This window comes from Pristiophorus japonicus, chromosome 25 (genome assembly GCF_044704955.1).
Source record: "Pristiophorus japonicus isolate sPriJap1 chromosome 25, sPriJap1.hap1, whole genome shotgun sequence".
Classification (NCBI taxonomy): Eukaryota; Metazoa; Chordata; class Chondrichthyes; family Pristiophoridae; genus Pristiophorus; species Pristiophorus japonicus.
In genome coordinates this window covers 21,376,027-21,448,115 of record NC_092001.1, presented here as the reverse complement: position 1 = coordinate 21,448,115, position 72,089 = coordinate 21,376,027, and positions in this window count along the sequence as shown.

Here is a 72,089-nt window from a genome sequence, read left to right as displayed (position 1 = left end):
TCCAGGGACCCCTTACACTGAGACACCAAATCCAATGACCCCTTACACTGAGTCATCAAATCCAGGGACCCCTTACACTGAGGCACAAAATCCAGGGACCCCTTACACCGAGACACCAAATCCAGAGACCCCTTACACTGAGATATCAAATCCCGGGACCATTACACTGTGAGATCAAATCCAGGGAACCCTGACACTGAGGCACCAAATCCAGGGACCCGTTACACTGAGGCATCAAATCCAGGTACCCCTTACACTGAGACATCAAATCCAGGGACTCCTTACACTGAGGCACAAAATACAGGGAACCCTTACACTGAGACACCAAATCCAGAGATCCCCTTACACTGAGACATCAAATCCAGGGACCATTACACTGAGATCAAATCCAGGGAACCCTGACACTGAGGCACCAAATCCAGGGACCCCTTGCACTGAGGCATCAAATCCAGGGACCCCTTACACTGAGACACCAAATCCAATGACCAATTACACTGAGTCATCAAATCCAGGGACCACTTACACTGAGACAACAAATCCAGGGACCCTTTACACTGAGACATCAAATCCAGGGACCCCTTACACTGAGACATCAAATCCAGGGAGCCCTTACACTGAGGCATCAAATCCAGGGACCACTTACACTGAGGCATCAAATCCAGGGACCACTTACACTGAGGCATCAAATCCAGGGACCCCTTACACTGAGACATCAAATCCAGAGAGCCCTTACACTGAGACACCAAATCCAGGGAACCCTTACACTGAGACATCAAATCCAGTGACCCCTTACATTGAGGCACAAAATCCAGAGACCCCTTACACTGAGACATCAAATCCAGGGACCCCTGACACTGAGACACCAAATCCAGGGAGCCCTTACGCTGAGACACCAAATCCAGGGAGCCCTTACACTGACGCATCCACTCCAGGGACCACTTACACTGAGGCACCAAATCCAGGGAACCCTTGCACTGAGACATCAAATCCAGGGACAAATAACAATGAGGCATCCACTCCAGTGACCAATTACACAGAGGGACCCTTCACACAGACATCAAATCCAGGAACCCCTTACACTGAGGCATCAAATGCAGGGACCACTTACACTGAAGCATCAAATCGAGGGACCACTTCCACTGAGGCATCAAATCCAGGGACCCCTTACACTGAGACATCAAATCCAGGTACCCCTTACACTGAGACATCAAATCCAGGGACAAATAACAATGAGGCATCCACTCCAGTGACCAATTACACAGAGGGACCCTTCACACTGAGACATCAAATCCAGGAACCCCTTACACTGAGGCATCAAATGCAGGGACCACTTACACTGAAGCATCAAATCGAGGGACCACTTCCGCTGAGGCATCAAATCCAGGGACCCCTTACACGGATGCAACAAATCCAGGGACACCTAACACTGAGACATCAAATCCAGGGATCACTTATACTGAGGATTCAAATCCATGGACCCCTTTCACTGAGGCATCAAATCCAGGAACCCTGACACTGAGGCACCAAATCCAGGGACCCCGTACACTGAGACATCAAATCCAGGGAACCCTTACATTGCGGCACAAAATCCAGGGACCCCTTACACTGAGACATCAAATCCAGGGACCCCTTACACTGAAGCATCAAATCCAGTGACCTCTAACCCTGAAGAATCAAATCCAGGGTCACCTAACACTGAGACATCAAATCGACGGACCACTTACACAGAGGCATCAAGTCCAGGGACCACTTACACTGCGGCATCAAATCCATGGACCCCTTTCACTGAGGCATCAAATCCAGGGACACCTTACACTGTGGCTTCAAAACCAGGGATCCCATACACTGAGGTATAACATCCAGTGAGCCCATACACGAAGGCAGCAAATCCAGGGACCCCTTCCAATGAGGCATCAAATCCACCGTCCCCTTACACTGAGGCATCAAATCCAGGGACCACTTTCAGAGGCATCAAATCCAGGGACCCCTGACACTGAGACATCAAATCCCGGGACCCCTTACACTGATACATCAAATCCAGGGACCCCTTAAACTAAGGCACAAAATCCAGGGACCACTTACACCGAGACACCAAATCCAGAGACCTCTTACACTGATGCATCAAATCCAGTGACCATTGCACTGAGATCAAATCCAGGGAACCCTGACACTGAGGCACCAAATCCAGGGACCCCTTGCACTGAGGCATCAAATCCAGGGACCCCTTACACTGAGACATCAAATCCAGGGAGCCCTTACACTGAGGCATCAAATCCAGGGAGCACTTACACTGAGGCATCAAATCCAGGGACCACTTACACTGAGACATCAAATCCAGGGACTCCTTACACTGAGACATCAAATCCAGGGAGCCCTTACACTGAGACATCAAATCCAGTGACCCCTTAACATTGAGGCACAAAATCCAGAGACCCCTTACACTGAGACATCAAATCCAGGGACCACTTACACTGAGGCATCCACTCCAGAGACCACTTACACTGAGGCACCAAATCCAGGGAACCCTTATACTGAGACATCAAATCCAGGTACCCCTTGCACTGAGACATCAAATCCAGGGACAAATCACAATGAGGCATCCACTCCAGTGACCAATTACACAGAAGGACCTTTCACACTGAGACATCAAATCTAGGAACCCCTTACACTGAGGCATCAAATGCAGGGACCACTTACACTGAAGCATCAAATCGAGGGACCACATACACTGAGGCATCAAATCCAGGGACCCCTTATACGGAGGCATCAAATCCAGGGACACCTAACACTGAGACATCAAATCGATGGACCACTTACACTGAGGCATTAAATCCAGGGACCCCTTACACAGAGGCATCAAATCCAGGGACCCCTTACACTGAGACACGAAATCCAGGGACAACTTACACTGAGGCATCAAATCCAGGAACCCCTTACACTGAGACATCAAATCCAGGGACCACTTACAGTGAGACATCAAATCCAGGGACCACTTACAGTGAGACATTAAATCCAGGGACCCCTGACACTGAGACATCAAATCCAGGGACCCCTTACACTGAGACATCAAATACAGGGAACACTTACACTGAGACATCAAATACAGGGAACAGTTACACTGAGGCACCAAATCCAGGGTCCCCTTACAGAGATATCAAATCAAGGGAGCCCTTACACTGAGACACCAAATCCAGGGACCCCTTACACTGAGGCATCAAATCCAGTGTCCCCTTACATTGAGCCATCAAATCCAGGGACCACTTAAACTGAGGCTTCAAATGCAGAGACCCCTTACACTGAGACATCAAATCCAGAGACCCCTTACACTGAGACACCAAATCCAGAGATCCCTGACACTGAGACATCAAATCCAGGGACCCCTTACACTGTGACATCAAATCCAGGGACCCCTTACACTGAGGCACCAAATCCAGGGACCCCTTACACAGAGACACCAAATCCAGGGACCCCTTACACTGAGGCATCAAAACCAGGGACATCTTACACTGAGACACAAAATCCAGGGACCCCTTACACTGAGACAAGAAATCCAGGGACCCCTTACACTGAAGCATCAAATCCAGGGACTCTTTACACAGACATCAAATCCAGGGACCCCTTACACTGAGACATCAAATCCAGGCACCCCTTACAATGAGGCATCAAATCCAGGGATCTCTTACACTGAGGCACCAAATCCAGGTAACCCTTTCACTGAGACATCAAATCCAGGGATCTCCTACACTGAGGCACCAAATCCAGGGAACCCTTTCACTGAGACATCAAATCCAGGAACCCCTTACACTGAGACACCAAATCCAGGGACCCCTGACACGGAGGCATCAAATCCAGGGAACCCTGACACTGAGCCATCAAATACAGGGACCCCTTACACTGAGACATCAAATCCAGGGACATCTTACACTGAGACATCAAATCCAGGGATTCGTGACACTGAGGCATCAAATCCAGGGACCCATTACACTGAGACATCAAATACAGGGAACCCTTACATTGAGACATCAAATCCAGGGACATCTTACACTGAGACATGAAATCCAGGGAGTCGTGACACTGAGGCATCAAATCCAGGGAGCCCTGACACTGAGACACCAAATCCAGGGACCCCTTACACTGAGACACCAAATCCAGGGACTCCTTACAATGAGGCACCAAAACCAGGGTCCCTTACACTGAGGCACCAAATCCAGGGATTCCTTACAGTGAGGCAACAAATCCAGGGACCCCTTGCAATAAGACATCAAATCCAGGGAACTGTTACACTGAGACAGCAAATCCAGTGACCCCTTACACTGAGACATTTAATCCAGGGACCCCTTACACTGAGACATCAAATCAAGGGATCTCTTACACTGAGGCACCAAATCCAGGGACCCCTCACAGAGACACCGAATCCAGGGAGCCCATACACTGAGACACCAAATCCAGGAACCCCTTGCATTGAGACACCAAATCCAGGGACCCCTTACATTGAGACATCAAATCCAGGGACCCCTTACACTGAGACATCAAATCAAGGGATCTCTTACACTGAGGCACCAAATCCAGGGAACCCTTTCACTGAGACATCAAATCCAGGGACCCCTTACAGAGACATCAAATCCAGGGAGCCCATACACTGACACCTCAAATCAATGGACCCCTTACACTGAGACATCAAATCCAGTGACTCCTTACAATGAGACACCAAATCTAGGGACCACTTACACTGAGGCATCAAATCCAGGGACCCATTAAACTGATACATCAAATCCAGGGACCCCTTAAACTGAGACATCAAATCCAGAGACCCCTTACACTGAGGCACCAAATCCAGGGAGCCCTTGCACTGAGACATTCAAATCCAGGGACACCTTGCAGTGAGACACCAAATCCAGGGACCCTTTATACTGGACATCAAATCCAGAGACCCCTTACACTGAGACATCAAATCCAGGGACCCTTCACACTGAGACATCAAATGCAGAGACCCCTTACACTGAGGCACGAAATCCAGGGACCCCTTACACTGAGGCACCAAATCCAGGGACCCCTTACACTGAGACATCAAATCCAGGGACCACGTACACTGAGGCATCAAATCCAGGGACCACTTACTCTGCGACATCAAATCCAAGGACCCCATACACTGAGACATCAAATCCAGGGACCCCTTACATTGAGGCAGCAAATCCCGGGACCCCTTACATTGAGACATCAAATCCAGGGAGCCCTTAAACTGAGACACCAAATCCAATGACCCCATACACTGAGACATCAAATCCAGGGACAACTTACACTGAGGCATCAAATCCAGGGAACCGTTTCACTGAGACATCAAATCCAGGGATCTCTTACACTGAGGCACCAAATCCAGGGAACCCTTTCACTGAGACATCAAATCCAGGGAGCCCATACACTGATACACCAAATAAAGTAACCCCTTGCACTGAGACATCAAATCCAGGGAGCCCATACACTGATACACCAAATCCAGAAACCCCTGACACTGAGACACCAAATTCAGGGACCCCTTACACTGAGGGAACAAATCCATGGACCCCTTACACTGAGACATCAAATCCAGGGACCTCTTACACTGAGACATCAAATCCAGGGACCACTTACATTGAGGCAGCAAATCCCGCGACCCCTTACACTGAGACATCAAATCCAGGGAGCCCTTAAACTGAGACACCAATTCCAGGGACCCTTTACACTGAGACATCAAATCCAGGGACAACTTACACTGAGGCATCAAATCTAGGGACCTCTTACACTGAGGCTTCAAATCCAGGGAGCCTTTACACAGAGGCATCAAATCCAGGGACACCTTACACTGAAACATCAAATCCAGGGACCCCTTACACTGAGACATCAAATCCAGGGACATGTGACACTGAGGCATCAATTCTAGGGAGCCCTTACACTGAGACACCAAATCCAGGGACCCCTTACACTGAGACACCAAATCCAGGGACCCCTTACACTGTCGCATCAAATCCAGGGACTCTTTACACAGACATCAAATCCAGGGACCCCTTACACTGAGACATCAAATCCAGGGACCCCTTACAATGAGACATCAAATTCAGGGAGCCTTACACTGAGGAACCAAATCCAGGAGCCCCTTACACTGAGACACCAAATCCAGGGACCCTTTACACTGAGGCACCAAATCCAGGGACTCCTTACACTGAGGCAACAAATCCAGGGACCCCTTGCACTGAGACATCAAATCCAGGGAACCGTTACACTGAGACATCAAATCCAGGGACCACTTACACTGAGACATCAAATCAAGGGATCTCTTACACTGAGGCACCAAATCCAGGGAACCCTTTCACTGAGACATCAAATCCAGGGACCTTTACACTGAGGCACCAAATCCAGGGAGCCCATATACTGAGACACCAAATCCAGGAACCCCTTACACCGAGACACCACATCCAGGGACCCCTGACACGGAGGCATCAAATCCAGGGAACCCTGACACTGAGGCATCAATTCCAGGGTACACATCCACTGAGCCAACAAATCCAGGGACCGACCACTTACACTGACACATCAAATCAAGGGACCCCTTACACTGAGACATCAAATCCTGTGACTCCTTACAATGAGACAGCAAATCCAGGGACCACTTACACTGAAACATCAAATCCTGTGACACTTACACTGAGACATCACATCCAGTGACCCCTTGCACTGAGACATCAAATCCAGGGACCCGTTACACTGATGGAACAAATCCAGGGACCCCTTACACTGAGACATCAAATCCAGGGAGCCCATACACTGATACACCAAATCCAGAAACCCCTGACACTGAGACACCAAATTCAGGGACCCCTTACACTGAGGGAACAAATCCATGGACCCCTTACACTGAGACATCAAATCCAGGGACCTCTTACACTGAGACATCAAATCCAGGGACCACTTACATTGAGGCAGCAAATCCCGCGACCCCTTACACTGAGACATCAAATCCAGGGAGCCCTTAAACTGAGACACCAATTCCAGGGACCCCTTACACTGAGACATCAAATCCAGGGACAACTTACACTGAGGCATCAAATCTAGGGACCTCTTACACTGAGGCTTCAAATCCAGGGAGCCTTTACACAGAGGCATCAAATCCAGGGACACCTTACACTGAGACATCAAATCCAGGGACCCCTTACACTGAGACATCAAATCCAGGGACATGTGACACTGAGGCATCAATTCTAGGGAGCCCTTACACTGAGACACCAAATCCAGGGACCCCTTACACTGAGACACCAAATCCAGGGACCCCTTACACTGTCGCATCAAATCCAGGGACTCTTTACACAGACATCAAATCCAGGGACCCCTTACACTGAGACATCAAATCCAGGGACCCCTTACAATGAGACATCAAATTCAGGGAGCCTTACACTGAGGAACCAAATCCAGGAGCCCCTTACACTGAGACACCAAATCCAGGGACCCTTTACACTGAGGCACCAAATCCAGGGACTCCTTACACTGAGGCAACAAATCCAGGGACCCCTTGCACTGAGACATCAAATCCAGGGAACCGTTACACTGAGACATCAAATCCAGGGACCACTTACACTGAGACATCAAATCAAGGGATCTCTTACACTGAGGCACCAAATCCAGGGAACCCTTTCACTGAGACATCAAATCCAGGGACCTTTACACTGAGGCACCAAATCCAGGAACCCCTTACACCGAGACACCACATCCAGGGACCCCTGACACGGAGGCATCAAATCCAGGGAACCCTGACACTGAGGCATCAATTCCAGGGTACACATCCACTGAGCCAACAAATCCAGGGACCGACCACTTACACTGACACATCAAATCAAGGGACCCCTTACACTGAGACATCAAATCCTGTGACTCCTTACAATGAGACAGCAAATCCAGGGACCACTTACACTGAAACATCAAATCCTGTGACACTTACACTGAGACATCACATCCAGTGACCCCTTGCACTGAGACATCAAATCCAGGGACCCGTTACACTGATGGAACAAATCCAGGGACCCCTTAAACTGAGACATCAAATCCAGGGACCCCTTACACTGAGACATCAAATCCAGAGACCCCTTACACTGAGGCACCAAATCCAGGGAGCCCTTGCACTGAGACATTCAAATCCAGGGACCCCTCACACTGAGACACCAAATCCAGGGAACCCTTACACTGAGACACCAAATCCAGGGACACTTTACACTGAGACATCAAATCCAGAGACACCTTACACTGAGTCATCAAATCCAGGGACCACTTACAATGAGGCACCAAATGCAGGGACCCCTTGCACTGAAGCTCCAAATCGAGGGAGCCCTTACACTGAGACACCAAATCCAGGGACCCCTTTAACTGAGACACCAAATCGAGGGACCCCTTACACTGAGACACCAAATCCAGGGACCCCTTACACTGAGACACCAAATCCAGAGACCTCTGAAACGAAGACATCAAATCCAGGAATTCCTTACACTGTGACATCAAATCCAGGGACCCCTTACACTGAGACATCAAATCCAGGGACCCCTTACACTGAGACATCAAATCCAGGGACGCCTTACACTGAGACATCAAATACAGGCACCACTTACACTGAGACATCAAATCCAGGCAACCCTTACACTGAGACATCAAATCCAGGGACACCTTACACTGAGACATCAAATCCAGGGACCCCTTACACTGAGACATCAAACACAGGGACCACTTGCACAGACACACCAAATCCAGGGACCCCTTACACTGAGGCATCAAATCCAGTGTCCCCTTACATTGAGCCATCAAATCCAGGGCCCACTTAAACTGAGACTTCAAATCCAGGGATCCCTTGCAAGAGGCACCTAATCCAGGGACCCCTTACACTGAGACACCAAATCCAGGGACCCCTTACACTGAGACACCAAATCCAGGGACCACTTACACTAATGCATCAAATCCAGGGACTCCTTACACTGAGACATCAAATACAGGGATCCCTTACACTGAGACATCAAATCCAGGGACATCTTATACTGAGACATCAAATCCAGGGACTCGTGACACTGAGACATCAATTCCAGGGAGCCCCTACACTGAGAGACCAAATCCAGGGACCCCTTACACTGTCGCATCAAATCCAGGGACTCTTTACACAGACATCAAATCCAGGGACCCCTTGCACTGAGACATCAAATCCAGGGACCCCTTACAATGAGACATCAAATTCAGGGAGCCTTACACTGAGGAACCAAATCCAGGGACCCCTTACACTGAGGCACCAAATCCAGGGACCCCTGAGACAGAGACACCAAATCCAGGGACCCCTTACACTGAGGCATCAAATTCAGGGACATCTTACACTGAGACATCAAATCCAGGGACTCGTGACACTGAGGCATCAAATCCAGGGAGCCCTTACACTGAGACACAAAATCCAGGGACCCCTTACACCGAGACAAGAAATCCAGGGACCCCTTACACTGAAGCATCAAATCCAGGGACTCTTTACACAGACATCAAATCCAGGGACCCCTTACACTGAGACATCAAATCCAGGCACCCCTTACAATGAGACATCAAATCCAGGGACTCCTTGCAATGAGGCACCAAATCCAGGGACCCTTACACTGAGGAACCAAATCCAGGGACCCTTTACACTGAGGCACCAAATCCAGGGACTCCTTTCAGTGAGGCAACAAATCCAGGGACCCCTTGCACTGAGACATCAAATCCAGGGAAGCGTTACACTGAGACAGCAAATCCAGGGCCCCCTGACACTGAGACATCAAATCCAGGGACCTTTACACTGAGGCACCAAATCCAGGGAGCTCATACACTGAGATATCAAATCCAGGAACCCCTTACACCGAGACACCACATCCAGGGACCCCTGACACGGAGGCATCAAATCCAGGGAACCCTGACACTGAGCCATCAAATCCAGGGAACACTTCCACTGAGCCATCAAATCCAGGGACGACTTACAGTGACACATCAAATCAAGGGACCCCTTACACTGAGACATCAAATCCAGTGACTCCTTACAATGAGACACCAAATCCAGGGACCCCTTACACTGAGACACCAGATCCAGGGACCACTTACACAGAGGCATCAAATCCTGTGACCCTTGCACTGAGACATCAAATCCAGTGATCTCTTACACTGAGACATCAAATCCAGGGACCCGTTACACTGCGGGAACAAATCCTGGGACCCCTTACACTGAGACATCAAATCCAGGGACCCCTTACACTGAGACATCAAATCCAGGGAACCCTGACACAGAGACATCAAATCCAGGGACCCCTTACACTGAGACATCAAATCCAGTGACTCCTTACAATGAGACACCAAATCCAGGGACCCCTTACATTGAGACACCAAATCCAGGGACCACTTACACTGAGACATCAAATACAGGGAACACTTACACTGAGACATCAAATCCAGGGACCCCTTACACTGAGGCACCAAATCCAGGGACCCCTTACAGAGATATGAAATCAAGGGGCCCCTGACACTGCGACACCAAATCCAGGGACCCCTTACACTGAGGCATCAAATCCAGTGTCCTCTGACATTGAGCCATCTAATCCAAGGACCACTTAAACTGAGACTTCAAATCCAGAGACCCAATTCACTGAGACATCAAATCCAGGGACCCCTTACACTGAGACATCAAATCCAGGGACCCCTTTCACTGAGGCATCAAATCCAGGGATCCCTTACACTGAGACACCAAATCCAGGGACCCCTTACACTGAGACACCAAATCCAGAGACACCTTACACTGAGTCATCAAATCCAGGGACCACTTACAATGAGGCACCAAATGCAGGGACACCTTGCACTGAAGCTCCAAATCGAGGGAGGCCTTAAACTGAGACACCAAATCCAGGGACCCCTTTAACTGAGACACCAAATCCAGGGACCCCTTACACTGAGACACCAAATCCAGGGACCCCTTTCACTGAGACATCAAATCCAGGGACCCCTTACACTGAGACACCAAATCCAGAGACCTCTGAAACTAAGATATCAAATCCAGGAATTCCTTACACTGTGACATCAAATCCAGGGACCCCTTACACTGAGACATCAAATCCAGGGACCCCTTACACTGAGACATCAAATCCAGGGACGCCTTACACTGAGACATCAAATACAGGCACCACTTACACTGAGACATCAAATCCAGGCAACCCTTACACTGAGACATCAAATCCAGGGACACCTTACACTGAGACATCAAATACAGGGACCCCTTACACTGAGACATCAAATACAGGGACCACTTGCACAGACACACCAAATCCAGGGACCCCTTACACTGAGGCATCAAATCCAGTGTCCCCTTACATTGAGCCATCAAATCCAGGGCCCACTTAAACTGAGACTTCAAATCCAGGGATCCCTTGCAAGAGGCACCTAATCCAGGGACCCCTTACACTGAGCACCAAATCCAGGGACCCCTTACACTGAGACATCAAATCCAGGGATACCTTAGACTGAGGCATCAAATCCAGGGACCCCTTACACTGAGACACCAAATCCAGGGACCACTTACACGAATGCATCAAATCCAGGGACTCCTTACACTGAGACATCAAATACAGGGACCCCTTACACTGAGACATCAAATCCAGGGACATCTTATACTGAGACATCAAATCCAGGGACTCGTGACACTGAGGCATCAATTCCAGGGAGCCCTTACACTGAGACACCAAATCCAGGGACTCCTTACACTGAGACATCAAATCCAGGGACCCCTTACACTGAGACATCAAATCCAGGGACCCCTTACAATGAGACATCAAATTCAGGGAGCCTGACACTGAGTAACCAAATCCAGGGACCCCTTACACAGAGACACCAAATCCAGGGACCCCTTACACTGAGACACCAAATCCAGAGATCCCTGACACTGAGACATCAAATCCAGGGACCCCTTACACAGAGACACCAAATCCAGGGACCCCTTACACTGAGGCATCAAATCCAGGGACATCTTACACTGAGACATCAAATCCAGGGACTCGTGACACTGAGGCATCAAATCCAGGGAGCCCTTACACTGAGACACAAAATCCAGGGACCCCTTACACTGAGACAAGAAATCCAGGGACCCCTTACACTGAAGCATCAAATCCAGGGACTCTTCACATAGACATCAAATCCAGGGACCCCTTACACTGAGACATCAAATCCAGGCACCCCTTACAATGAGACATCAAATCCAGGGACCTTTTCCACTGAGGCACCAAATCCAGGGACCCCTTGCACTGAGACATCAAATCCAGGGAAGCGTTACACTGAGACAGCAAATCCAGGGCCCCCTGACACTGGGACATCAAATCCAGGGACCTTTACACTGAGGCATCAAATCCAGGGAACCCTGACACTGAGCCATCAAATCCAGGGAACACTTCCACTGAGCCATCAAATCCAGGGACGACTTACAGTGACACATCAAATCAAGGGACCCCTTACACTGAGACATCAAATCCAGTGACTCCTTACAATGAGACACCAAATCCAGGGACCCCTTACACTGAGACACCAGATCCAGGGACCACTTACACAGAGGCATCAAATCCTGTGACCCTTGCACTGAGACATCAAATCCAGTGATCTCTTACACTGAGACATCAAATCCAGGGACCCGTTACACTGCGGGAACAAATCCAGGGACCCCTTACACTGAGACATCAAATCCAGGGACCCCTTACACTGAGACATCAAATCCAGGGAACCCTGACACAGAGACATCAAATCCAGGGACCCCTTACACTGAGACATCAAATCCAGTGACTCCTTACAATGAGACACCAAATCCAGGGACCCCTTACACTGAGACACCAAATCCAGGGACCACTTACACGGAGGCATCAAATCCTGTGACCCTTGCACTGAGACATCAAATCCAGTGATCTCTTACACTGAGACATCAAATCCAGGGACCCGTTACACTGCGGGAACAAATCCAGGGACCCCTTACACTGAGACATCAAATCCAGGGACCCCTTACACTGAGACATCAAATCCAGGGAACCCTGACACAGAGACATCAAATCCAGGGATTCCTTATACTGTGACATCAAATCCAGGGACCCCTTACACTGAGGCACCAAATGCAGGAACCCCTTACACTGAGGCACAAAATCCAGGGACCCCTTACACTGAGACATCAAATCCAAGGACCACATACACTGAGACATCAAATCCAGGGACCACTTACACTGAGGCAGCAAATCCAGGGACCCCTTACACTGAGACATCAAATCCAGGGACCCCTTACACTGAGACATCAAATCTAGGGACCTCTTACACTGTGACATTAAAATCCAGGGACCCCTGACACTGAGGCACCAAATCCAGGGACCCCTTACACTGAGACACCAAATCCAGGGACCCCTTACACTGAGACATCAAATCCAGGGATCCCTTAGACTGAGGCAGCAAATCCAGGGACCCCTTACACTGAGACACCAAATCCAGGGACCACTTACACTGATGCATCAAATCCAGGGACCCCTTACACTGAGACATCAAATCCAGGGACATCTTACACTGAGACATCAAATCCAGGGAGTCGTGACACTGAGGAATCAAATCCAGAGACTCATTACACTGAGACATCAAATCCAGGGACCCCTTACACTGAGACCTCAAATCCAGAGACCCCTTACACTGAGGCACCAAATCCATGGAGCCCTTAGACTGAGACATTCAAATCCAGGGGCGCTTACACTGAGACACCAAATCCAGGGACCCCTTACACTGAGACATCAAATACAGGGAACCCTTACACTGAGACATCAAATCCAGGGACATCTGACACTGAGACATCAAATCCAGGGACCCGTTAGACTGAGGGAACAAATCCATGGACCCCTTGCACTGAGACATCAAATCCAGGGACCCCTTACACTGAGGCACCAAATCCAGGGTGCACTTGCACTGAGACATTCAAATCCAGGGACCCCTTACACTGAGACACCAAATCCAGGGACCCCTTACACTGAGACACCAAATCCAGGGACCCTTTACACTGAGACATCAAATCCAGAGACCCCTTACACTGAGACATCAAATCCAGGGACCCCTTGCACTGAAGCACCAAATCTAGGGAGCCCTGACACTGAGACACCAAATCCAGGGACCCCTTACACTGAGACATCAAATCCAGGGACCCCTTACAGTGAGACATCAAATCCAGGGACACCTTACACTGAGACATCAAATCCAGGGACCCCTTACACTGAGACATCAAATACAGGGAACACTTACACTGAGACATCAAATCCAGGCACCCCTTACACTGAGACATCAAATCCAGGGACCCCTTACACTGAGGCACCAAATCCAGGGACCCCTTACAGAGATATGAAATCAAGGGGCCCCTGACACTGCGACACCAAATCCAGGGACCCCTTACACTGAGGCATCAAATCCAGTGTCCTCTGACATTGAGCCATCTAATCCAAGGACCACTTAAACTGAGACTTCAAATCCAGAGACCCAATTCACTGAGACATCAAATCCAGGGACCCCTTACACTGAGACATCAAATCCAGGGACCCCTTTCACTGAGGCATCAAATCCAGGGATCCCTTACACTGAGACACCAAATCCAGGGACCCCTTACACTGAGACACCAAATCCAGAGACACCTTACACTGAGTCATCAAATCCAGGGACCACTTACAATGAGGCACCAAATGCAGGGACACCTTGCACTGAAGCTCCAAATCGAGGGAGCCCTTAAACTGAGACACCAAATCCAGGGACCCCTTTAACTGAGACACCAAATCCAGGGACCCCTTACACTGAGACACCAAATCCAGGGACCCCTTTCACTGAGACATCAAATCCAGGGACCCCTTACACTGAGACACCAAATCCAGAGACCTCTGAAACTAAGATATCAAATCCAGGAATTCCTTACACTGTGACATCAAATCCAGGGACCCCTTACACTGAGACATCAAATCCAGGGACCCCTTACACTGAGACATCAAATCCAGGGACGCCTTACACTGAGACATCAAATACAGGCACCACTTACACTGAGACATCAAATCCAGGCAACCCTTACACTGAGACATCAAATCCAGGGACACCTTACACTGAGACATCAAATCCAGGGACCCCTTACACTGAGACATCAAATACAGGGACCACTTGCACAGACACACCAAATCCAGGGACCCCTTACACTGAGGCATCAAATCCAGTGTCCCCTTACATTGAGCCATCAAATCCAGGGCCCACTTAAACTGAGACTTCAAATCCAGGGATCCCTTGCAAGAGGCACCTAATCCAGGGACCCCTTACACTGAGCACCAAATCCAGGGACCCCTTACACTGAGACATCAAATCCAGGGATACCTTAGACTGAGGCATCAAATCCAGGGACCCCTTACACTGAGACACCAAATCCAGGGACCACTTACACGAATGCATCAAATCCAGGGACTCCTTACACTGAGACATCAAATACAGGGACCCCTTACACTGAGACATCAAATCCAGGGACATCTTATACTGAGACATCAAATCCAGGGACTCGTGACACTGAGGCATCAATTCCAGGGAGCCCTTGCACTGAGAGACCAAATCCAGGGACCCCTTACACTGAGACACCAAATCCAGGGACCCCTTACACTGTCGCATCAAATCCAGGGACTCTTTACACAGACATCAAATCCAGGGACCCCTTACACTGAGACATCAAATTCAGGGAGCCTGACACTGAGTAACCAAATCCAGGGACCCCTTACACAGAGACACCAAATCCAGGGACCCCTTACACTGAGACACCAAATCCAGAGATCCCTGACACTGAGACATCAAATCCAGGGACCCCTTACACTGTGACATCAAATCCAGGGACCCCTTACACAGAGACACCAAATCCAGGGACCCCTTACACTGAGGCACCAAATCCAGGGACTCCTTTCAGTGAGGCAACAAATCCAGGGACCCCTTGCACTGAGACATCAAATCCAGGGAAGCGTTACACTGAGACAGCAAATCCAGGGCCCCCTGACACTGGGACATCAAATCCAGGGACCTTTACACTGAGGCACCAAATCCAGGGACCCCTTACAGAGACATCAAATACAGGGACCCCTTACACTGAGGCATCAAATCCAGGGACCCCTTACACTGAGACATCAAATCCAGAGACCCCTTACACTGAGGCACCAAATCCAGGGAGCCCTTGCACTGAGACATTCAAATCCAGGGTCCTCTTACACTCAGACACCAAATCCAGGGACCCCTTACACTGAGACACCAAATCCAGGGACCCTTTACACTGAGACATCAAATCCAGGGACCCCATACACTGAAGCACCAAATCTAGGGAGCCCTTTCACTGAGACACCAAATCCAGGGACCCCTTACAATGAGACACCAAATCCAGGGACCCCTTTCACTGAGACATCAAATCCAGAGACATCAAATCCAGGGATTCCTTACAGTGTGACATCAAATCCAGGGACCCCTTACACTGAGGAACCAAATCCAGGAACCCCTTACACTGAGACATCAAATCCAAGGACCCCATACACTGAGACATCAAATCCAGGGATCACTTACACTGAGGCAGCAAATCCAGGGACCCCTTACACTGAGACATCAAATCCAGGGACCCCTTACACTGAGACACCAAATCCAGAGATCCCTTACACTGAGACATCAAATCCAGGGACCCCTTACACTGAGACACCAAATCCAGGGACCACTTACACTGATGCATCAAATCCAGGGACCCCTTACACTGAGACATCAAATCCAGGGACATCTTACACTGAGACATCAAATCCAGAGACCCATTACACTGAGACATCAAATACAGGGAACCCTTACACTGAGACATCAAATCCAGGGACATCTTACACTGAGACATCAAATCCAGGGACCCGTTAAAATGAGGGAACAAATCCAGGGATCCCTTACACTGTGACATCAAATCCAGGGACCCCTTACACTGAGACATCAGATCCAGAGACCTCTTACACTGAGGCACTAAATCCAGGGAGCCATTGAACTGAGACATTCAAATCCAGGGACCCCTTACACTGAGACATCAAATCCAGGGACTCGTGACACTGAGGAATCAAATCCAGGGACTCATTACACTGAGACATCAAATCCAGGGACCCCTTACACTGAGACATCAAATCCAGAGACCCCTTACACTGAGGCACCAAATCCAGGGAGCCCTTGCACTGAGACATTCAAATCCAGGGACCCCTTACACTGAGACACCAAATCCAGGGACCCCTTACACTGAGACATCAAATCCAGGGACATCTGACACTGAGACATCAAATCCAGGGACCCGTTAGACTGAGGGAACAAATCCAGGGACCCCTTACACTGAGACATCAAATCCAGGGACCCCTTACACTGAGGCACCAAATCCAGGGAGCCCTTGCACTGAGACAACAAATCCAGGGACAACTCACACTGAGACACCAAATCCAGGGACCCCTTACACTGAGACACCAAATCCAGGGACCCCTTACAGTGAGACATCAAATCCAGGGACCCCTTACACTGAGACATCAAATACAGGGAACACTTACACTGAGACATCAAATCCAGGCACCCCTTACACTGAGACATCAAATCCAGGGACCCCTTACGCTGAGGCACCAAATCCAGGGACCCCTTACAGAGATATCAAATCAAGGGAGCCCTGACACTGCGACACCAAATCCAGGGACCCCTTGCACTGAGGCATCAAATCCAGTGTCCTCTGACATTGAGCCATCAAATCCAAGGACCACTTAAACTGAGACTTCAAATCCAGAGACCCCTTACACTGAGACATCAAATCCAGGGACCCCTTACACTGAGACATCAAATCCAGGGACCCCTTACACTGTGACATCAAATCCAGGGACCCCTTACACTGAGGCACCAAATCCAGGGACCCCTTACACTGAGACATCAAATCCTGGAATCCCTTAGACTGAGGCATCAAATCCAGGGATCCCTCACACTGAGACACCAAATCCAGGGAACATTACATGATGCATCAAATCCAGGGACCCCTTCCACTGAGACATCAAATACAGGGACCCCTTACACTGAGGCATCAAATCCAGGGACCCCTTACACTGAGACATCAAATCCAGAGACCCCTTACACTGAGGCACCAAATCCAGGGAGCCCTTGCACTGAGACATCAAATCCAGGGACACCTTACACTGAGACATCAAATCCAGGGACCACTTACAATGAGGCACCAAATCCACGGACCCCATACACTGAAGCACCAAATCTAGGGAGCCCTTTCACTGAGACACCAAATCCAGGGACCCCTTACAATGAGACACCAAATCCAGGGACACCTTTCACTGAGACATCAAATCCAGAGACATCAAATCCAGGGACCCCTTACACTGAGGCACCAAATCCAGGAACCCCTTACACTGAGACATCAAATCCAGGGATCACTTACACTGAGGCAGCAAATCCAGGGACCCCTTACACCGAGACATCAAATCCAGGGACCCCTTACACCGAGACATCAAATCCAGGGACCCCTTACACCGAGACACCAAATCCAGAGATCCCTGACTCTGAGACATCAAATCTAGGGACCTCTTACACTGTGACATCAAATCCAGGGACCCCTTACACTGAGGCACCAAATCCAGGGACCCCTTACACTGAGGCACCAAATCCAGGGACCCCTTACACTGAGGCACCAAATCCAGGGACCCCTTACACTGAGACATCAAAACCAGGGACCCCTTACACTGAGACACCAAATCCAGGGACCACTTACACTGATGCATCAAATCCAGGGACCCCTTACACTGAGACATCAAATCCAGGGACATCTTACACTGAGACATCAAATCCAGGGACCCATTACACTGAGACATCAAATACAGGGAACCCTTACACTGAGACATCAAATCCAGGGACATCTTACACTGAGACATCAAATCCAGGGACCCGTTAAAATGAGGGAACAAATCCAGGGACCCCTTACACTGTGACATCAAATCCAGGGAACCCTTACACTGAGACATCAAATCCAGAGACCTCTTACACTGAGGCACTAAATCCAGGGAGCCATTGAACTGAGACATTCAAATCCAGGGACCCCTTACACTGAGACACCAAATCCAGGGACCCTTTACACTGAGAAATCAAATCCAGAGACCCCTTACACTGAGACATCAAATCCAGGGACCCCTTACACTGAAGCACCAAATCTAGGGAACCCTTACACTGAGACACCAAATCTTGGGACCACGTCCACTGAGGCATCAAATCCAGGGACAACTTGCACTGAGGCATCAAATCCAGGGACCTATTACACTGAGGCTTCAAATCCAGGGAGCCCTTACACAGAGGCATCAAATCCAGGGACCCCTTACACTGAGGCATCAAATCCAGCGACCCCTTACACTGAGACACCAAATCCAGGGACAACTTACACTGAGGCATCAAATCCAGGGACCCCTTACACTGAGACATCAAATCCAGGGACCCCTTACACTGAGACATCAAATACAGTCACCCCTTACACTGAGACATCAAATCCAGGGACCCCTTACACTGAGGCACCAAATCCAGGGACCCCTTACAGAGATATCAAATCAAGGGAGCCCTTACACTGAGACACCGAATCCAGCGACCCCTTACACTGAGGCACCAAATCCAGGGACCCTTTACACTGAGGCACCAAATCCAGGGACTCCTTACACTGAGGCACCAAATCCCGGGACTCCTTTCAGTGAGGCACCAAATCCAGGGACTCCTTTCAGTGAGGCAACAAATCCAGGGACCCCTTGCACTGAGACAGCAAATCCAGGGACCCCTTACACTGAGACATCACATCAAGCGACCGTTACACTGAGATACCAAATCCAGGAACCCCTTACACCGAGACACGACATCCAGGGACCCCTGACACGGAGGCATCAAATCCAGGGAACCCTGACACTGAGACATAAAATCCAGGGAACACTACCACTGAGCCATCAAATCAAGGGATCACTTACACTGGGGCAGCAAATCCAGGGACCCCTTACACTGTGACATCAAATCCAGGGAACCCTTACACTGAGACATCAAATCCAGGGACCTCTTACACTGAGGCACTAAATCCAGGGAGCCATTGAACTGAGACATTCAAATCCAGGGACCCCTTACACTGAGACACCAAATCCAGGGACCCTTTACACTGCGAAATCAAATCCAGAGACCCCTTACACTGAAGCACCAAATCTAGGGAACCCTTACACTGAGACACCAAATCTTGGGACCACGTCCACTGAGGCATCAAATCCAGGGACAACTTGCACTGAGACACCAAATCCAGCGACCCCTTACACTGAGGCATCAAATCCAGTGTCCCCTTACATTGAGCCATCAAATCCAGGGACCACTTAAACTGAGACTTCACATCCAGAGACCACTTGCACTGAGACATCAAATCGAGGGACCCCTTACACTGAGACACCAAATCCAGAGATCCCTGACACTGAGACATCAAATCCAGGGACCCCTCACACTGAGACATCAAATCCAGGAATCCCTTAGACTGAGGCTTCAAATCCAGGGAACCCTTACACTGAGACACCAAATCCAGGGAACACTTACACTGATGCATCAAATCCAGGGACCCCTTACACTGAGACATCAAATCCAGGGACCCCTAACACTGAGACATCAAATACAGGGACCCCTTACACTGAGACATCAAATCCAGGGACATCTTCCACTGAGACATCAAATCCAGGGACATCTTACACTGAGACATCAAATCCAGTGACCCCTTACAATGAGACATCAAATACAGGGACACCTTACAATGAGGCATCAAATCCAGGGACTCCTTGCAATGAGGCACCAAATCCAGGGACCCTTACACTGAGGAACCAAATCCAGGAACCCCTTACACTGAGGCACCAAATCCAGGGACTCCTTGCACTGAGGCACCAAATCCCGGGACTCCTTTCAGTGAGGCACCAAATCCAGGGACTCCTTTCAGTGAGGCAACAAATCCAGGGACCCCTTACACTGAGACATCAAATCAAGCGACCGTTACACTGAGATACCAAATCCAGGAACCCCTTACACCGAGACACCACATCCAGGGACCCCTGACATGGAGGCATCAAATCCAGGGAACCCTGACACTGAGACATCAAATCCAGGGAACACTACCACTGAGCCATCAAATCCAGCGACCACTTACACTGACACATCAAATCAAGGGACCCCTTACTCTGAGACATCAAATCCAGTGACTCCTTACAATGAGACACCAAATCCAGGGACCCCTTACACTGAGACATCAAATCTAGGGACCTCTTACACTGTGACATCAAATCCAGGGAACACTACCACTGAGCCATCAAATCCAGGGATCACTTACACTGAGGCAGCAAAGCCAGGGACCCCTTACACTGAGACATCAAATCCAGGGACCCCTTTCACTGAGACACCAAATCCAGAGATCCCTGACTCTGAGACATCAAATCAAGGGACCTCTTACACTGTGACATCAAATCCAGGGACCCCTTACACTGAGGCACCAAATCCAGGGACACCTTACACTGAGGCACCAAATCCAGGGACCCCTTACACTGAGACATCAAATCCAGGGACCCCTTACACTGAGACACCAAATCCAGGGACCACTTACACTGATGCATCAAATCCAGGGACATCTTACACTGAGACATCAAATCCAGGGACCCGTTAAAATGAGGGAACAAATCCAGGGACCCCTTACACTGTGACATCAAATCCAGGGAACCCTTACACTGAGACATCAAATCCAGAGACCTCTTACACTGAGGCACTAAATCCAGGGAGCCATTGAACTGAGACATTCAAATCCAGGGACCCCTTACACTGAGACACCAAATCTAGGGAACCCTTACACTGAGACACCAAATCTTGGGACCATGTCCACTGAGGCATCAAATCCAGGGACAACTTGCACTGAGGCATCAAATCCAGGGACCTATTACACTGAGGCTTCAAATCCAGGGAGCCCTTACACAGAGGCATCAAATCCAGGGACCCCTTACACTGAGGCATCAAATCCAGCGACCCCTTACACTGAGACACCAAATCCAGGGACAACTTACACTGAGGCATCAAATCCAGGGACCCCTTACACTGAGACATCAAATACAGGGAACACTTGCACTGAGACATCAAATCCAGTCACCCCTTACACTGAGGCATCAAATCCAGCGACCCCTTACACTGAGACACCAAATCCAGGGACAACTTACACTGAGGCATCAAATCCAGAGACCACTTACACTGAGACATCAAATCGAGGGACCCCTTACACTGAGACACCAAATCCAGAGATCCCTGACACTGAGACATCAAATCCAGGGACCCCTCACACTGAGGCACCAAATCCAGGGACCCCTGACACTGAGACATCAAATCCAGGAATCCCTTAGACTGAGGCATCAAATCCAGGGAACCCTTACACTGAGACACCAAATCCAGGGAACACTTACACTGATGCATCAAATCCAGGGACCCCTTACACTGAGACATCAAATACAGGGACCCCTTACACTGAGACATCAAATCCAGGGACATCTTCCACTGAGACATCAAATCCAGGGACATCTTACACTGAGACATCAAATCCAGGGACCCCTTACAATGAGACATCAAATCCAGGGACACCTTACAATGAGGCATCAAATCCAGGGACACCTTACAATGAGGCATCAAATCCAGTCACTCCTTGCAATGAGGCACCAAATCCAGGGACCCTTACACTGAGGAACCAAATCCAGGAACCCCTTACACTGAGACACCAAATCCAGGGACCCTTTACACTGAGGCACCAAATCCAGGGACACCTTACACTGAGGCACCAAATCCCGGGACTCCTTTCAGTGAGGCACCAAATCCAGGGACTCCTTTCAGTGAGGCAACAAATCCAGGGACCCCTTGCACTGAGACAGCAAATCCAGGGACCCCTTACACTGAGATATCACATCAAGCGACCGTTACACTGAGATACCAAATCCAGGAACCCCTTACACCGAGACACGACATCCAGGGACCCCTGACACGGAGGCATCAAATCCAGGGAACCCTGACACTGAGACATCAAATCCAGGGAACACTACCACTGAGCCATCAAATCCAGCGACCACTTACACTGACACATCAAATCAAGGGACCCCTTACTCTGAGACATCAAATCCAGTGACTCCTTACAATGAGACACCAAATCCAGGGACCCCTTACACTGAGACATCAAATCTAGGGACCTCTTACACTGTCACATCAAATCCAGGGAACACTACCACTGAGCCATCAAATCCAGGGATCACTTACACTGGGGCAGCAAATCCAGGGACCCCTTACACTGTGACATCAAATCCAGGGAACCCTTAAACTGAGACATCAAATCCAGAGACCTCTTACACTGAGGCACTAAATCCAGGGAGCCATTGAACTGAGACATTCAAATCCAGGGACCCCTTACACTGAGACACCAAATCCAGGGACCCTTTACACTGAGAAATCAAATCCAGAGACCCCTTACACTGAGACATCAAATACAGGGACCCCTTACACTGAAGCACCAAATCTAGGGAACCCTTACACTGAGACACCAAATCTTGGGACCACGTCCACTGAGGCATCAAATCCAGGGACAACTTGCACTGAGGCATCAAATCCAGGGACCTATTACACTGAGGCTTCAAATCCAGGGAGCCCTTACACAGAGGCATCAAATCCAGGGACCCCTTACACTGAGGCATCAAATCCAGCGACCCCTTACACTGAGACACCAAATCCAGGGACAACTTACACTGAGGCATCAAATCCAGGGTCCCCTTACACTGAGACATCAAATCCAGGGACCCCTTACACTGAGACATCAAATACAGGGAACACTTGCACTGAGACATCAAATCCAGTCACCCCTTACACTGAGACATCAAATCCAGGGACCCCTTACACTGAGGCACCAAATCCAGGGACCCCTTACCCTGAGGCACCAAATCCAGCGACCCCTTACACTGAGGCATCACATCCAGTGTCCCCTTACATTGAGCCATCAAATCCAGGGACCACTTAAACTGAGACTTCAAATCCAGAGACCACTTGCACTGAGACATCAAATCGAGGGACCCCTTACACTGAGACACCAAATCCAGAGATCCCTGACACTGAGACATCAAATCCAGGGACCCCTCACACTGAGACATCAAATCCAGGAATCCCTTAGACTGAGGCATCAAATCCAGGGAACCCTTACACTGAGACACCAAATCCAGGGAACACTTACACTGATGCATCAAATCCAGGGACCCCTTACACTGAGACATCAAATCCAGGGACCCCTAACACTGAGACATCAAATACAGGGACCCCTTACACTGAGACATCAAATCCAGGGACATCTTCCACTGAGACATCAAATCCAGGGACCCCTTACAATGAGACATCAAATACAGGGACACCTTACAATGAGGCATCAAATCCAGGGACTCCTTGCAATGAGGCACCAAATCCAGGGACCCTTACACTGAGGAACCAAATCCAGGAACCCCTTACACTGAGGCACCAAATCCAGGGACTCCTTACACTGAGGCACCAAATCCCGGGACTCCTTTCAGTGAGGCACCAAATCCAGGGACTCCTTTCAGTGAGGCAACAAATCCAGGGACCCCTTGCACTGAGACAGCAAATCCAGGGACCCCTTACACTGAGACATCAAATCAAGCGACCGTTACACTGAGATACCAAATCCAGGAACCCCTTACACCGAGACACCACATCCAGGGACCCCTGACACGGAGGCATCAAATCCAGGGAACCCTGACACTGAGACATCAAATCCAGGGAACACTACCACTGAGCCATCAAATCCAGCGACCACTTACACTGACACATCAAATCAAGGGACCCCTTACTCTGAGACATCAAATCCAGTGACTCCTTACAATGAGACACCAAATCCAGGGACCCCTTACACTGAGACATCAAATCAAGGGACCCCTTACACTGAGACATCAAATCCAGGGACCCCTTACACTGAGACACCAAATCCAGAGATCCCTGACTCTGAGACATCAAATCTAGGGTCCTCTTACACTGTGACATCAAATCCAGGGACCCCTTACACTGAGGCACCAAATCCAGGGACCCCTTACACTGAGGCACCAAATCCAGGGACCCCTTACACTGAGACATCAAATCCAGGGACCCCTTACACTGAGACACCAAATCCAGGGACCACTTACGCTGATGCATCAAATCCAGGGACATCTTACACTGAGACATCAAATCCAGGGACCCCTTACACTGAGACATCCAATCCAGAGACCTCTTACACTGAGGCACTAAATCCAGGGAGCCATTGAACTGAGACATTCAAATCCAGGGAACCCTTACACTGAGACATCAAATCCAGGGACATCTGACACTGAGACATCAAATCCAGGGACCCGTTAGACTGAGGGAACAAATCCAGGGACCCCTTGCACTGAGACATCAAATCCAGGGACCCCTTACACTGAGGCACCAAATCCAGGGAGCCCTTGCACTGAGACATTCAAATCCAGGGACCCCTTACACTGAGACACCAAATCCAGGAACCCCTTACACTGAGACACCAAATCGAGGGACCCTTTACACTGAGACATCAAATCCAGTGACCCCTTACACTGAGACATCAAATCCAGGGACCCCTTGCACTGAAGCACCAAATCTAGGGAGCCCTTACACTGAGACACCAAATCCAGGGACCACGTCGACTGAGGCATCAACTCCAGGGACAACTTACACTGAGGCATCAAATCCAGGGACCTATTACACTGAGGCTTCAAATCCAGGGAGCCCTTATACAGAGGCATCAAATCCAGGGACCCCTTACACTGAGGCATCAAATCCAGGGACCCCTTACAGTGAGACATCAAATCCAGGGACACCTTACACTGAGACATCAAATCCAGGCACCCCTTACACTGAGACATCAAATCCAGGGACCCCTTACACTGAGACATCAAATCCAGGGACCCCTTACAGAGATATCAAATCAAGGGAGCCCTGACACTGCGACACCAAATCCAGGGACCCCTTACACTGAGGCATCAAATCCAGTGTCCTCTGACATTGAGCCATCAAATCCAAGGACCACTTAAACTGAGACTTCAAATCCAGACACCCCTTACACTGAGACATCAAATCCAGGGACTCCTTGCAATGAGGCACCAAATCCAGGGACCCTTACACTGAGGAACCAAATCCAGGAACCCCTTACACTGAGACACCAAATCCAGGGACCCTTTACACTGAGGCACCAAATCCAGGGACACCTTACACTGAGGCACCAAATCCAGGGACTCCTTTCAGTGAGGCAACAAATCCAGGGACCCCTTGCACTGAGACATCACATCAAGCGACCGTTACACTGAGATACCAAATCCAGGAACCCCTTACACCGAGACACCACATCCAGGGACCCCTGACACGGAGGCATCAAATCCAGGGAACCCTGACACTGAGACATCAAATCCAGGGAACACTACCACTGAGCCATCAAATCCAGCGACCACTTACACTGACACATCAAATCAAGGGACCCCTTACTCTGAGACATCAAATCCAGTGACTCCTTACAATGAGACTCCAAATCCAGGGACCCCTAACACTGAGACATCAAATCTAGGGACCTCTTACACTGTCACATCAAATCCAGGGAACACTACCACTGAGCCATCAAATCCAGGGATCACTTACACTGGGGCAGCAAATCCAGGGACCCCTTACACTGTGACATCAAATCCAGGGAACCCTTACACTGAGACATCAAATCCAGAGACCTCTTACACTGAGGCACTAAATCCAGGGAGCCATTGAACTGAGACATTCAAATCCAGGGACCCCTTACACTGAGAAATCAAATCCAGAGACCCCTTACACTGAGACATCAAATCCAGGGACCCCTTACACTGAAGCACCAAATCTAGGGAACCCTTACACTGAGACACCAAATCTTGGGACCACGTCCACTGAGGCATCAAATCCAGGGACAACTTGCACTGAGGCATCAAATCCAGGGTCCCCTTACACTGAGACATCAAATCCAGGGACCCCTTACACTGAGACATCAAATACAGGGAACACTTGCACTGAGACATCAAATCCAGGGACCCCTTACACTGAGGCACCAAATCCAGGGACCCCTTACACTGAGACACCAAATCCAGCGACCCCTTACACTGAGGCATCAAATCCAGTGTCCCCTTACATTGAGCCATCAAATCCAGGGACCACTTAAACTGAGACTTCAAATCCAGAGACCACTTGCACTGAGACATCAAATCGAGGGACCCCTTACACTGAGACACCAAATCCAGAGATCCCTGACACTGAGACATCAAATCCAGGGACCCCTCACACTGAGACATCAAATCCAGGGAACCCTTACACTGAGACACCAAATCCAGGGAAAACTTACACTGATGCATCAAATCCAGGGACCCCTTACACTGAGACATCAAATCCAGGGACCCCTAACACTGAGACATAAAATACAGGGACACCTTACAATGAGGCATCAAATCCAGGGACTCCTTGCAATGAGGCACCAAATCCAGGGACCCTTACACTGAGGAACCAAATCCAGGAACCCCTTACACCGAGACACCACATCCAGGGACCCCTGACACGGAGGCATCAAATCCAGGGAACCCTGACACTGAGACATCAAATCCAGGGAACACTACCACTGAGCCATCAAATCCAGCGACCACTTACACTGACACATCAAATCAAGGGACCCCTTACTCTGAGACATCAAATCCAGTGACTCCTTATAATGAGACACCAAATCCAGGGACCCCTTACACTGAGACATCAAATCTAGGGACCTCTTACACTGTGACATCAAATCCAGGGAACACTACCACTGAGCCATCAAATCCAGGGATCACTTACACTGAGGCAGCAAAGCCAGGGACCCCTTACACTGAGACATCAAATCCAGGGACACCTTACACTGAGACACCAAATCCAGAGATCCCTGACTCTGAGACATCAAATCTAGGGACCTCTTACACTGTGACATCAAATCCAGGGACCCCTTACACTGAGGCACCAAATCCAGGGACCCCTTACACTGAGGCACCAAATCCAGGGACCCCTTACACTGAGACACCAAATCCAGGGACCACTTACACTGATGCATCAAATCCAGGGACATCTTACACTGAGACATCAAATCCAGGGACCCGTTAAAATGAGGGAACAAATCCAGGGACCCCTTACACTGTGACATCAAATCCAGGGACCCCTTACACTGAGACATCAAATCCAGAGACCTCTTACACTGAGGCACTAAATCCAGGGAGCCATTGAACTGAGACATTCAAATCCAGGGACCCCTTACACTGAGACATCAAATCCAGGGTCTCGTGACACTGAGGAATCAAATCCAGGGACTCATTACACTGAGACATCAAATCCAGAGACCCCTTACACTGAGGCACCAAATCCAGGGAGCCCTTGCACTGAGACATTCAAATCCAGGGACCCCTTACACTGAGACATCAAATACAGGGAACCCTTACACTGAGACATCAAATCCAGGGACATCTGACACTGAGACATCAAATCCAGGGACCCGTTAGACTGAGGGAACAAATCCAGGGACCCCTTGCACTGAGACATCAAATTCAGGGACCCCTTACACTGAGGCACCAAATCCAGGGAGCCCTTGCACTGAGACATTCAAATCCAGGGACCCCTTACACTGAGACACCAAATCCAGGAACCCCTTACACTGAGACACCAAATCGAGGGACCCTTTACACTGAGACATCAAATCCAGGGACCCCTTGCACTGAAGCACCAAATCTAGGGAGCCCTTACACTGAGACACCAAATCCAGGGACCACGTCCACTGAGGCATCAACTCCAGGGACAACTTACACTGAGGCATCAAATCCAGGGACCTATTACACTGAGGCTTCAAATCCAGGGAGCCCTTATACAGAGGCATCAAATCCAGGGACCCCTTACACTGAGACATCAAATCCAGGGACCCCTTACACTGAGACATCAAATCCAGGGACCCCTTACACTGTGACATCAAATCCAGGGACCACTTACACTGAGGCAACAAATCCAGGGACCCCTTACACTGAGACATCAAATCCTGGAATCCCTTACACTGAGACACCAAATCCAGGGATCCCTCACACTGAGACACCAAATCCAGGGAACATTACATGATGCATCAAATCCAGGGACCCCTTACACTGAGGCACCAAATCCAGGGAGCCCTTGCACTGAGACATTCAAATCCAGGGACCCCTTACACTGAGACACCAAATCCAGGAACCTCTTACACTGAGACACCAAATCCAGGGACCCTTTACACTGAGACATCAAATCCAGTGACCCCTTACACTGGGACATCAAATCCAGGGACCCCTTGCACTGAAGCACCAAATCTAGGGAGCCCTTACACTGAGACACCAAATCCAGGGACCACGTCCACTGAGGCATCAAATCGAGGGACAACTTACACTGAGGCATCAAATCCAGGGACCTATTACACTGAGGCTTCAAATCCAGGGAGCCCTTATACAGAGGCATCAAATCCAGGGACCCCTTACACTGAGGCATCAAATCAAGCGACCCCTCACACTGAGACACCAAATCCAGGGACAACTTACACTGAGGCATCAAATCCAGGGACCCCTTACAGTGAGACATCAAATCCAGGGACACCTTGCACTGAGACATCAAATCCAGGCACCCCTTACACTGAGACATCAAATCCAGGGAACCCTTACACTGAGACATCAAATCCAGGGACCCCTTACAGAGATATCAAATCAAGGGAGCCCTGACACTGCGACACCAAATCCAGGGACCCCTTACACTGAGGCATCAAATCCAGTGTCCTCTGACATTGAGCCATCAAATCCAAGGACCACTTAAACTGAGACTTCAAATCCAGAGACCCCTTACACTGAGACATCAAATCCAGGGACCCCTTACACTGAGACATCAAATCCAGGGACCCCTTACACTGTGACCTCAAATCCAGGGACCCCTTACACTGAGGCAACAAATCCAGGGACCCCTTACACTGAGATATCAAATCCTGGAATCCCTTAGACTGAGGCATCAAATCCAGGGATCCCTCACACTGAGACACCAAATCCAGGGAACATTACATGATGCATCAAATCCAGGGACCCCTTCCACTGAGACATCAAATTCAGGGACCCCTTACACTGAGGCATCAAATCCAGGGACCCCTTACACTGAGACATCAAATCCAGAGACCCCTTACACTGAGGCACCAAATCCAGGGAGCCCTTGCACTGAGACATTCAAATCCAGGGTCCTCTAACACTGAGACACCAAATCCAGGGACCCCTTACACTGAGGCACCAAATCCAGGGACCCTTTACACTGAGACATCAAATCCAGGGACAACTTACACTGAGACATCAAATCCAGGGACCACTTACAATGAGGCACCAAATCCAGGGACCCCATACACTGAAGCACCAAATGTAGGGAGCCCTTTCACTGAGACACCAAATCCAGGGACTCCTTACAATGAGACACCAAATCCAGGGACCCCTTTCACTGAGACATCAAATCCAGAGACATCAAATCCAGGGATTCCTTACACTGTGACATCAAATCCAGGGACCCCTTACACTGAGGCACCAAATCCAGGAACCCCTTAAACTGAGACATCAAATCCAAGGACCCCATACACTGAGACATCAAATCCAGGGATCACTTACACTGAGGCAGCAAATCCAGGGACCCCTTACACTGAGACATCAAATCCAGGGACCCCTTACACTGAGACACCAAATCCAGAGATCCCTGACTCTGAGACATCAAATCTCGGGACCTCTTACACTGTGACATCAAATCCAGGGACCCCTTACACTGAGGCACCAAATCCAGGGACCCCTTACACTGAGGCACCAAATCCAGGGACCACTTACACTGAGACATCAAATCCAGGGACCCCTTACACTGAGACACCAAATCCAGGGACCACTTACACTGATTCATCAAATCCAGGGACCCCTTCCACTGAGACATCAAATACAGGGACCCCTTACACTGAGACATCAAATCCAGGGACATCTTACACTGAGACATCAAATCCAGGGACCCATTACACTGAGACATCAAATACAGGGAACCCTTACACTGAGACATCAAATCCAGGGACATCTTACACTGAGACATCAAATCCAGGGACCCGTTAAAATGAGGGAACAAATCCAGGGACCCCTTACACTGTGACATCAAATCCAGGGAACCCTTACACTGAGACATCAAATCCAGAGACCTCTTACACTGAGGCACTAAATCCAGGGAGCCATTGAACTGAGACATTCAAATCCAGGGACCCCTTACACTGAGACATCAAATCCAGAGACCCCTTACACTGAGACATTAAATCCAGGGACCCCTTACACTGAAGCACCAAATCTAGGGAACCCTTACACTGAGACACCAAATCTAGGGACCACGTCCACTGAGGCATCAAATCCAGGGACAACTTGCACTGAGGCATCAAATCCAGGGACAACTTGCACTGAGGCATCAAATCCAGGGACCTATTACACTGAGGCTTCAAATCCAGGGAGCTCTTACACAGAGGCATCAAATCCAGGGACCCGCTACACTGAGGCATCAAATCCAGCGACCCCTTACTACTGAGACATCAAATCCAGGGACCCCTTACAGAGATATCAAATCAAGGGAGCCCTGACACTGCGACACCAAATCCAGGGACCACTTACACTGAGGCATCAAATCCAGTGTCCTCTGACATTGAGCCATCAAATTCAAGGACCACTTAAACTGAGACTTCAAATCCAGAGACCCCTTACACTGAGACATCAAATCCAGGGACCCCTTACACTGAGACATCAAATCCAGGGACCCCTTACACTGAGGCACCAAATCCAGGGACCCCTTACACTGAGACATCAAATCCTGGAATCCCTTAGACTGAGGCATCAAATCCAGGGATCCCTCACACTGAGACACAAAATCCAGGGAACATTACATGATGCATCAAATCCAGGGACCCCTTCCACTGAGACATCAAATACAGGGACCCCTTACACTGAGGCATCAAATCCAGGGACCCCTTACACTGAGACATCAAATCCAGGGAGCCCTTGCACTGAGACATTCAAATCCAGGGTCCTCTAATACTGAGACACCAAATCCAGGGACCCTTTACACTGAGACATCAAATCCAGAGACATCAAATCCAGGGATTCCTTACACTGTGACATCAAATCCAGGGACCCCTTACACTGAGGCACCAAATCCAGGAACCCCTTACACTGAGATATCAAATCCAAGGACCCCATACACTGAGACATCAAATCCAGGGATCACTTAAACTGAGGCAGCAAATCCAGGGACCCCTTACACTGAGACATCAAATCCATGGACCCCTGACTCTGAGACATCAAATCTCGGGACCTCTTACACTGTGACATCAAATCCAGGGACCCCTTACACTGAGGCACCAAATTCAGGGACCCCTTACACTGAGGCATCAAATCCAGGGACCCCTTACACTGAGACACCAAATCCAGGGACCCCTTACACTGAGACATCAAATCCATGGATATCTTACACTGAGACATCAAATACAGGGAACCCTTACACTGAGACATCAAATCCAGGGACATCTTACACTGAGACATCAAATCCAGGGACCCGTTAAAATGAGGGAAAAAATCCAGGGACCCCTTACACTGTGACATCAAATCCAGGGACCCCTTACACTGAGACATCAAATCCAGGGACATCTTACACTGAGACATCAAATCCAGGGACCCGTTAAAATGAGGGAAAAAATCCAGGGACCCCTTACACTGTGACATCAAATCCAGGGACCCCTTACACTGAGACATCAAATCCAGAGACCTCTTACACTGAGGCACTAAATCCAGGGAGCCATTGAACTGAGACATTCAAATCCAGGGACCCCTTACACTGAGACACCAAATCCAGGGACCCTTTACACTGAGAAATCAAATCCAGAGACCCCTTACACTGAGACATCAAATCCAGGGACCCCTTACACTGAAGCACCAAATCTAGGGAACCCTTAGACTGAGACACCAAATCTAGGGACCACGTCCACTGAGGCATCAAATCCAGGGACAACTTGCACTGAGGCATCAAATCCAGGGACCTATTACACTGAGGCTTCAAATCCAGGGAGCCCTTACACAGAGGCATCAAATCCAGGGACCCCTTACACTGAGGCATCAAATCCAGCGACCCCTTACACTGAGACACCAAATCCAGGGACAACTTACACTGAGGCATCAAATCCAGGGACCCCTTACACTGAGACATCAAATCCAGGGACCCCTTACACTGAGACATCAAATACAGGGAACACTTGCACTGAGACATCAAATCCAGTCACCCCTTACACTGAGACATCAAATCCAGGGACCCCTTACACTGAGGCACCAAATCCAGGGACCCCTTACAGAGATATCAAATCAAGGGAGCCCTTACACTGAGACACCAAATCCAGCGACCCCTTACACTGAGGCATCAAATCCAGTGTCACCTTACATTGAGCCATCAAATCCAGGGACCACTTGAACTGAGACTTCAAATCCAGAGACCACTTACACTGAGACATCAAATCGAGGGACCCCTTACACTGAGACACCAAATCCAGAGATCCCTGACACTGAGACATCAAATCCAGGGACCCCTCACACTGAGGCACCAAATCCAGGGACCCCTTATATAGAGATACCAAATTCAGGGACCACTTACACTGATGCATCAAATCCAGGGACCCCTTCCACTGAGACATCAAATACAGGGACCCCTTACACTGAGGCATCAAATCCAGGGACCCCTTACACTGAGACATCAAATACAGGGACCTCTTACACTGAGACATCAAATCCAGGGACATCTTCCACTGAGACATCAAATCCAGGGACATCTTACACTGAGACATCAAATCCAGGGACCCCTTACAATGAGACATCAAATCCAGGACACCTTACAATGAGGCATCAAATCCAGGGACTCCTTGCAATGAGGCACCAAATCCAGGGACCCTTACACTGAGGAACCAAATCCAGGAACCCCTTACACTGAGACACCAAATCCAGGGACCCTTTACACTGAGGCACCAAATCCAGGGACTCCTTACACTGAGGCACCAAATCCCGGGACTCCTTTCAGTGAGGCACCAAATCCAGGGACTCCTTTCAGTGAGGCAACAAATCCAGGGACCCCTTACACTGAGACATCAAATCAAGCGACCGTTACACTGAGATACCAAATCCAGGAATCCCTTACACCGAGACACCACATCCAGGGACCCCTGACACGGAGGCATCAAATCCAGGGAACCCTGACACTGAGACATCAAATCCAGGGAACACTACCACTGAGCCACCAAATCCAGAGATCCCTGACTATGAGACATCAAATCTAGGGACCTCTTACACTGTGACATCAAATCCAGGGACCCCTTACACTGAGGCACCAAATCCAGGGTCCCCTTACACTGAGACACCAAATCCAGGGACCACTTACACTGATGCATCAAATCCAGGGACCCCTTACACTGAGACATCAAATACAGGGACCCCTTACACTGAGACATCAAATTCAGGGACATCTTACACTGACATATCAAATCCAGGGACCCATTACACTGAGGCACTAAATCCAGGGAGCCATTGAACTGAAACATTCAAATCCAGGGACCCCTTACACTGAGACATCAAATCCAGGGACATCTTACACTGAGACATCAAATCCAGGGACTCGTGACACTGAGGAATCAAATCCAGGGACCCCTTACACTGAGACATCAAATCCAGAGACCCCTTCCACTGAGGCACCAAATCCAGGGAGCCCTTGCACTGAGACATTCAAATCCAGGGACCCCTTACACTGAGACACCAAATCCAGGGACCCCTTACACTGAGACATCAAATACAGGGAACCCTTACACTGAGACATCAAATCCAGGGACATCTGACACTGAGACATCAAATCCAGGGACCCGTTAGACTGAGGGAACAAATCCAGGGACCCCTTACACTGAGGCATCAAATCCAGCGACCCCTTACAGTGAGACATCAAATCCAGGGACACCTTACACTGAGACATCAAATCCAGGGACCCCTTACACTGAGACATCAAATCCAGTGTCCTCTGACATTGAGCCATCAAATCCAAGGACCACTTAAACTGAGACTTCAAATCCAGAATCCGCTTACACTGAGACATCAAATCCAGGGACCCCTTACACTGAGACATCAAATCCAGGGACCTCTTACACTGTGACATCAAATCCAGGGACCCCTTACACTGAGGCACCAAATCCAGGGACCCCTTACACTGAGACATCAAATCCTGGAATCCCTTAGACTGAGGCATCAAATCCAGGGATCCCTCACACTGAGACACCAAATCCAGGGAACATTACATGATGCATCAAATCCAGGGACCCCTTCCACTGAGACATCAAATACAGGGACCACTTACACTGATGCATCAAATCCAGGGACCCCTTACACTGAGACATCAAATACAGGGACCCCTTACACTGAGACATCAAATTCAGGGACATCTTACACTGACATATCAAATCCAGGGACCCATTACACTGAGGCACTAAATCCAGGGAGCCATTGAACTGAAACATTCAAATCCAGGGACCCCTTACACTGAGACATCAAATCCAGGGACATCTTACACTGAGACATCAAATCCAGAGACCCCTTCCACTGAGGCACCAAATCCAGGGAGCCCTTGCACTGAGACATTCAAATCCAGGGACCCCTTACACTGAGACACCAAATCCAGGGACCCCTTACACTGAGACATCAAATACAGGGAACCCTTACACTGAGACATCAAATCCAGGGACATCTGACAATGAGACATCAAATCCAGGGACCCGTTAGACTGAGGGAACAAATCCAGGGACCCCTTACACTGAGACATCAAATCCAGGGACCCCTTACACTGAGGCACCAAATCCAGGGAGCCCTTGCACTGAGACATTCAAATCCAGGGACCCCTTACACTGAGACAACAAATCCAGGGACCCCTTACACTGAGACACCAAATCCAGGGACAACTTACACTGAGGCATCAAATCCAGGGACAACTTACACTGATGCATCAAATCCAGGGACCCCTTACACTGAGACATCAAATCCAGGGACCCCTTACAGTGAGACATCAAATCCAGGGACACCTTACACTGAGACATCAAATCCAGGGACCCCTTACACTGAGACTTCAAATCCAGAATCCGCTTACACTGAGACATCAAATCCAGGGACCCCTTACACTGAGACATCAAATCCAGGGACCTCTTACACTGTGACATCAAATCCAGGGACCCCTTACACTGAGGCACCAAATCCAGGGACCCCTTACACTGAGACATCAAATCCTGGAATCCCTTAGACTGAGGCATCAAATCCAGGGATCCCTCACACTGAGACACCAAATCCAGGGAACATTACATGATGCATCAAATCCAGGGACCCCTTCCACTGAGACATCAAATACAGGGACCCCTTACACTGAGGCATCAAATCCAGGGACCCCTTACACTGAGACATCAAATCCAGAGACCCCTTACACTGAGGCACCAAATCCAGGGAGCCCTTGCACTGAGACATTCAAATCCAGGGACCCCTTACACTGAGGCACCAAATCCAGGGACCCTTTACACTGAGACATCAAATCCAGGGACACCTTGCACTGAGACATCAAATCCAGGGACCACTTACAATGAGGCACCAAATCCAGGGACCCCATACACTGAAGCACCAAATCTAGGGAGCCCTTTCACTGAGACACCAAATCCAGGGACCCCTTACAATGAGACACCAAATCCAGGGACCCCTTGCACTGAGACATCAAATCCAGAGACATCAAATCCAGGGATTCCTTACACTGTGACATCAAATCCAGGGACCCCTTACACTGAGGCACCAAATCCAGGAACCTCTTACACTGAGACATCAAATCCAAGGACCCCATACACTGAGGCAGCAAATCCAGGGACCCCTTACACTGAGACATCAAATCCAGGGACCCCTTACACTGAGACACCAAATCCAGAGATCCCTGACTCTGAGACATCAAATCTAGGGACCTCTTACACTGTGATATCAAATCCAGGGACCCCTTACACTGAGGCACCAAATCCAGGGACCCCTTACACTGAGGCACCAAATCCAGGGACCCCTTACACTGAGACACCAAATCCAGGGACCACTTACACTGATGCATCAAATCCAGGGACCCCTTACACTGAGGCATCAAATACAGGGACCCCTTACACTGAGACATCAAATCCAGCGACCCCTTACACTGAGACACCAAATCCAGGGACAATTTACACTAAGGCATCAAATCCAGGGACCCCTTACACTGAGACATCAAATCCAGGGACCCCTTACACTGAGACATCAAATACAGGGAACACTTGCACTGAGACATCAAATCCAGTCACCCCTTACACTGAGACATCAAATCCAGGGACCCCTTACACTGAGGCACCAAATCCAGGGACCCCTTACAGAGATATCAAATCAAGGGAGCCCTTACACTGAGACACCAAATCCAGCGACCCCTTACACTGAGACATCAAATCCAGGGACCCCTGACACGGAGGCATCAAATCCAGGGAACCCTGACACTGAGACATCAAATCCAGGGACCACTTGAACTGAGACTTCAAATCCAGGGACATCTTCCACTGAGACATCAAATCCAGGGACATCTTACACTGAGACATCAAATCCAGGGACCTCTTACAATGAGACTTCAAATCCAGGGACACCTTACAATGAGGCATCAAATCCAGGGACTCCTTGCAATGAGGCACCAAATCCAGGGACCCTTACACTGAGGAACCAAATCCAGGAACCCCTTACACTGAGACACCAAATCCAGGGACCCTTTACACTGAGGCACCAAATCCAGGGACTCCTTACACTGAGGCACCAAATCCCGGGACTCCTTTCAGTGAGGCACCAAATCCAGGGACTCCTTTCAGTGAGGCAACATATCCAGGGACCCCTTACACTGAGACATCAAATCAAGCGACCGTTACACTGAGATACCAAATCCAGGAACCCCTTTCACCGAGACACCACATCCAGGGACCCGTGACACGGAGGCATCAAATCCAGGGAACACTACCACTGAGCCATCAAATCCAGCGACCACTTACACTGACACATCAAATCAAGGGACCCCTTACACTGAGACATCAAATCCAGTGACTCCTTACAATGAGACACCAAATCCAGGGACCCCTTACACTGAGACACCAAATCCAGGGACCACTTACACTGAGGCATCAAATCCAGGGACCCCTGACACTGAAACATCAAATCCTGTGACCCTTACACTGAGACATCAAATCCAGTGATCCTTTACACTGAGACATCAAATCCAGGGACCCCTTACACTGAGACATCAAATCCAGGGAGCCCTTGCACTGTGACATTCAAATCCAGGAACCTCTTACACTGAGACATCAAATCCAGAGACCCCTTACACTGAGACATCAAATCCAGGAAACCCTGACACAGAGACATCAAATCCAGGGACACCTTACACTGAGAAATCAAATCCAGGGACCACTTACAATGAGGCACCAAATCCAGGGACCCCATACACTGAAACACCAAATCCAGGGACCCCTTTCACTGGGACACCAAATCCAGGGACCCCTTTCACTGAGAAATCAAATCCAGGGACCCCTTACACTGAGGCACCAAATCCAGGGATCCCTTACACTGAGGCACCAAATCCAGGGATCCCTTACACTGAGACACCAAATCCAGGGACCCCTTACACTGAGACACCAAATCCAGGGACCCCTTACACTGAGACATCAAATCCAGGGATCCCTTGACTGAGGCATCAAATCCAGGGACCCCTTACACTGAGACATCAAATCCAGGGACATCTTACACTGAGACATCAAATCCAGGGACATCTTACACTGAATCATCAAATCCAGGGACTCGTGACACTGAGGCATCAAATCCAGGGACCCATTACACTGAGACATCAAATACAGGGAACCCTTACACTGAGACATCAAATCCAGGGACATCTTACACTGAGACATCAAATCCAGTGAGTCGTGACACTGAGGCATCAAATCCAGGGAGCCCTGACACTGAGACATCAAATCCAGGGACCCCTTACACTGAGACACCAAATGCAGGGACTCCTTACAATGAGGCACCAAATCCAGGGACCCTTACACTGAGGAACCAAATCCAGGAACCCCTTAAACTGAGACACCAAATCCAGGGACCCTTTACACTGAGACACCACATCCAGGGACCCCTGACACGGAGGCATCAAATCCAGGGAACCCTGACACTGAGCCATCAAATCCAGGGACCCCTTACACTGAGACACCAAATCCAGGGACCACTTACACTGAGACATCAAATCCAGGGACCCCTTACACTGAGACACCAAATACAGGGACCCTTTACACTGAGACATCAAATCCAGGGACCCTTTACACTGAGACACCAAATCCAGAGACCCCTTACACTGAGGCACGAAATCCAGCGACCCCTTACACTGAGGCACCAAATCCAGGGACCCCTTACACTGAGACATCAAATCCAGGGACCACTTACTCTGCGACATCAAATCCAAGGACCCCATACACTGAGACATCAAATCCAGGGACCCCTCACATTGAGGCAGCAAATCCCGGGACCCCTTACACTGAGACATTAAATCAAGGGAGCCCTTAAACTGAGACACCAATTCCAGGGACGCATTCCACTGAGACATCAAATCCAGGGAGCCCTTACACAGAGGCATCAAATCCAGGGATCTCTTACACTGAGGCACCAAATCCAGGGAACCCTTTCACTGAGACATCAAATCCAGGGATCTCTGACACTGAGGCACCAAATCCAGGGAACCCTTTCACTGAGACATCAAATCCAGGGACCCTTACACTGAGGCACCAAATCCAGGGACCCCTGACACTGAGACATCAAATCCAGGGACCCCTTACACTGAGACATCAAATCAAGGGATCTCTTACACTGAGGCACCAAATCCAGGGAACCCTTTCACTGAGACATCAAATCCAAGGACCCTAACACTGAGGCACCAAATCCAGGGATCACTTCCACTGAGCCATCAAATCCAGGGACCACTTACACTGACACATCAAATCCAGTGACTCCTTACAATGAGACACCAAATCGAGGGACCCCTGACACTGAGACACCAAATCCAGGGACCCCTTACACTGAAACATCAAATCCTGTGACCCTTACACTGAGACATCAAATCCAGTGACCCCTTACACTGAGACATCAAATCCTGGAATCCCTTAGACTGAGGCATCAAATCCAGGGATCCCTCACACTGAGACACCAAATCCAGGGAACATTACATGATGCATCAAATCCAGGGACCCCTTCCACTGAGACATCAAATACAGGGACCATTAACACTGATGCATCAAATCCAGGGACCCCTTACACTGAGACATCAAATACAGGGACCCCTTACACTGAGACATCAAATTCAGGGACATCTTACACTGACATATCAAATCCAGGGACCCATTACACTGAGGCACTAAATCCAGGGAGCCATTGAACTGAAACATTCAAATCCAGGGACCCCTTACACTGAGACATCAAATCCAGGGACATCTTACACTGAGACATCAAATCCAGAGACCCCTTCCACTGAGGCACCAAATCCAGGGAGCCCTTGCACTGAGACATTCAAATCCAGGGACCCCTTACACTGAGACACCAAATCCAGGGACCCCTTACACTGAGACATCAAATACAGGGAACCCTTACACTGAGACATCAAATCCAGGGACATCTGACAATGAGACATCAAATCCAGGGACCCGTTAGACTGAGGGAACAAATCCAGGGACCACTTACACTGAGACATCAAATCCAGGGACCCCTTACACTGAGACACCAAATCCAGGGACAACTTACACTGAGGCATCAAATCCAGGGACAACTTACACTGATGCATCAAATCCAGGGACCCCTTACACTGAGACATCAAATCCAGGGACCCCTTACAGTGAGACATCAAATCCAGGGACACCTTACACTGAGACATCAAATCCAGGGACCCCTTACACTGAGACATCAAATCCAGTGTCCTCTGACATTGAGCCATCAAATCCAAGGACCACTTAAACTGAGACTTCAAATCCAGAATCCGCTTACACTGAGACATCAAATCCAGGGACCCCTTCCACTGAGACATCAAATCCAGGGACCTCTTACACTGTGACATCAAATCCAGGGACCCCTTACACTGAGACATCAAATCCTGGAATCCCTTAGACTGAGGCATCAAATCCAGGGATCCCTCACACTGAGACACCAAATCCAGGGAACATTACATGATGCATCAAATCCAGGGACCCCTTCCACTGAGACATCAAATACAGGGACCCCTTACACTGAGGCATCAAATCCAGGGACCCCTTACACTGAGACATCAAATCCAGAGACCCCTTACACTGAGGCACCAAATCCAGGGAGCCCTTGCACTGAGACATTCAAATCCAGGGACCCCTTACACTGAGGCACCAAATCCAGGGACCCTTTACACTGAGACATCAAATCCAGGGACACCTTACACTGAGACATCAAATCCAGGGACCACTTACAATGAGGCACCAAATCCAGGGACCCCATACACTGAAGCACCAAATCTAGGGAGCCCTTTCACTGAGACACCAAATCCAGGGACCCCTTACAATGAGACACCAAATCCAGGGACCCCTTGCACTGAGACATCAAATCCAGAGACATCAAATCCAGGGATTCCTTACACTGTGACATCAAATCCAGGGACCCCTTACACTGAGGCACCAAATCCAGGAACCTCTTACACTGAGACATCAAATCCAAGGACCCCATACACTGAGGCAGCAAATCCAGGGACCCCTTACACTGAGACATCAAATCCAGGGACCCCTTACACTGAGACACCAAATCCAGAGATCCCTGACTCTGAGACATCAAATCTAGGGACCTCTTACACTGTGATATCAAATCCAGGGACCCCTTACACTGAGGCACCAAATCCAGGGACCCCTTACACTGATGAACCAAATCCAGGGACCCCTTACACTGAGACATCAAATCCAGGGACCCCTTACACTGAGACACCAAATCCAGCGACATCTTACACTGAGACATCAAATCCAGGGACCCATTACACTGAGACATCAAATACAGGGAACCCTTACACTGAGACATCAAATCCAGGGACATCTTACACTGAGACATCAAATCCAGGGACCCGTTAAAATTAGGGAACAAATCCAGGGACCCCTTACACTGTGATATCAAATCCAGGGACCCCTTACACTGAGACATCAAATCCAGAGACCCCTTACACTGAGACATCAAATCCAGAGACCTCTTACACTGAGGCACTAAATCCAGGGAGCCATTGAACTGAGAAATTCAAATCCAGGGACCCCTTACACTGAGACACCAAATCCAGGGACCCTTTACACTGAGAAATCAAATCCAGAGACCCCTTACACTGAGACATCAAATCCAGGGACCCCTTACACTGAAGCACCAAATCTAGGGAACCCTTACACTGAGACACCAAATCTAGGGACCACGTCCACTGAGGCATCAAATCCAGGGACAACTTGCACTGAGGCATCAAATCCAGGGACCTATTACACTGAGGCTTCAAATCCAGGGAGCCCTTACACAGAGGCATCAAATCCAGGGACCCCTTACACTGAGGCATCAAATCCAGCGACCCCTTACACTGAGACACCAAATCCAGGGACAATTTACACTAAGGCATCAAATCCAGGGACCCCTTACACTGAGACATCAAATCCAGGGACCCCTTACACTGAGACATCAAATACAGGGAACACTTGCACTGAGACATCAAATCCAGTCACCCCTTACACTGAGACATCAAATCCAGGGACCCCTTACACTGAGGCACCAAATCCAGGGACCCCTTACAGAGATATCAAATCAAGGGAGCCCTTAAACTGAGACACCAAATCCAGCGACCCCTTACACTGAGACATCAAATCCAGGGACCCCTGACACGGAGGCATCAAATACAGGGACCCCTTACACTGAGACATCAAATCCAGCGACCCCTTACACTGAGACACCAAATCCAGGGACAATTTACACTAAGGCATCAAATCCAGGGACCCCTTACACTGAGACATCAAATCCAGGGACCCCTTACACTGAGACATCAAATACAGGGAACACTTGCACTGAGACATCAAATCCAGTCACCCCTTACACTGAGACATCAAATCCAGGGACCCCTTACACTGAGGCACCAAATCCAGGGACCCCTTACAGAGATATCAAATCAAGGGAGCCCTTACACTGAGAAACCAAATCCAGCGACCCCTTACACTGAGACATCAAATCCAGGGACCCCTGACACGGAGGCATCAAATCCAGGGAACCCTGACACTGAGACATCAAATCCAGGGACCACTTGAACTGAGACTTCAAATCCAGGGACATCTTCCACTGAGACATCAAATCCAGGGACATCTTACACTGAGACATCAAATCCAGGGACCTCTTACAATGAGACTTCAAATCCAGGGACACCTTACAATGAGGCATCAAATCCAGGGACTCCTTGCAATGAGGCACCAAATCCAGGGACCCTTACACTGAGGAACCAAATCCAGGAACCCCTTACACTGAGACACCAAATCCAGGGACCCTTTACACTGAGGCACCAAATCCAGGGACTCCTTACACTGAGGCACCAAATCCCGGGACTCCTTTCAGTGAGGCACCAAATCCAGGGACTCCTTTCAGTGAGGCAACATATCCAGGGACCCCTTACACTGAGACATCAAATCAAGCGACCGTTACACTGAGATACCAAATCCAGGAACCCCTTTCACCGAGACACCACATCCAGGGACCCCTGACACGGAGGCATCAAATCCAGGGAACCCTGACACTGAGACATCAAATCCAGGGAACACTACCACTGAGCCATCAAATCCAGCGAGCACTTACACTGACACATCAAATCAAGGGACCCCTTACACTGAGACATCAAATCCAGTGACTCCTTACAATGAGACACCAAATCCAGGGACCCCTTACACTGAGACACCAAATCCAGGGACCACTTACACTGAGGCATCAAATCCAGGGACCCCTGACACTGAAACATCAAATCCTGTGACCCTTACACTGAGACATCAAATCCAGTGATCCTTTACACTGAGACATCAAATCCAGGGACCCCTTACACTGAGACATCAAATCCAGGGAGCCCTTGCACTGTGACATTCAAATCCAGGAACCTCTTACACTGAGACATCAAATCCAGAGACCCCTTACACTGAGACATCAAATCCAGGAAACCCTGACACAGAGACATCAAATCCAGGGACACCTTACACTGAGAAATCAAATCCAGGGACCACTTACAATGAGGCACCAAATCCAGGGACCCCATACACTGAAACACCAAATCCAGGGACCCCTTTCACTGGGACACCAAATCCAGGGACCTCTTACACTGAGACACCAAATCCAGCGATCCCTTTCACTGAGAAATCAAATCCAGGGACCCCTTACACTGAGGCACCAAATCCAGGGACCCCTTACACTGAGACACCAAATCCAGGGACCCCTTACACTGAGACATCAAATCCAGGGATCCCTTGACTGAGGCATCAAATCCAGGGACCCCTTACACTGAGACATCAAATCCAGGGACATCTTACACTGAGACATCAAATCCAGGGACATCTTACACTGAATCATCAAATCCAGGGACTCGTGACACTGAGGCATCAAATCCAGGGACCCATTACACTGAGACATCAAATACAGGGAACCCTTACACTGAGACATCAAATCGAGGGACATCTTACACTGAGACATCAAATCCAGGGAGTCGTGACACTGAGGCATCAAATCCAGGGAGCCCTGACACTGAGACATCAAATCCAGGGACCCCTTACACTGAGACACCAAATGCAGGGACTCCTTACAATGAGGCACCAAATCCAGGGACCCTTACACTGAGGAACCAAATCCAGGAACCCCTTAAACTGAGACACCAAATCCAGGGACCCTTTACACTGAGACACCACATCCAGGGACCCCTGACACGGAGGCATCAAATCCAGGGAACCCTGACACTGAGCCATCAAATCCAGGGACCCCTTACACTGAGACACCAAATCCAGGGACCACTTACACTGAGACACCAAATACAGGGACCCTTTACACTGAGACATCAAATCCAGGGACCCTTTACACTGAGACACCAAATCCAGAGACCCCTTACACTGAGGCACGAAATCCAGCGACCCCTTACACTGAGGCACCAAATCCAGGGACCCCTTACACTGAGACATCAAATCCAGGGACCACTTACTCTGCGACATCAAATCCAAGGACCCCATACACTGAGACATCAAATCCAGGGACCCCTCACATTGAGGCAGCAAATCCCGGGACCCCTTACACTGAGACATTAAATCAAGGGAGCCCTTAAACTGAGACACCAATTCCAGGGACGCATTCCACTGAGACATCAAATCCAGGGAGCCCTTACACAGAGGCATCAAATCCAGGGATCTCTTACACTGAGGCACCAAATCCAGGGAACCCTTTCACTGAGACATCAAATCCAGGGATCTCTGACACTGAGGCACCAAATCCAGGGAACCCTTTCACTGAGACATCAAATCCAGGGACCCTTACACTGAGGCACCAAATCCAGGGACCCCTGACACTGAGACATCAAATCCAGGGACCCCTTACACTGAGACATCAAATCAAGGGATCTCTTACACTGAGGCACCAAATCCAGGGAACCCTTTCACTGAGACATCAAATCCAAGGACCCTAACACTGAGGCACCAAATCCAGGGATCACTTCCACTGAGCCATCAAATCCAGGGACCACTTACACTGACACATCAAATCCAGTGACTCCTTACAATGAGACACCAAATCGAGGGACCCCTGACACTGAGACACCAAATCCAGGGACCCCTTACACTGAAACATCAAATCCTGTGACCCTTACACTGAGACATCAAATCCAGTGACCCCTTACACTGAGACATCAAATCCAGGGACCCGTTACACTGAGGGAACAAATCCATGGACCCCTTACACTGAGACATCAAATCCAGGGACCTCTTACACTGAGACATCAAATCCAGAGACCCCTTACACTGAGGCACAAAATCCAGGGAGCCCTTGCACTGAGACATTCAAATCCAGTGACCCCTTACACTGAGACACCAAATCCAGGGACCCCTTACACTGAGACACCAAATTCAGGGACCCTTACACTGAGGCACCAAATCCAGGGACCCCTTACAGAAACATCAAATCCAGGGAGCCCATACACTGAGACACGAAATCCAGGAACCCCTGACACGGAGGCATCAAATCCAGGGAACCCTGACACTGAGCCATCAAATCCAGGGACCACTTACACTGACACATCAAATCAAGGGACCCGTTACACTGAGACATCAAGTCCAGTGACTCCTTACAATGAGACACCAAATCTAGGGACCCCTTACACTGAGACACCAAATCCAGGGACCACTTACACTGAGGCATCAAATCTGGGGACCCCTTACACTGAGACATCAAATTCAGGGACCCCTTACACTGAGACACCAAATCCAGGGACCCTTTTCACTGAGACATCAAATCCAGGGACCCTTTACACTGAGACATCAAATCCAGAGACCCCTTACACTGAGGCACGAAATCCAGGGACCCCTTACACTGAGACATCAAAACCAGGGACCACTTACTCTGCGACAACAATTCCAAGGACCCCATACACTGAGACATCAAATCCAGGGACCCCTTACATTGAGGCAGCAAATCCCGGGACCCCTTACACTGTGACATCAAATCCAGGGAGCCCTTAAACTGAGACACCAATTCCAGGGACGCCTTGCACTGAGATTTCAAATCCAGGGACCCCTTACAGAGACATCATATCCAGGGAGCCCATACACTGAGACACCAAATCCAGGAACCCCTTACACTGAGACACCAAGTCCAGGGACCCCTTACACTGAGACATCAAATCCAGGGACCCGTTACACTGAGGGAACAAATCCATGGACCCCTTACACTGAGACATAAAATCCAGGGACCTCTTACACTGAGACATCAAATCCAGAGACCCCTTACACTGAGGCACCAAATCCAGGGAGCCCTTGCACTGAGACATTCAAATCCAGAGACCCCTTACACTGAGACACCAAATCCAGGGACCCCTTACACTGAGACACCAAATCCAGGGACCCCTTACACTGAGACATCAAATCCAGGGACCACTTACTCTGCGACATCAAATCCAAGGACCCCATACACTGAGACATCAAATCCAGGGACCCCTCACATTGAGGAAGCAAATCCCGGGACCCCTTACACTGAGACATCAAATCAAGGGAGCCCTTAAACTGAGACACCAATTCCAGGGACGCCTTACACTGAGACATCAAATCCAGGGACCTCTTACACTGAGGCTTCAAATCCAGGGAGCCCTTACACAGAGGCATCAAATCCAGGGATCTCTTACACTGAGGCACCAAATCCAGGGAACCCTTTCACTGAGACATCAAATCCAGGGATCTCTTACACTGAGGCACGAAATCCAGGGAACCCTTTCACTGAGACATCAAATCCAGGGACCCTTACACTGAGGCACCAAATCCAGGGAGCCCATACACTGAGACACCAAATCCAGGACCCCTTACACTGAGAACCAAATCCAGGGAACACTTCCACTGAGCCATCAAATCCAGGGACCACTTACACTGACACATCAAATCCAGTGACTCCTTACAATGTAACACCAATTCTAGGGACCCCTACACTGAGACAGCAAATCCAGGGACCCCTTACACTGAAACATCAAATCTTGTGACCCTTACACTGAGACATCAAATCCAGTGACCCCTTACACTGAGACATCAAATCCAGGGACCCGTACCACTGAGGGAACAAATCCATGGACCCCTTACACTGAGACATCAAATCCAGGGACCTCTTACACTGAGACATCAAATCCAGAGACCCCTTACACTGAGGCAGCAAATCCAGGGAGCCCTTGCACTGAGAGATTCAAATCCAGAGACCCCTTACACTGAGACACCAAATCCAGGGACCCCTTACACTGAGACACCAAATTCAGGGACCCTTACACTGAGGCACCAAATCCAGGGACCCCTTACAGAGACATCAAATCCAGGGAGCCCACACACTGAGACACGAAATCCAGCAACCCCTGACGCCGAGACACCATATCCAGGGACCCCTGACACGGAGGCATCAAATCCAGGCAACCCTGACACTGAGCCATCAAATCCAGGGACCACTTACACTGACACATCAAATCAAGTGACCCGTTACACTGAGACATCAAGTCCAGTGAATCCTTACAATGAGACACCAAATCTAGGGACCCCTTACACTGAGACACCAAATCTAGGGACCCCTTACACTGAGACACCAAATCCAGGGACCACTTACACTGAGGCATCAAATCCAGGGACCCCTTACACTGAGACATCAAATCCATGGACCCCTTACACTGAGACACCAAATCCAGGGACCCTTTACACTGAGACATCAAATCCAGGGACCCTTTACACTGAGACATCAAATCCAGAGACCCCTTACACTGAGGCACGAAATCCAGGGACCCCTTACACTGAGGCACCAAATCCAGGGACCCCTTACACTGAGACATCAAATCCAGGGACCACTTACTCTGCGACATCAAATCCAAGGACCCCATACACTGAGACATCAAATCCAGGGACCCCTTACATTGAGGCAGCAAATCCCGGGACCCCTTACACTGAGACATCAAATCCAGGGACCACTTACTCTGCGACATCAAATCCAAGGACCACATACACTGAGACATCAAATCCAGGGACCCCTTACATTGAGGCAGCAAATCCCGGGACCCCTAACACTGAGACATCAATTCCAGGGAACCTTTTCACTGAGACATTAAATCCAGGGACCCCTTACACTGAGACATCAAATCCAGAGACCTCTTACACAGAGGCACTAAATCCAGGGAGCCATTGAACTGAGAAATTCAAATCCAGGGACCACTTACTCTGCGACATCAAATCCAAGGACCCCATACACTGAGACATCAAATCCAGGGACCTCTTACACTGAGGCTTCAAATCCAGGGAGCCCTTACACAGAGGCATCAAATCCAGGGATCTCTTACACTGAGGCACCAAATCCAGGGAACCCTTTCACTGAGACATCAAATCCAGGGATCTCTTACACTGAGGCACCAAATCCAGGGAACCCTTTCACTGAGACATCAAATCCAGGGACGCTTACACTGAGGCACCAAATCCAGGGACCCCTTACAGAGACATCATATCCAGGGAGCCCATACACTGAGACACCAAATCCAGGAACCCCTTACACTGAGAACCAAATCCAGGGACCCCTTACACTGAGACATCAAATCAAGGCATCGCTTACACTGAGGCACCAAATCCAGGGAACCCTTTCACTGAGACATCAAATCCAAGGACCCTTACACTGAGGCACCAAATCCAGGGAACACTTCCACTGAGCCATCAAATCCAGGGACCACTTACACTGACACATCAAATCCAGTGACTCCTTACAATGAGACACCAAATCTAGGGACCCCTTACACTGAGACACCAAATCCAGGGACCCCTTACACTGAAACATCAAATCCTGTGAACCTTACACTGAGACATCAAATCCAGTGACCCCTTACACTGAGACATCAAATCCAGGGACCCGTTACACTGAGGGAACAAATCCATGGACCCCTTGCACTGAGACATCAAATCCAGGGACCTCTTACACTGAGACATCAAATCCAGAGACCCCTTACAACTGAGGCACCAAATCCAGGGAGCCCTTGCACTGAGACATTCAAATCCAGGGACCCCTTACACTGAGACACCAAATTCAGGGACCCTTACACTGAGGCACCAAATCCAGGGACCCCTTACAGAGACATCAAATCCATGGAGCCCATACACTGAGACACGAAATACAGGAACCCCTGACACCGAGACACCACATCCAGGGACCCCTGACACGGAGGCATCAAATCCAGGGAACCCTGACACTGAGCCATCAAATCCAGGGACCACTTACACTGACACATCAAATCAAGGGACCCGTTACACTGAGACATCAAGTCCAGTGACTCCTTACAATGACACACCAAATCTAGGGACCCCTTACACTGAGACACCAAATCCAGGGACCACTAACACTGAGGCATCAAATCCAGGGACCCCTTACACTGAGACATCAAATCCAGGGACCCCTTACACTGAGACACCAAATTCAGGGACCCTTTACACTGAGACATCAAATCCAGAGATCCCTTACACTGAGGCAGCAAATCCAGGGACCCCTTACACTGAGGCACCAAATCCAGGAACCCCTCACACTGAGACATCAAATCCAGAAACCACTTATTCTGCGACATCAATTCCAAGGACCCCACACACTGAGACATCAAATCCAGGGACCCCTTACATTGAGGCAGCAAATCCCAGGACCCCTTACACTGAGACATCAAATCCAGGGAGCCCTTAAACTGAGACACCAATTCCAGGGACGCCTTACACTGAGACATCAAATCCAGGGACCTCTGACACTGAGGCTTCAAATCCAGGCAGCCCTTACACAGAGGCATCAAATCCAGGGATCTCTTACACTAAGGCACCAAATCTAGGGATCCCTTTCACTGAGACATCAAATCCAGGGATCTCTTAAACTGAGGCACCAAATCCAGGGAACCCTTTCACTGAGACATCAAATCCAGGGACCCTTACACTGAGGCACCAAATCCAGGGACCCCTTACAGAGACATCATATCCAGGGAGCCCATACACTGAGACACCAAATCAAGGGACCCCTTACACTGAGACATCAAATCCAGGGACCCGTTACACTGAGACATCAAATCAAGGGATCTCTTACACTGAGGCACCAAATCCAGGGAACCCTTTCACTGAGACATCAAATCCAGGGACCCTAACACTGAGGCACCAAATCCAGGGAACACTTACACTGACACATCAAATCCAGTGACTCCTTACAATGAGACACCAAATCTAGGGACCCCTTACACTGAGACACCAAATCCTGTGACCCTTACACTGAGACATCAAATCCAGTGACCCCTTACACTGAGACATCAAATCCAGGGACCCGTTACATTGAGGGAACAAATCCATGGACCCCTTACACTGAGACATCAAATCCAGGGACCCCTTACACTGAGACACCAAATCCAGGGACCCCTTACACTGAGACATCAAATCCAGGGACCACTTACTCTGCTACATCAAATCCAAGGACCCCATACACTGAGACATCAAATCCAGGGAGCCCTCACATTGAGGCAGCAAATCCCGGAACCCTTACACTGAGACATCAAATCAAGGGAGCCCTTAAACTGAGACACCAATTCCAGGGATGCCTTACACTGAGACATCAAATCCAGGGACCTCTTACATTGAGGCTTCAAATCCAGGGAGCCCTTACACAGAGGCATCAAATCCAGGGATCTCTTACACTGAGGCACCAAATCCAGGGAACCCTTTCACTGAGACATCAAATCCAGGGATCTCTTACACTGAGGCACCAAATCCAGGGAACCCTTTCACTGAGACATCAAATCCAGGGACCCTTACACTGAGGCACCAAATCCAGGGACCCCTTACAGAGACATCATATCCAGGGAGCCCATACACTGAGACACCAAATCCAGGAACCCCTTACACTGAGAACCAAATCCAGGGACCCCTAACACTGAGACATCAAATCCAGCGACCCCTTACACTGAGACATCAAATCAAGGGATCTCTTACACTGAGGCACCAAATCCAGGGAACCCTTTCACTGAGACATCAAATCCAAGGACCCTTACACTGAGGCACCAAGTCCCGGGAACACTTACACTGACACATCAAATCCAGTGACTCCTTGCAATGAGACATCAAATCCAGAGACCCTTTACACTGAGACATGAAATCCAGGGACCCTTTACACTCAGACATCAAATCCAGAGACCCCTTACACTGAGGCACCAAATCCAGGGACCCCTTAAACTGAGGCACCAAATCCAGGGACCCCTTACACTGAGACATCAAATCCAGGGACCACGTACACTGAGGCATCAAATCCAGGGACCACTTACTCTGCGACATCAAATCCAAGGACCCCATACACTGAGATTCAAATCCAGCGATCCCTTACATTGAGGCAGCAAATCCAGGGTATCCCATACACTGAGGCATCAAATCCAGGGAGCCCTTAAACTGAGACATCAAATCCAGGGACCCCTTACACTGAGGCTTCAAATCCAGGGAGCCTTTACACTGAGGCATCAAATCCAGGGACACCTTACACTCAGACACCAAAGCCAGGGACAACTTACACTGAGGCATCAAATCCAGGGACCCCTTGCACTGAGACATCAAATCCAGGGACCCCTTACACTGAAACATCAAATCCTGTGACCCTCACACTGAGACATCAAATCCAGTGACCCCTTACACTGAGACATCAAATCCAGGGACCCGTTACACTGAGGGAACAAATCCAGGGACCCCTTACACTGAGACATCAAATCCAGGGACCTCTTACACTGAGACATCAAATCCAGAGACCCCTTACACTGAGGCACCAAATCCAGGGAGCCCTTGCACTGAGACATTCAAATCCAGGGACCCCTTACACTGAGACACCAAATCCAGGGACCCCTTACAGTGAGAGCCCAAATCCAGGGACCCTTTACACTGAGACATCAAATCCAGAGACACCTTATACTGAGACATCAAATCCAGGGACCACTTACAATGAGGCACCAAATCCAGGGACCCCTTGCACTGAAGCTCCAAATCTAGGGAGCCCTTACACTGAGACAGCAAATCCAGGGATCCTTTCACTGAGACACCAAATCCAGGGACCCCTTACACTGAGACATCAAATCCAGGGACCCCTTACACTGAGACACCAAATCCAGAGACCTCTGAAACTGAGACATCAAATCCAGGAATTCCTTACACTGTGACATCAAATCCAGGGACCCCTTACACTGAGGTACCAAATCCAGGGACCCCTTACACTGAGGCATCAAATCCAGGGACCCCTTACACTGAGACATCAAATCCAGGGACCCTTTACACTGAGGCACCAAATCCACGGACCCCTTACACTGAGACATCAAATACAGGGACCACTTGCACTGAGACATCAAATCCAGGGAACCGTTACACTGAGACAGCAAATCCAGGGACCCCTTACACTGTGACATCAAATCCAGGGACCCCTTACACTGAGACATCAAATCCAGGGACCCCTTACACTGAGACATCAAATACAGGGACCACTTACACTGAGGCATCAAATCCAGTGTCCCCTTACATTGAGCCATCAAATCCAGGGTCCACTTAAACTGAGACTTCTAATCCAGGGACCCCTTACACTGAGGCACCAAATCCAGGGACCCCATACACTGAGACATCAAATCCAGGGATCCCTTAGACTGAGGCATCAAATTCAGGGACCCCTTACACTGAGACACCAAATCCAGGGACCACTTACACTAATGCATCAAATCCAGGGACCCTTGCACTGAGACATCAAATCCAGGGACATCTTACACTGAGACATCAAATCCAGGGACATCTTACACTGAGACATCAAATCCAGGGACTCTTTACACAGACATGAAATCCAGGGACCCATTACACTGAGACATCAAATCCAGGGACCCCTTACAATGAGACTTCAAACCAGTGACTCCTTACAATGAGTCACCAAATCCAGGGACCCTTACACTGAGGAACCAAATTCAGGGACCCTTTACACTGAGGCACCAAATCCAGGGAGTCCTTACAATGAGGCACCAAATCCAGGGACTCCTTACAGTGAGGCAACAAATACAGGGACCCCTTGCACTGAGACATCAAATCCAGGGAACAGTTACACTGAGACAGCAAATCCAGGGACCCCTTACACTGAGACATCAAATCCAGGGACCCCATATACTGAGTCACCAAATCCAGGAACCCCTTACACCGAGACATCACATCCAGGGACCCCTGACACGGAGGCATCAAATCCAGGTAACCCTGACACTGAGCCATCAATTCCAGGGAACACTTCCACTGAGCCAACAAATCCAGGAACTACTTGCACTGAGACATCAAATCCAGGGAACCCTGACACTGAGACATCAAATCCAGGGACACCTTACACTGAGACATCAAATCCAGGGACCCCTTACACTGAAGCACCAAATCCAGGGAGCCCTAACACTGAGACATCAAATCCAGGGACCCCTTACGCTGAGACATCAAATCCAGGGATCACTTACACTGAGGCATCCACTCCAGGGACCACTTACACTGAGGCACCAAATCCAGGGAACCCTTACACTGAGACATCAAATCCAGGTACCACTTGCACTGAGACATCAAATCCAGGGACAAATAACACTGAGGCATCCACTCCAGGGACCAATTACACAGAGGGACCCTTTACACTGAGACATCAAATCAAGGGATCTCTTACATTGAGGCACCAAATCCAGGGAACCCTTTCACTGAGACATCAAATCCAGGGACCCCTTACAGAGACATCAAATCCAGGGAGCCCATATACTGAGTCACCAAATCCAGGAACCCCTTACACCGAGACACCACATCCAGGGACCCCTGACACGGAGGCATCAAATCCAGGGAACCCTGACACTGAGCCATCAATTCCAGGGAACACTTCCACTGAGCCAACAAATCCAGGAACTACTTGCACTGAGACATCAAATCCAGGGAACCCTGACACTGAGACATCAAATCCAGGGACACCTTACACTGAGACATCAAATCCAGGGACCCCTTACACTCAAGCACCAAATCCAGGGAGCCCTAACACTGAGACATCAAATCCAGGGACCCCTTACGCTGAGACATCAAATCCAGGGATCACTTACACTGAGGCATCCACTCCAGGGACCACTTACACTGAGGCACCAAATCCAGGGACCCCTTACACTGAAGCATCAAATCCAGGGACTCGTGACACTGAGGCATCAATTCCAGGGAGCCCTTACACTGAGACACCAAATCCAGGGACCCCTTACACTGAAGCATCAAATCCAGGGACTCATGACACTGAGGCATCAATTCCAGGGTGCCCTTCCACTGAGACATCAAATCCAGGGAGCCCTTACACTGAGACACCAAATCCAGGGACCCCTTACACTGAGACACCAAATCCAGGGACCCCTTGCACTGAGACACCAAATCCAGGGACTTCTTACAGTGAGGCAACAAATCCAGGGAACCCTTGCACTGAGACAGCAAATCCAGGGAACCGTTACACTGAGACAGCAAATCAAGGGATCTCTTACACTGAGGCACCAAATGCAGGGAACCCTTTCACTGAGACATCAAATCCAGCGACCTTAACACTGAGACACCAAATCCAGGAACCCCTGACACCGAGACACCACATCCAGGGACCCCTGACACGGAGGCATCAAATCCAGGGAACAATGACACTGAGCCATCAAATCCAGGGAACACTTCCACTGAGCCATCAAATCCAGGGACCACTTACACTGACACATCAAATCAAGGGACCCCTTACACTGTGACATCAAATCCAGTGACTCCTTACAATGAGACACCAAATCCAGGGACCCCTTACACTGAGACACCAAATCCAGGGACCACTTACACTGAGGCATCAAATCCAGGGACCACTTACACTGAAACATCAAATCCTGTGACCCTTACACTGAGACATCAAATCCAGTGACCCCTTACACTGAGACATCAAATCCAGGGACCCGTTACACTGAGGCACCAAATCCAGGGAGCCCTTACACTGAGACACCAAATCCAGGGAACCCTTACATTGAGGCATCTAATCCAGCGACCCCTGACACTGAGACACCAAATCCAGGACAACTTACACTGAGGCATCAAAGCCAGCAAAACCTTACACTGAGACATCAAATCCAGCGACCGCTTACAGTGAGACATTAAATCCAGGGACCCCTGACACTGAGACATCAAATCCAGTGACCCCTTACACTGAGACATCAAATCCAGGGACCCGTTACACTGAGGGAACAAATCCAGGGACCCCTTACACTGAGACATCAAATCCAGAGACTCCTTACACTGAGGCACCAAATCCAGGGAGCCCTTGCACTGAGACATTCTAATCCAGGGACCCCTTACACTGAGACACCAAATCCAGGGACTCTTTACACTGAGACATCAAATCCAGGGACAACTTACAATGAGGCACCAAATCCAGGGACCCCTTGCACTGAAGCTCCAAATCTAGGTAGCCCTTACACTGAGAGAGCAAATCCAGGGACCCCCTTACACTAAGACATCAAATCCAGGGACCCCTTACACTGAGACACCATATCCAGAGAACTCTGAAACTGAGACATCAAATCCAGGGAGCCCTTGCACTGAGACATTCAAATCCAGGCACCCCTTACACTGAGACACCAAATCCAGGGACCCTTTACACTGAGACATCAAATCCAGAGACACCTTACACTGAGACATCAAATCCAGGGACAACTTACAATGAGGCACCAAATCCAGGGACCCCTTGCACTGAAGCTCCAAATCTAGGGAGCCTTTACACTGAGACAGCAAATCCAGGGACCCCTTACACTGAGACACCAAATCCAGAGACCTCTGAAACTGAGACATCAAATCCAGGAATTCCTTACACTGTGACATCAAATCCAGGGACCCCTTACACTGAGGTACCGAATCCAGGGACCCCTTACACTGAGGCACAAAATCCAAGGACCCCTTACACTGAGACATCAAATCCAGGGTCCACTTACACTGAGGCATCAAATCCAGGGACCACTTACACTGAGACATCAAATCCAGGGACCCCATACACTGAGACATCAAATCCAGGGACCCCTTACACTGAGGCAGCAAATCCAGGGACCCCTCACACTGATACATCAAATCCAGCCACCCCTTACACTGAGACACCAAATCCAGAGATCCCTGACACTGAGACATCAAATCCAGGGACCCCTTACACTGTGACATCAAATCCAGGGACCCCTTACACTGAGGCACCAAATCCAGGGACCGCTTACACTGAGACACCAAATCCAGGGACCCCTTACACTGAGACATCTATTCCAGGGATCCCTAAGACTGAGGCATCAAATCCAGGGACCACTTACACTGAGACACCAAATCCAGGGACCACTTACACTGATGCATCCAATCCAGGGACCCCTTACACTGAGACACCAAATACAGGGACATCTTACACTGAGACATCAAATCCAGGGACTCATGACACTGAGGCACCAAATCCAGGGACTCCTTACACTGAGGCACCGACTCCTTAATGTGAGTCAACAAATCCAGGGACCCCTTGCACTGAGACATCAAATCCAGGGAACCGTTACACTGAGACAGCAAATCCAGGGACCCCTTACACTGAGACATCAAATCCAGGGACCCCTTACACTGAGACATCAAATACAGGGACCACTTACACTGAGGCATCAAATCCAGTGTCCCCTTACATTGAGCCATCAAATCCAGGGCCCACTTAAACTGAGACTTCAAATCCAGGGACCCCTTACACTGAGGCACAAAATCCAGGGACCCCTTACACTGAGACACCAAATCCAGGGACCCCTTACACTGAGACACCAAATCCAGGGACCACTTACACTAATGCATCAAATCCAGGGAACCCTTACACTGAGACATCAAATCCAGGGACATCTTCCACTGAGACATCAAATCCAGGGACTCGTGACACTGAGGCATCAAATCCAGGGAGACCTTACACTGAGACATCAAATCCAGGGACCCCTTACACTGAGACACCAAACCCAGGGACTCCTTACAATGAGGCACCAAATCCAGGGACCCTTACACTGAGGAACCAAATCCAGGAACCCCTTACACTGAGACACCAAATCCAGGGAGCCCTTACACTGAGACACCAAATCCAGGGACCCCTTACATGAGACACCAAATCCAGGGACCCTTACACTGAGGAACCAAATCCAGGAACCCCTTACACTGAGACACCAAATCCAGGGACTCCTTACACTGAGGCACAAAATCCAGGGAGTCCATACACTGAGGCACCAAATCCAGGGACTCCTTGCAGTGAGTCAACAAATCCAGGGACCCCTTGTACTGAGACATCAAATCCAGGGAACCGTTACACTGAGACAGCAAATCCAGGGACCCCTTACACTGAGACATCAAATCAAGTGATCTCTTACACTGAGGCACCAAATCCAGGTAACCCTTTCACTGAGACATCAAATCAAGGGATCTCTTACACTGAGGAGCCAAATCCAGGGAAACCTTTCACTGAGACATCAAATCCAGGAACCCTTACACTGAGCGACCAAAGCCAGGGACCCCTTACAGAGACATCAAATCCAGGGAGCCCATACACTGAGACACCAAATCCAGGATCCCCTTACACCGAGACACCACATCCAGGGACCCCTGACACGGAGGCATCAAATCCAGGGAACCCTGACACTGAGCCATCAAATCTCGGGAACACTTACACTGACACATCAAATCCAGTGACTCCTTACAATGATACACCAAATCTAGGGACCACTTACACTGAGGCATCAAATCCAGGGACCCCTTACACTGAAACATCAAATCCTGTGACCCTTACACTGAGACATCAAATCCAGTGACCCCTGACTCTGAGACATCAAATCCAGGGACCCGTTACACTGAGGGAACAAATCCAGGGATCCCTTACACTGAGGCACCAAATCCAGGGAGCCCTTACACTGAGACATCAAATCCAGAGACCCCTTACACTGAGACATCAAATCCAGACACCCCTTACACTGAAGCACCAAATCCAGGGAGCCCTAACACTGAGACATCAAATCCAGGGATCACTTACACTGAGGCATCCACTCCAGGGACCACTTACACTGAGGCACCAAATCCAGGGAACCCTTACACTGAGACATCAAATCCAGGTACCCCTTACACTGAGACATCAAATCCAGGGACAAATAACACTGAAGCATCAAATCCAGGGACTCGAAGACACTGAGGCATCAATTCCAGGGAGCCCTTCCACTGAGACATCAAATCCAGGGACACCTTACACGGAGGCATCAAATCCAGGGACACCTTACACTGAGACATCAAATCCAGGGACCCCTTACACTGAAGCACCAAATCCAGGGAGCCCTAACACTGAAACATCAAATCCAGGGACCCCTTACGCTGAGACATCAAATCCAGGGATCACTTACACTGAGGCATCCACTCCAGGGACCACTTACACTGAGGCACCAAATCCAGGGAACCCTTACACTGAGACATCAAATCCAGGTACCCCTTGCACTGAGACATCAAATCCAGGGACAAATAACACTGAGGCATCCACTCCAGGGAACAATTACACAGTGGGACCCTTTACACTGAGACATCAAGTCCAGGAACCCCTTACACTGAGATACCAAATCCAGGGACCCCTTACACTGAAGCATCAAATCCAGGGACTCGTGACACTGAGGCATCAATTCCAGGGAGCCCTTACACTGAGACACCAAATCCAGGGACCCCTTACACTGAGACATCAAATCCAGGGGCTCCTTACAATGAGGCACCAAATCCAGGGACCCTTACACTGAGGAACCAAATCCAGGAACCCCTTACACTGAGACACCAAATCCAGGGACCCTTTACACTGAGGCACCAAATCCAGGGACTTCTTACAGTGAGGCAACAAATCCATGGACCCCTTGCACTGAGACCTCAAATCCAGGGAACCGTTGCACTGAGACAGCAAATCCAGGGACCCCTTACACTGAGACATCAAATCAAGGGATCTCTTACACTGAGGCACCAAAGCCAGGGAACCCTTTCACTGAGACATCACATCCAGGGACCTAAACACTGAGACACCAAATCCAGGGACCCCTGACACCGAGACACCACATCCAGGGACACCTGACACGGAGGCATCAAATCCAGGGAACAATGACACTGAGCCATCAAATCCAGGGAACACTTCCACTGAGCCATCAAATCCAGGGACCACTTACACTGACACATCAAATCAAGGGACCCCTTACACTGAGACATCACATCCAGTGACTCCTTACAATGAGACACCAAATCCAGGGACCACTTACACTGAGGCATCAAATCCAGGGACCCCTTACACTGAAACATCAAATCCTGTGACCCTTACACTGAGACATCAAATCCAGTGACCCCTTACACTGAGACATCAAATCCAGGGACCCGTTGCACTGAGGGAACAAATCCAGGGTCCCCTTGCACTGAGATATAAAATCCAGGGACCCCTTACACTGAGACATCAAATCCAGAGACCCCTTACACTGAGGCACCAAATCCAGGGAGCCCTTACACTGAGACACCAAATCCAGGGAACCCTTACATTGAGGCATCAAATCCAGCGACCCCTGACACTGAGACACCAAATCCAGGGACAACTTACACTGAGGCATCAAATCCAGCAAAACCTTACACTGAGACATCAAATCCAGGGACCCCTTACAGTGAGACATTAAATCCAGGGACCCCTTACACTGAGACATCAAATCCAGTGACCCCTTACACTGAGACATCAAATCCAGGGACCCGTTACACTGAGGGAACAAATCCAGGGACCCATTACACTGAGACCTCAAATCCAGAGACCCCTTGCACTGAGACATTCAAATCCAGGGACCCCTTACACTGAGACACCAAATCCAGGGACCCTTTACATTGAGACATCAAATCCAGAGACACCTTACACTGAGACATCAAATCCAGGGACCTTTACACTGAGGCACCAAATCCAGGGACCCCTTACAGAGACATCAAATCCAGGGAGCTCATACACTGAGATACCAAATCCAGGAACCCCTTACACCGAGACACCACATCCAGGGACCCCTGACACGGAGGCATCAAATCAAGGGAACCCTGACACTGAGCCATCAAATCCAGGGAACACTTCCACTGAGCCATCAAATCCAGGGACCACTTACACTGACACATCAAATCACGGGACCCCTTACACTGAGACATCAAATCCAGTGACTCCTTACAATGAGACACCAAATTCAGGGACCCCTTACACTGAGACACCAAATCCAGGGACCACTTACACTGAGGCATTAAATCCAGGGACCCCTTACACTGAAACATCAAATCCTGTGACCCTAACACTGAGACTTCAAATCCAGTGATCCCTTACACTGAGACATCAAATCCGGGGACCCGTTACACTGCGGGAACAAATCCAGGGACCCCTTACACTGAGACATAAAATCCAGAGACCCCTTACACTGAGGCACCAAATCCAGGGACCCCTTACACTAAGACATCAAATCCAGAGACCCCTTACACTGAGGCACCAAATCCAGGGAGCCCTTGCACTGAGACATTCAAATCCAGGGACCTCTTACACTGAGACACCAAATCCAGGGACCCCTTACACTGACACACCAAATCCAGGGACCCTTTGCACTGAGACATGAAATCAAGAGACCGCTTACACTGAGACATCAAATCCAGGGAACCCTGACAAAGAGACATCAAATCCAGGGACACCTTACACTGAGACATCAAATCCAGGGACCACTTACAATGAGGCACCAAATCCAGGGACCCGATACACTGAAGCACCAAATCTAGGGAGCCATTACACTGAGACACTAAATCCAGGGACCCCTTACACTGAGAAACCAAATCCAGGGACCCCTTTCACTGAGACATCAAATCCAGGGACCGCTGACACTGAGACATCAAATCCAGGGATTCCTTACACTGTGACATCAAATCCAGGGACCCCTTACACTGAGGCACCAAATCCAGGGACCCCTTACACTGAGACATCTATTCCAGGGATCCCTAAGACTGAGGCATCAAATCCAGGGACCACTTACACTGAGACATCAAATCCAGGGACCACTTACACTGAGACATCAAATCCAAGGATCCCATACACTGAGACATCAAATCCAGGGACCCCTTACACTGAGACATCAAATACAGTGACCCCTTACACTGAGACATCAAATCCAGGGACATCTTACACTGAGACATCAAATCCAGGGACTCGTGACACTGAGGCATCAAATCCAGGGACTCGTGTACTGAGACATCAAATACAGGGAACCCTTACACTGAGACATCAAATCCAGGGACATCTTACACTGAGACATCAAATCCAGGGAATCGTGACACTGAGGCATCAAATCCAGGGAGCACTGAGACACCAAATCCAGGGAGCCCTTACACTGAGACACCAAATCCAGGGACTCCTTACAATGAGGCACCAAAACCAGGGAGCCTTACACTGAGGAACCAAATCCAGGGACCCTTTACACTGAGGCACCAAACCCAGGGACTCCTTCCACTGAGGCACCAAATCCAGGGATTCCTGACAGTGAGGCAACAAATCCAGGGACCCCTTGCACTGAGACATCAAATCCAGGGACCCCTTACACTGAGACATTAAATCCAGGGACCCCTTACACTGAGACATCAAATCAAGGGATCTCTTACAATGAGGCACCAAATCCAGGGGACCCTTTCACTGAGTCATCAAATCCAGGGACCCTTACACTGAGGCACCAAATCCAGGGACCCCTTACAGAGACATCAAATCCAGGGAGCCCATACACTGAGACACCAAATCCAGGAACCCCTTACACTGAGACAGCAAATCCAGGGACCCCTTACACTGAGACATCAAATCCAGGGACCCGTTACACTGAGGGAACAAATCCAGGGTCCCCTTGCACTGAGACATAAAATCCAGGGACCCCTTACACTGAGACATCAAATCCACAGACCTCTTACACTGAGGCACCAAATCCAGGGAGCCCTTACACTGAGACACCAAATCCAGGGACAACTTACACTGAGGCATCAAATCCAGCAAAACCTTACACTGAGACATCAAATCCAGGGACCCCTTACAGTGAGACATTAAATCCAGGGACCCCTTACACTGAGACATCAAATCCAGTGACCCCTTACACTGAGACATCAAATCCAGGGACCCGTTACACTGAGGGAACAAATCCAGGGACCCCTTACACTGAGACATCAAATCCAGAGACCCCTTGCACTGAGACAATCAAATCCAGGGACCTTTACACTGAGGCACCAAATCCAGGGACCCCTTACAGAGACATCAAATCCAGGGAGCTCATACACTGAGATACCAAATCCAGGAACCCCTTACACCGAGATACCAAATCCAGGAACCCCTTACACCGAGACACCACATCCAGGGACCCCTGACACGGAGGCATCAAATCCAGGGAACACTTCCACTGAGCCATCAAATCCAGGGACCACTTACACTGACACATAAAATCAAGGGACCCCTTACACTGAGACATCAAATCCAGTGACTCCTTACAATGAGACACCAAATCCAGGGACCACTTACACTGAGGCATCAAATCCAGGGACCCCTTACACTGAAACATCAAATCCTGTGACCCTAACACTGAGACTTCAAATCCAGTGATCCCTTACACTGAGACATCAAATCCAGGGACCCGTCACACTGCGGGAACAAATCCAGGGACCCCTTACACTGAGACATAAAATCCAGAGACCCCTTACACTGAGGCACCAAATCCAGGGACCACTTACACTAAGACATCAAATCCAGAGACCCCTTACACTGAGGCACCAAATCCAGGGAGCCCTTGCACTGAGACATTCAAATCCAAAGACCTCTTACACTGAGACACCAAATCCAGGGATCCCTTACACTGACACACCAAATCCAGGGACCCTTTGCACTGAGACATGAAATCAAGAGACCGCTTACACTGAGACATCAAATCCAGGGAACCCTGACACAGAGACATCAAATCCAGGGACACCTTACACTGAGACATCAAATCCAGGGACCACTTACAATGAGGCACCAAATCTAGGGAGCCATTACACTGAGACACTAAATCCAGGGACCCCTTACACTGAGAAACCAAATCCAGGGACCCCTTTCACTGACACATCAAATCCAGGGACCGCTTACACTGAGACATCAAATCCAGGGATTCCTTACACTGTGACATCAAATCCAGGGACCCCTTACACTGAGGCACCAAATCCAGGGACCGCTTACACTGAGACACCAAATCCAGGGACCCCTTACACTGAGACACCAAATCCAGAGATCCCTGACACTGAGACATCAAATCTAGGGACCTCTTACACTGTGACATCAAATCCAGGGACCCCTTATACTGAGGCAGAAAATCCAGGGACCCCTTACACTGAGACATCAAATCCAGGGATCCCGAAGACTGAGGCATCAAATCCAGGGACCCCTTACACTGAGACACCAAATCCAGGGACCACTTACACTGATGCATCAAATCCAGGGACCCCTTACACTGAGACATCAAATACAGGGACCCCTTACACTGAGACATCAAATCCAGGGACTCGTGACACTGAGGCATCAAATCCAGGGACCCATTACACTGAGACATCAAATACAGGGAACCCTTACACTGAGACATCAAATCCAGGGACATCTTACACTGAGACATCAAATCCAGGGAATCGTGACACTGAGGCATCAAATCCATGGAGCACTGAGATATCAAATCCAGGGAGCCCTTACACTGAGACACCAAATCCAGGGACCCCTTACACTGAGACACCAAATCCAGGGACTCCTTACAATGAGGCACCAAAACCAGGGAGCCTTACACTGAGGAACCAAATCCAGGGACCCTTTACACTGAGGCACCAAATCCAGGGATTCCTTACAGTGAGGCAACAAATCCAGGGTCCCCTTACACTGAGACATTAAATCCAGGGACCCCTGACACTGAGACATCAAATCAAGGGATCTCTTACAATGAGGCACCAAACCCAGGGAACCCTTACACTAAGACATCAAATCCAGAGACCCCTTACACTGAGGCACCAAATCCAGGGAGCCCTTGCACTGAGACATTCAAATCCAGGGACCTCTTACACTGAGACACCAAATCCAGGGACCCCTTACACTGACACACCAAATCCAGGGACCCTTTGCACTGAGACATGAAATCCAGAGACCGCTTACACTGAGAAACCAAATCCAGGGACCCCTTTCACTGAGACATCAAATCCAGGGACCGCTTACACTGAGACATCAAATCCAGGGATTCCTTACACTGTGACATCAAATCCAGGGACCCCTTACACTGAGGCACCAAATCCAGGGACCGCTTACACTGAGACACCAAATCCAGGGACCCCTTACACAGAGAAATCTATTCCAGGGACCACTTACACTGAGACATCAAATCCAAGGATCCCATACACTGAGACATCAAATCCAGGGAACACTTACACTGAGACACCAAATCCAGGGACCACTTACACTGATGCATCAAATCCAGGGACCCCTTACACTGAGACATCAAATACAGGGACCCCTTACACTGAGACACCAAATCCAGGGACAACTTACACTGAGGCATCAAATCCAGCAAAACCTTTCACTGAGACATCAAATCCAGGGGCCCCTTACAGTGAGACATTAAATCCAGGGACCCCTTACACTGAGACATCAAATCCAGAGACACCTTACACTGAGACATCAAATCCAGGGACCTTTACACTGAGGCACCAAATCCAGGGACCCCTTACAGAGACATCAAATCCAGGGAGCTCATACACTGAGATACCAAATCCAGGAACCCCTTACACCGAGACACCACATCCAGGGACTCCTGACACGGAGGCATCAAATCAAGGGAACCCTGACACTGAGCCATCAAATCCAGGGAACACTTCCACTGAGCCATCAAATCCAGGGACCACTTACACTGACACATAAAATCAAGGGACCCCTTACACTGAGACATCAAATCCAGTGACTCCTTACAATGAGACACCAAATCCAAGGACCCCTTACACTGAGACACCAAATCCAGGGACCACTTACACTGAGGCATCAAATCCAGGGACCCCTTACACTGAAACATCAAATCCTGTGACCCTAACACTGAGACTTCAAATCCAGTGATCCCTTACACTGAGACATCAAATCCAGGGACCCGTTACACTGCGGGAACAAATCCAGGGACCCCTTACACTGAGACATAAAATCCAGAGACCCCTTACACTGAGGCACCAAATCCAGGGACCCCTTACACTAAGACATCAAATCCAGAGACCCCTTACACTGAGGCACCAAATCCAGGGAGCCCTTGCACTGAGACATTCAAATCCAGGGACCTCTTACACTGAGACACCAAATCCAGGGACCCTTTGCACTGAGACATGAAATCAAGAGACCGCTTACACTGAGACATCAAATCCAGGGAACCCTGACACAGAGACATCAAATCCAGGGACACCTTACACTGAGACATCAAATCCAGGGACCACTTACAATGAGGCACCAAATCCAGGGACCCGATACACTGAAGCACCAAATCTAGGGAGCCATTACACTGAGACACTAAATCCAGGGACCCCTTACACTGAGAAACCAAATCCAGGGATTCCTTACACTGTGACATCAAATCCAGGGACCCCTTACACTGAGGCACCAAATCCAGGGACCCCTTACACTGAGACATCTATTCCAGGGATCCCTAAGACTGAGGCATCAAATCCAGGGACCACTTACACTGAGACATCAAATCCAGGGACCACTTACACTGAGACATCAAATCCAAGGATCCCATACACTGAGACATCAAATCCAGGGACCCCTTACACTGAGACATCAAATACAGTGACCCCTTACACTGAGACATCAAATCCAGGGACATCTTACACTGAGACATCAAATCCAGGGACTCGTGACACTGAGGCATCAAATCCAGGGACTCGTGACACTGAGACATCAAATACAGGGAACCCTTACACTGAGACATCAAATCCAGGGAATCGTGACACTGAGGCATCAAATCCAGGGAGCACTGAGACACCAAATCCAGGGAGCCCTTACACTGAGACACCAAATCCAGGGACTCCTTACAATGAGGCACCAAAACCAGGGAGCCTTACACTGAGGAACCAAATCCAGGGACCCTTTACACTGAGGCACCAAACCCAGGGACTCCTTCCACTGAGGCACCAAATCCAGGGATTCCTGACAGTGAGGCAACAAATCCAGGGACCCCTTGCACTGAGACATCAAATCCAGGGACCCCTTACACAGAGACATTAAATCCAGGGACCCCTTACACTGAGACATCAAATCAAGGGATCTCTTACAATGAGGCACCAAATCCAGGGAACCCTTTCACTGAGTCATCAAATCCAGGGACCCTTACACTGAGGCACCAAATCCAGGGACCCCTTACAGAGACATCAAATCCAGGGAGCCCATACACTGAGACACCAAATCCAGGAACCCCTTACACTGAGACACCAAATCCAGGGACCCCTTACACTGAGACATCAAATCCAGGGACCCGTTACACTGAGGGAACAAATCCAGGGTCCCCTTGCACTGAGACATAAAATCCAGGGACCCCTTACACTGAGACATCAAATCCACAGACCTCTTACACTGAGGCACCAAATCCAGGGAGCCCTTACACTGAGACACCAAATCCAGGGACAACTTACACTGAGGCATCAAATCCAGCAAAACCTTACACTGAGACATCAAATCCAGGGACCCCTTACAGTGAGACATTAAATCCAGGGACCCCTTACACTGAGACATCAAATCCAGTGACCCCTTACACTGAGACATCAAATCCAGGGACCCGTTACACTGAGGGAACAAATCCAGGGACCCCTTACACTGAGACATCAAATCCAGAGACCCCTTGCACTGAGACAATCAAATCCAGGGACCTTTACACTGAGGCACCAAATCCAGGGACCCCTTACAGAGACATCAAATCCAGGGAGCTCATACACTGAGATACCAAATCCAGGAACCCCTTACACCGAGATACCAAATCCAGGAACCCCTTACACCGAGACACCACATCCAGGGACCCCTGACACGGAGGCATCAAATCCAGGGAACACTTCCACTGAGCCATCAAATCCAGGGACCACTTACACTGACACATAAAATCAAGGGACCCCTTACACTGAGACATCAAATCCAGTGACTCCTTACAATGAGACACCAAATCCAGGGACCACTTACACTGAGGCATCAAATCCAGGGACCCCTTACACTGAAACATCAAATCCTGTGACCCTAACACTGAGACTTCAAATCCAGTGATCCCTTACACTGAGACATCAAATCCAGGGACCCGTCACACTGCGGGAACAAATCCAGGGACCCCTTACACTGAGACATAAAATCCAGAGACCCCTTACACTGAGGCACCAAATCCAGGGACCCCTTACACTAAGACATCAAATCCAGAGACCCCTTACACTGAGGCACCAAATCCAGGGAGCCCTTGCACTGAGACATTCAAATCCAAAGACCTCTTACACTGAGACACCAAATCCAGGGATCCCTTACACTGACACACCAAATCCAGGGACCCTTTGCACTGAGACATGAAATCAAGAGACCGCTTACACTGAGACATCAAATCCAGGGAACCCTGACACAGAGACATCAAATCCAGGGACACCTTACACTGAGACATCAAATCCAGGGACCACTTACAATGAGGCACCAAATCTAGGGAGCCATTACACTGAGACACTAAATCCAGGGACCCCTTACACTGAGAAACCAAATCCAGGGACCCCTTTCACTGACACATCAAATCCAGGGACCGCTTACACTGAGACATCAAATCCAGGGATTCCTTACACTGTGACATCAAATCCAGGGACCCCTTACACTGAGGCACCAAATCCAGGGACCGCTTACACTGAGACACCAAATCCAGGGACCCCTTACACTGAGACACCAAATCCAGAGATCCCTGACACTGAGACATCAAATCTAGGGACCTCTTACACTGTGACATCAAATCCAGGGACCCCTTATACTGAGGCAGAAAATCCAGGGACCCCTTACACTGAGACATCAAATCCAGGGATCCCGAAGACTGAGGCATCAAATCCAGGGACCCCTTACACTGAGACACCAAATCCAGGGACCACTTACACTGATGCATCAAATCCAGGGACCCCTTACACTGAGACATCAAATACAGGGACCCCTTACACTGAGACATCAAATCCAGGGACATCTTACACTGAGACATCAAATCCAGGGACTCGTGACACTGAGGCATCAAATCCAGGGACCCATTACACTGAGACATCAAATACAGGGAACCCTTACACTGAGACATCAAATCCAGGGACATCTTACACTGAGACATCAAATCCAGGGAATCGTGACACTGAGGCATCAAATCCATGGAGCACTGAGATATCAAATCCAGGGAGCCCTTACACTGAGACACCAAATCCAGGGACCCCTTACACTGAGACACCAAATCCAGGGACTCCTTACAATGATGCACCAAAACCAGGGAGCCTTACACTGAGGAACCAAATCCAGGGACCCTTTACACTGAGGCACCAAATCCAGGGATTCCTTACAGTGAGGCAACAAATCCAGGGTCCCCTTACACTGAGACATTAAATCCAGGGACCCCTGACACTGAGACATCAAATCAAGGGATCTCTTACAATGAGGCACCAAACCCAGGGAACCCTTACACTAAGACATCAAATCCAGAGACCCCTTACACTGAGGCACCAAATCCAGGGAGCCCTTGCACTGAGACATTCAAATCCAGGGACCTCTTACACTGAGACACCAAATCCAGGGACCCCTTACACTGACACACCAAATCCAGGGACCCTTTGCACTGAGACATGAAATCCAGAGACCGCTTACACTGAGAAACCAAATCCAGGGACCCCTTTCACTGAGACATCAAATCCAGGGACCGCTTACACTGAGACATCAAATCCAGGGATTCCTTACACTGTGACATCAAATCCAGGGACCCCTTACACTGAGGCACCAAATCCAGGGACCGCTTACACTGAGACACCAAATCCAGGGACCCCTTACACAGAGACATCTATTCCAGGGACCACTTACACTGAGACATCAAATCCAAGGATCCCATACACTGAGACATCAAATCCAGGGAACACTTACACTGAGACACCAAATCCAGGGACCACTTACACTGATGCATCAAATCCAGGGACCCCTTACACTGAGACATCAAATACAGGGACCCCTTACACTGAGACACCAAATCCAGGGACAACTTACACTGAGGCATCAAATCCAGCAAAACCTTACACTGAGACATCAAATCCAGGGGCCCCTTACAGTGAGACATTAAATCCAGGGACCCCTTACACTGAGACATCAAATCCAGAGACACCTTACACTGAGACATCAAATCCAGGGACCTTTACACTGAGGCACCAAATCCAGGGACCCCTTACAGAGACATCAAATCCAGGGAGCTCATACACTGAGATACCAAATCCAGGAACCCCTTACACCGAGACACCACATCCAGGGACTCCTGACACGGAGGCATCAAATCAAGGGAACCCTGACACTGAGCCATCAAATCCAGGGAACACTTCCACTGAGCCATCAAATCCAGGGACCACTTACACTGACACATAAAATCAAGGGACCCCTTACACTGAGACATCAAATCCAGTGACTCCTTACAATGAGACACCAAATCCAAGGACCCCTTACACTGAGACACCAAATCCAGGGACCACTTACACTGAGGCATCAAATCCAGGGACCCCTTACACTGAAACATCAAATCCTGTGACCCTAACACTGAGACTTCAAATCCAGTGATCCCTTACACTGAGACATCAAATCCAGGGACCCGTTACACTGCGGGAACAAATCCAGGGACCCCTTACACTGAGACATAAAATCCAGAGACCCCTTACACTGAGGCACCAAATCCAGGGACCCCTTACACTAAGACATCAAATCCAGAGACCCCTTACACTGAGGCACCAAATCCAGGGAGCCCTTGCACTGAGACATTCAAATCCAGGGACCTCTTACACTGAGACACCAAATCCAGGGACCCTTTGCACTGAGACATGAAATCAAGAGACCGCTTACACTGAGACATCAAATCCAGGGAACCCTGACACAGAGACATCAAATCCAGGGACACCTTACACTGAGACATCAAATCCAGGGACCACTTACAATGAGGCACCAAATCCAGGGACCCGATACACTGAAGCACCAAATCTAGGGAGCCATTACACTGAGACACTTAATCCAGGGACCCCTTACACTGAGAAACCAAATCCAGGGACCCCTTTCACTGGGACATCAAATCCAGGGACCGCTTACACTGAGACATCAAATCCAGGGATTCCTTACACTGTGACATCAAATCCAGGGACCCCTTACACTGAGGCACCAAATCCAGGGACCGCTTACACTGAGACACCAAATCCAGGGACACCTTACACTGAGACATCTATTCCAGAGATCCCATACACTGAGACATCAAATCCAGGGACCACTTACACTGAGGCAGCAAATCCAGGGACCCCTTACACTGAGACACCAAATCCAGAGATCCCTGACACTGAGACATCAAATCTAGGGACCTCTTACACTGTGACATCAAATCCAGGGACCCCTGATACTGAGGCAGAAAATCCAGGGACCCCTTACACTGAGACACCAAATCCAGGGACCCCTTACACTGAGACATCAAATCCAGGGATCCCTAAGACTGAGGCATCAAATCCAGGGACCCCTGACACTGAGACACCAAATCCAGGGACCACTTCCACTGATGCATCAAATACAGGGACCCCTTACACTGAGACATCAAATCCAGGGACATCTTACACAAAGACATCAAATCCAGGGACTCGTGACACTGAGGCATCAAAT